The following is a 53380-nucleotide window of genomic DNA, read 5'->3' on the forward strand; positions in this document are numbered from 1 at the left end:
ATGAATATTACTCCTTTGTCTGAATCACAAGTCACAATGTTTAGACAAGTGGGTGAGTGAATCAGGTCAAAGACCCAAACATTTTTGATTGTTCTAATTTCTCAGCAAAGTTGTTTACATGCCCGTAAGCCATGAGTACCATGTTATGCAATAATCCCTACTTCTGTGAGCACCCTTTTATCTCCTGTCTCAGTCTTCTCAGGTGCGATGTTACATCCACAATCAGGTCAGGCCATATTTGTTGGCCCACATTCATGTAATCCCCACTCCAGTCAGATGACTTACATGGCTGGCTTTTGTAGCAGCATCATTTGCAGTGATAGTGTTACCTGGTAATGAAGAAGCCCTGGGATAAGCCAATAATCCACTATCTCCATTATCTCACCTACTTTTAGAAGCTCCTCCCTCAGTGTCAGGAAGGCCTTTCAGTGATCAAACTGATTTTCAGGAGGTGTCATGTCATACAGATCAGACTCCACTATTTCTGATATTGTTTAACAACCTAAAAAACCCCTTCAGATCTAAAAATTCTATCAAGGTTAACGTTATTTACATGTACAGACTTCTATACAGTTTATCAGATTTGCAAAATTTTCTTGTTTATTGCAGTCAGTTTAAGACAACCACAGACCGTGTAGCTTCTGTCATACCCCACAATCCTCCTCAGTCTTCCAGTCCCTTTTTGACCCAGTTTTCCCTCCCCATCTGTTAGCCCTCCGCTTGACAGGAATGTTGTCTTTGTGATATCCCTGCCTGCAAACTGACATCTCTTCAGTGGGTCAGTCTCTGTGCGTACACTGCATGTTAATTACAAGAACTATTATTGCCAGTGGTCAGAGGGTATGCCTCTATTCATGTGGCTATTTTTAGGCATAAAGCTAAAGTACTGTACAGCTCTAGCAATAGAGCTGAATAGCCCTGACTCATGCATCCTTTGTCTCGTGACGCTCTGTGTGGAAACCTTTGTCCTTTCTAACTCTGTGCAAGCACCATAAGTTCTGGTTTTCTCTTTTTACAGCCTGAAAGGGGTCTTCAACATTTTTTTTTTCATGCCTCACTGCTATTTTTAATTCTCTCAGCAGTAAATTTAGCACTGATTGCGTGAATGCAGAGGGGTGTGAAGAAGGAGCTGTCACAATGAGCCCCATCCCACTTAGATTTGACTACAATGGGAATTCTCCACCCCTCTGTGTAATAAGATCTCCAAGATGTGCAAAAGGTCAACGTTTACTAGGGTTCCCATGCAGGAGTAAACTTTATTTCAAGAAACCTAATGCCTGCAGCACATTTCAAAGCCAGCTAATCTGGTCTGAAAAGACTTGTAGTTGTCCATTTTTCTGCCACAGGCTAGATTTTTTTTTTTCCCCCCCTCAAGCTGGGAAACAAAGCCCAGATGAGGTGCACAACTCTAGTTCCTTCTCAGACCATGTGGATTACCGAAAACACGTTAGCTACTCCACTTCTGTCTTTGTTGTACACCCTCCTAAACAGGTTGGCTTTATGCTGAAATGCAAAAGAAAAGAAAAGCGAAAGCATATGTCAAGTAAATAAATAAACGAGTCACTTCCCTTGTGACATGTAACAACAAACTCCAAATGTCAGGAAATTCATGCATGATTTTCTAAAAGTGCACGGATGGAGTAGTTGCTGAAAAGGTAAAGCAAAACCCATCTGAGAACTGTTTTTAAATGTTATTTTATTCAAATTTTCAAGGCACAATCTTTTCAACTATGCACAATAAATATAACTTATTAAATTAATAACATAACAAGTTACCGGACAAACATTGTATTGTCCATAATAATAATAATAATAATAATAATAAACTGTGAAAACTTTCCCTTTTGAGTTATCAGAGTTATCAAAGTGACAAGTTTTTAAATAAGATTAAGTAAATGTTCTCTTGAAGAAATGCTGAGTCAATTTGGTCAAATTTTCATGAGGAGTTTTTCAAGCTGACAGCTGACTGATCCACTCTGTTGTGGTCCAGTTCCTGGAGTCTTGTCAGCTGAGACACTCTGTCGGCTTTTCCCCCAGTCCATGCGCCTGTGCTCGGCACCACGTGTGCTCCATGCTCACATGATTCAGTTTCCTCGAAAATTATTCTTTCTCGGCAGAGAAAGGCGCAGTCATACGTTAAAATCCGGGAACCCAGACAGCTGAGTCACTCTTCCTTGGCCCACAAGTTCACCCTGACCTGGTAAATTTGTTGGAACGCTTGTGCTCTTTTTTTCCCCCCTTCCTTCTCCTAACTCTCCCGTCGCTCCCTCTCCACTTCTCTCTCTCTGGGGCGCTTTCCAATCAAGTCCAACACAGACATTAACACAGGCCTTAGGCAGTTACTTTTTCCCCATTGCACACAATACATTTATATTCCAAGCAGCTTCATCGGTCAGGAAGGTTGATAACAGGCACCCACTGATCCAAACACCGGCAGTCTCTGCAGAATCTGTTCAACTTGCTCAGTGCAGGGTCCTTCCACGGGGATGACTGCGGATTCTGCACAGGAAAGAGCAAAGCGGTTACCATCTGTTCTTTTATGAAACGTGCAAATAATAATTCAGATTGCATAACTGATGCCAACTCCCAAGTGCTGACAGCAGAAACGAGAAGCAATAAACCCCAGGTACATTTGATTGCTCAAAAGGAAATGAGCAATATTCCCAAGGTTTAAACTACACGGACGTGAGTAACAGTACTTACAGTAACTAGAACACAGTGTAAGTCCATTGGCTCTCCTCCAGGCTTCACTCCGCCGAGTATCTCTGCCAGGCGCCTCATGTTGCTCACACGCAGGATGTTGATGTCATTCTCGCAGCAGAATGCCTGTATCAAGGTAAAGTGAATCTGCAGAGCCACATCCTCCTCATCATCTGTGGCCAGTAGACACAACACCACATTGTCTGGATCCCTAAAAGCAATGAGGAAAAAGATAAAGCAAACATTACTACTTCATGCTCATCCCAGCTAGTTTTTCATAGTGCGGCAGTAGCGAGCTTACTATCAACTTACACATTGAGTGACTTTGCTGCTTCATAAACTCCGACAGTGATGCAACCCTGAGGCAATGCAGAGCTCAGGACCTCCTCTAACGCTGTAGCCACCGAGTCCATTCTAAAGAAACAAAGGTTTAACAGAACGCGCATGATCAGAGAGGCTGTTAGTTTAAGATTTGATGCCCCAATTTTCCATCTAACGCCGTTCACGTGACATGTGAATGCCAGCTCGTGATGTAACGTTGCATGTGTGATACAAATGCAAGAACCGGGGGACGGCTCAATATAATAGGGCTGAATGTCGGTCACAAAGGGCAGTGTGCAATTATATCTGCAAACCAATAATTCTAACAAAAAGTTTCTAAATTCGTATTAAAAACAGAATTAAATTAAAGGAAAATGCAGAGTTCAACGCAAAGCTAACCTTTCTGTTGAATTATCTCCACTGGTATCTTCAAAAGTCATATTGCACATCCAACCGGGTCTTGGTATAATGTCCAGAGCGGAATCTGTGCGTCCTCTGTTGTCTAGTGAGACTCTCGCTGTGCTCGGAGCGTCCGGGTTCCAGTAGTAAAAATCCTGTGTACGCAGAACTCATTTGCATAAAGCCTACCCAGTTGTGGATGACTGGTCACGTGATTCACATTGAACCTGTGCTTAGAAGAAAGCGACATCCCGTGGCCATAACAGGACAATGACTACTATGAGAATAATCAGAACTAGTTTCTGGAAATATAGTAAAACCAATTCGTCAGTAATCACGAGGCATTTTCAGAATTACAGCAACTAACCAAACATTTTATTTCACTTCCACACGGTGAAACAAAGTAACATGTCATAGCTTCTATGAACATTTGCAAAAAAAAAAAAAAAATCCCCAGTAAATATTCATTTTAACAAATAGACCCCAAATGCATTCATGTGTTTTTACAAATACAGATTTAAAACATTAACCTTTAGTGATTTCGTTTTACGGTGCAAAGTAGTTTCTGGCTTCAATATAAAAATGTCTAATAATTTTACAATGGTTTCTTGAACATGACAGTAAGTTCACTGCACTTTAATGACCACCACAGTCACCAGATCGCAATCAAACGGGGTGTGATAGAGTGCGAGATTCGCGTCATGGATGTGCAGCCTACACATCTGCAGCACCATGTGATGGAAGATGTAAATATATGACTTGAATGAAAGGAAATGTGGGATATAGCGCCTCTGCTGGTAAGTAATGTGTACTTTTTTTAAACTGTGAAAAAAGTTGGGCTCTGACGCTTTCGCTGTCTCGAAAACTAAATCTGATCGGAGACCAGCTGACCGTCATCTGCATCCTGCCGACCGGCAACGTGGCAAGTTGCGCTTTTTTCTGCACATGCAACCTACAGTCGAAGGCACGGTTTGTCATGTTGTGCTGACGTAGACCAGAAGGTCAGTTTAGTTTTTATTGTGATTATCCCGAGGATGAGCGTGATTTCCTCTTTTACAGCCTCCTGGAACAGCAGCTGTCAAACTCTTCAGGGCGTGCTCCACTGTTTACCTTCAGATCACTGAGATACACAATGCAAACACAACGGCGATCAAGGAATGTGCGCTCATGTGTGATTTTTAATCTGTTTAATATGTAACTATGCTATGCTAATATATATATATATATATATTCCTCGCACTTGGATTTACTCTGATTTCACCTCCAGAGCACCGAGACGACATTTTTTATGGGTCACAGTATTTTGTGAACTTTATCCTCTTGTTATCATACCGATTTGTTATCAGCTCATGTTGTGAGTTTCCCATGGAGTGATGTGGCATTTGTGGATGTACTTTGACTGTGGCTGGGATGTGTGAGCTGTAAGTATAACAAACGTTTGCAACTTTCTTCCTGCGAATTAATGATTGCAGACATTTCTCATTTTTTACCGCAGGTGTTAAAGGGTCATCATGGATCACAGAGGTCACTACTGGCCGGACTCAGGCCGTCATTCCCACAGAACAAAAGACAGAGAGGGATACACCAGCCACTCTCAGCAGGAAAGGGACCAGCTCTATCCACCTCCGGACCTCAGAGAGAGGGACAGGCACTGGGGCCATCCTGATGCCCGTTACAATGTTCATTTCCCTCTGCCTACACCTGACTTTTATCCATACAACAGTCAGCAGTATCAGTATGGGTATGGACCTGAGCACCAAAGACCTCTGTCCAGGTTTGTACAGTTACAAGTGACCCCAACTGGCTACTAAGCTGGAGTTATTATTTGGGTATTATTAGTGTGTTTGTGAATGCAATGTAGGATAAAAGTTGCACAACAGTTGGTAAAAGAAGCCTGGTTCCAACACTGAGCTTAGTGTAGCTTTCTGTCCTTGCTAACAGTGCATGCTGGGATATGCAGTGCATCACAGATGATGGAAATGTAATGACTTCATTAAGATTCTCCTTTATTTTCAGGCATGGTTATGACTATCCACCTTACAGCCACTGGGACTACAGAGACAGCTATGGTTGTTATGACTACAGAGGGCAGCATGGACGACAAGGTGTAGTGATACAAAACAGCCAAGCTTTTTTTTTTTTAAAGTCATCTTCTACTCTCTGTATAAGAGAGATGGGATGATGTGTAACGCTGTTTTTTAAGATGGTGGCCAGTGGGGTCCTCAAGAACCATGGAGAGCAGATCGGTACCATGACAGGGCACACAACCAAGAACAACTAGGAAGAGTGAATGCTCAGGAGTACAGGTGGGTCAGTGCACTCTACTTCTATCAAAGCCAGTGCCTTTGCTATCTGATGATACTGTGAAAATGATACCTGCACAAAAGAGAGAGGTACATCCAGAAATGTTGACAGGTTAAACGGTTCTCTAGCACTACAAAGTTTGTATGGAGGGTTTAATAAAAACAAAAAAGAAGAAACAATAAAAAGTAAAAGAAAACCTATAATGTTGGGGTTTCAGTATAATATGTTGTGGTGATAGATGGTCACTCTTGATCAAGAGTGAGTGTAGAAATAAGCTAGAGGAGAATGTGTACACAAGAAATCAACAAACAGGCAAGTACAGGGAGTGCAGAATTATTAGGCAAATGAGTATTTTGTCCACATCATCCTCTTCATGCATGTTGTCTTACTCCAAGCTGTATAGGCTCGAAAGCCTACTACCAATTAAGCATATTAGGTGATGTGCATCTCTGTAATGAGAAGGGGTGTGGTCTAATGACATCAACACCCTATATCAGGTGTGCATAATTATTAGGCAACGTCCTTTCCTTTGGCAAAATGGGTCAAAAGAAGGACTTGACAGGCTCAGAAAAGTCAAAAATAGTGAGATATCTTGCAGAGGGATGCAGCAGTCTCAAAATTGCAAAGCTTCTGAAGCGTGATCATCGAACAATCAAGCGTTTCATTCAAAATAGTCAACAGGGTCGCAAGAAGCGTGTGGAAAAACCAAGGCGCAAAATAACTGCCCATGAACTGAGAAAAGTCAAGCGTGCAGCTGCCAAGATGCCACTTGCCACCAGTTTGGCCATATTTCAGAGCTGCAACATCACTGGAGCGCCCAAAAGCACAAGGTGTGCAATACTCAGAGACATGGCCAAGGTAAGAAAGGCTGAAAGACGACCACCACTGAACAAGACACACAAGCTGAAACGTCAAGACTGGGCCAAGAAATATCTCAAGACTGGTTTTTCTAAGGTTTTATGGACTGATGAAATGAGAGTGAGTCTTGATGGGCCAGATGGATGGGCCCGTGGCTGGATTGGTAAAGGGCAGAGAGCTCCAGTCCGACTCAGACGCCAGCAAGGTGGAGGTGGAGTACTGGTTTGGGCTGGTATCATCAAAGATGAGCTTGTGGGGCCTTTTCGGGTTGAGGATGGAGTCAAGCTCAACTCCCAGTCCTACTGCCAGTTTCTGGAAGACACCTTCTTCAAGCAGTGGTACAGGAAGAAGTCTGCATCCTTCAAGAAAAACATGATTTTCATGCAGGACAATGCTCCATCACACGCGTCCAAGTACTCCACAGCGTGGCTGGCAAGAAAGGGTATAAAAGAAGACAAACTAATGACATGGCCTCCTTGTTCACCTGATCTGAACCCCATTGAGAACCTGTGGTCCATCATCAAATGTCAGATTTACAAGGAGGGAAAACAGTACACCTCTCTGAACGGTGTCTGGGAGGCTGTGGTTGCTGCTGCACGCAATGTTGATGGTGAACAGATCAAAACACTGACAGAATCCATGGATGGCAGGCTTTTGAGTGTCCTTGGAAAGAAAGGTGGCTATATTGGTCGCTGATTTGTTTTTGTTTTGTTTTTGAATGTCAGAAATGTATATTTGTGAATGTGGAGATGTTATATTGGTTTCACTGGTAAAAATAAATAAGAAAGTCACACGAATACAGCATAGACTTAACTGCTATGTGTTCTCGCAGTGAAGAAGAAAGCAATGCACATGAAAATGCATTTCTTTCAGGTACAACCAGGTGAGAGACAGCTCTCAGCATTACCTCAATGACTTTGAGGACAATCCCTCCAGAGACAATGAAGAGATTTCCTCTTTTTACCTTGGGACATTAGAAAGCTCCAAAAACTCAGGGTTATCTTCCAGCAGCTATGAGCTGAGTCAGTACATGAATGGAGCCGAACACAGTGATGCTGCCCCTCAACCCTATAGAGGTGAGCACGCAGTTCCTCTCACGTCCACATTGTCTCTGCTTATGCCTCTTTTTTTAAAGCTTTGTATTTTCTCAGACCAAGCACATGTGCATCAGATGTCAGCTCCTCTGAAGTACTCGATCCCTCATGCTGTTATCAGTTTTGGGCCTGCGGGTCAACTGATTCGGGTCACTACAGGCTTGTCAGCACAGGAGAATGTCAGCCACCTGGAAATCCACAGTCTGGAGGTAGGTTCAGTCAAGTTGTTTAAAAAAAGCAACCGATTTTCATGGAGGATACTACTAATCTTTTACCAGATGAAAATTATAGCACTCTCATGGACCTTAAGGGTCCTAAAGGTATACTATAGTCAGACTAATAGGATTGATTTGGGTCTGTTGGAAAGGATTTCACAAATCCACAATTATTTTGCTCATGTCAGTGATAATTAAGCCATTAACATTAATATTTCATGCATTGTCATTTGTTTAATTTAATTTCCCTTTATTAAAGAAACACATGGGTCCATAACAAATAAAATAAATAAATACATACAGAATAGGGCTGTTCGATATACCGATATATATCGGATGACGATATAAAAATGTCTATGTTTCATTTTACGCTACTGTTTGTTTCGTGGTGTCGCAAAATAAACTGTTTATGGAAATATTTTTTTCATCGTTTTGATGGTCACTGTAGTGGCTATATTAATTTCTTAAAGTTCTCTCTTTCTCTTACATTTAATATAACCACACTACAGACAGACAAGCGTTTGTTTTTATGCCTTGTCGTTAGCAACAACGACGGTAACACCATCGCGTGTCCGCTTGGTCCACATAAGCCTTTCACAATAAAGCTCAAGATCCTGTTGAGACTTTTCAAAATAAACTGAATCACGCGAAGGATGCAGAGTGTTTACGGATGAGAAGCAAAAAAAGAGCCGTCAGGTGCTAAAAAATAAACCTTAGACTCAAACGTTAGAACAGGCTTTTCCCCGCAGCACGCTGTGTAATAAATACTCACAAAGAAAACGGCGGCCGTTACAACTTATGTCTAAAAATGTATAGTTTCTTAAAACACTCAACTCCAGGTACACGATGCCTAGCTGGAAACACTTAACGCAAGTCGAGCTGCCCGAGATTCACAGAATTTACAGAAAATGTTACATTTTTGTGATTTATATCGTTATCGGACAGTAGATGTCTTAATATAAGGATATGATATTTTGGTCATATTGCACAGCCCTAATACAGAATACATTATTTTTTCTGTTGTTGCTTTGTATTCCCCTGAAACGTGTAACACAGCATGTATAATGGTTTCTTGGAAACCTAAAAACTCTTTGAGTTTCAAAATATTTATGTCACAGAGTAGTTAGGGTTATTAATTGGTGAATATTGATTTGTTGAGGTCTTTCCTGCACATTGGTTTTAAGTTTTCCACTACTCAGTAGCTACAAATATATGTTTTATATTTCTACTCGATGTGGCACATTTTGTCCACCATGGTTTTAGTTCTGTTTTGTCTGCTGTCAGTATCAGTATAAATCCATGTTTTGAAACTGCACATGGGAGAATAAGTCTTGATGGAGGATTTTTCTCTTCAAATGTACCTCTAGTGTTTTAATTTTTTAATTTTTAATTTTTATTTTTATTTTTACTAAAAGTTATAGTAAAACAGTGGATATGAGTCTACAAACAGTTAAACGCTTCCCCATGAAATTTAGCCTGCTGGGTAATACTCTGGGTCAGAGGCTGGACTTTTTTTCTTTTTTTTTTTTTTTTTTAACTCAGAGGGCTGATCCAGACTTCCTGTATTGGGGTTCTGGTTCAGCAGACTGACACCTTATAATCTTAAATATAACCACTAGGTACGTTAGTAACTACAGTAGTTAATACTATCCAGTTTTCTGTACTAAACAGTAAATCTTGCAGAAATGGGCTTTTATTTTATTTTTGTTTTAGAAATACCTTTATAATTTACAGCTACAGGAGAGTAAATTGGCCCTTACAATAAAACATTAGCAGTAATGTTTCCAGTAAGGTTTCAAGACATTATTTTTGTCTTTAAATGTACATAGGTTATTCTAAGTGAGACACAGGAGCAGCATGAAATGAGAAGCTTCCCAGGGCCTTTAACCAGGTAATAGTCTTTGGTTTCGTAATTCTGACAATAACAAACTGCATTCAGCTGTATGCCAGATCTAGGATTATTATTAGACTTGTGAGACTTCCATGTTTGAATGTTATGTATATTTTACTGAAGGGAGGATTTGCACAAAGTGGATGCTATAGAGTTTGCCCACCAGATGGCAGGCGCCTGCACGAGGGACAACAAACTGCAAGATAAAAGCTCTGCTGCCCTTTTGTGGAATATTCTGATATTGCTCTGCAGACAGAATGGAGTAAGTGGATTATGTGTTGGCATTACACAGTATGTAGAGGGATCACATTGCCATCAGAGAGACATCAGGGCAATTATTGTGATTATTTTTGATACAGTTGTCACTGTATTTTGGTATTTCAGCAAATAGTCGGGTCAGATATCGCAGAGTTGCTGATGCAGGACTCACATTCAGATGGAAGCTGCCCATCAGATGCCCCCACGCTTATTGACTTCAATGAGGATACAACTGCTGAAGCACCACCTTGCAAAGGAGACGACCTGCTCACAGGAAACCGGAGCAGCTTTAGCTCAGAGAACTCTGAGAAGGGCCTGCAGACCTACACTCAACTACTGCTGGCTGGAAGAAAGAAGGTCTCCACATTCACCTTGAATTAGCTTTTTAACAGCTGCTGACAAGTCTAGCATTTAACTCTAGTGGCTTCAAAAGACGTCAGGCCCACTGCACAGAGCCAAGATAAATTAATGTGACCATGAGACATGATTTTAGTTTTAATCCTCTGCACTTTTCTCTAATGTTTGATTTTGCGTGAAACATTATAGAGACCTCTTTAGAGCAACAGGTAATATGATATTGTATAATGAATGCAAATTTACAATGTTTCCTCTGGGATGCTCTGGAGTAAATATATAAATTAGCATAAAATGAAACTAATCAAGTTAAATTCATGTGTATATATGCAAGAATTTAGTCAGTCACATTTAGTCAGGATAAAATAATCAAATATTAATCAGTCTGTACTGTGTACTGTAGCTCAGTCTCTATCTTTCATATGTGGTTTTCAGGAGGCCCTGGAGTCGGCTATGACCAGCGGCCTGTGGGGACATGCACTTTTTCTGGCCAGCAAAATGGACAACAGGTCCTATATGACTGTACTGAACAGGTGAGAAAACTCATGGCCTCTGAGACGTGACAGCTGAGAGAAATCAGCACACAGCTCTATGTGGTAATTTGTCAAGAATTGCTAAACTTAGATATTTATGGCTTCCTTCACACTTGCGTTAGCACTACTAGGAAGTGTGAGAAATGTTCCTGTCGGTCCATTTTGGTCCAGACTCAAATTATTTGATATATTTCCACAAAATGTGGACTTTCAAATCCTCAGAGGATGAAAAATAGAAACTTTGATGTTCCAGTAACTTCCTCTAGCACTCCCAAGAGGTTTTTCATTTGTCCAACAGTACCTTAGTGATCTGATATGCTAGATAGAAATATTTTAAAATGAGATCTGATTGTTTTTGCTGAAAGCAATCACAGTGAGTACCCAGACTTTCCTGCCTTTAGGCGCAAGGACAGCTAAGATTAGGAGTAGTGATGAGAAGGTTACTTTTTAAAAGTAGAGGTTACATATTCTGCTTCCAGAACAGGAAACTAGACTTGGAGTGGTCTTGAGCAATAGTTCTCCAGGCTTTCTGAAGGTCTTTCAAAGTTTTTTCGTTGGACATTGACTGCTTTTCACTCATTTTCAGTCCAGTTCAGTCCAGTCGTGGTCCTGAACACTGACCTATGACTCATTCAAACATAACAAGGCACCGAACTCAAGAGATGAACCAGTCTTGTGTCTACACATAGCAGAAAACTTAGCAAATAACCAATCTTAAATGATTTCTTTAATCACTTTGTCACCAGCAGCCTGTCGCAAAGGTTTAAATTATTCCCATTTATGTAGTTGAATCTATAAAGGACACTGAAGAAAACACAGTTTCACAGGCATATAATATATTTTTGTCCCAGCAAGGTGATTCCTATAGAGCATTTAATCAAAAACCTGGCACATATCCTAAAAAATGAAAACGGGAAACTTGACAAAGGGGGGATAAAATAAGGTGTAGCAGCCCTAAAATCTACAGCAGATGAAGCAGCATCTGAAAGCAATATCCTTTAGAAATAGGGGGAGAAATCCAGCAAAGAGCTGAAAGTGTACCTCAGAATTACATCTGTCACTTCATTTGATCTATCTACTGAAGCTTCCCTAGAATTGATCCCACTGGATGAGCCATTCCACTATGCTAAATTAATCAAAACATGGACTGACAATCAGTGGCAACAAGTCTTGTAGTGAGTATCTACCACCATTCTGAAAACACAGTGGAGGTTCTGTCATGAAGCAGAAGCCATCAACCTTCCAAAGAAGAGCTTTGAGTGTCCCTCAAAAAGCCTGGAGAAGTATTCCTGAAGACTACCTAAAGAAATTATGAGAAAGCTGCTTAAGGGGGTTTAGGTTGTTTTGAAAAATAAAGATATTCATGCCTGATATTAACTTTGAAGATCATTATAATTGTACAAACTCAGTTTGCCATAAACACTCCGTTTGGCTTTTGCACCATATTGCATTAATTTTTTTGTTTTATATTTTTGTTTCAATTAATTTGAGCGTCAGCTATTTTTCAGAGTTTCAGAGTGTGTGTGTCTAACCGCGCTGGTTGGTTTTAATTGTTTTCAAAATGTTTAGTTTTTTTGTTGTTTTTTTAGTTTCACTGTCATTTTTATTTACTAACTAATTAATGACAATATAGGTGCTGTTTGTCAGTGGAAACGTTTGAAAAGTTCACCAAACGTATTAGAGAAGAACAGTTGGCTTTCCCTCATACACTAAAAATTGGTACCAAAGCCTCGTAATTAAAATCATTTATTTCTAGTTTTCTTTTTTGTTTAGTTTTCATTAACAGTAATAAACAGAAATCATTATAATACAGATATTCTCATTAAACTCCCGTGAGCTATTTATCATGTAACCCAGTCTAGTTTTTACAGACTATTTGTACAGACTAAGTGGTATGTCTCAGCAGCCCAGCAGCAGGTTGTCAGTAGAGGAATGTCTGGGGAGAAGGCTGGCAGATAGGCAGACTGATTTTGATTTGTAATTGACAAGAGGGGCAGAATCTGAGCTATCAGTGTGGTGTTTCACTTGTGTGCATACTAGCAGAACAGATGCACTTTAAATGGGATAGTTCCTGTTTTTGTAAAGCCTTGCTTAAGACGTGCAGTGACACAGGCTGCTCTGTTGGCAGGTTCACAGGCCAGCTAACGCCCAGTGATCCCCTCCAGACTCTCTTCCAGCTGCGTTCTGGGAGAATTCCTGCTGCAGCCACGGTAAAATATCCAGAACCTAACAAAACTCTTATATGAAGACAAGCTTATGCTATAGCCTGTATCTTATTACTAAGGTTTAATAGTGATTTTCTGTGCTCAGTGCTGTGGAAATGAAAAATGGGGAGACTGGAGGCCCCATCTGGCTGTTATGCTCTCCAATGAGACAGGAGATCCAGCCATCCAACAGAAGGCCATCGTCACCATGGGAGATACACTCGGTACTGATACACCGACTGACTGACAGGTTGTCATGCACACACATACAAACTGATGTGTGTTGCTTTTCCCTGTGCAGCCTCCAGAGGCCTCATACATGCTGCCCATGTGTGCTACTTGACAGCCAGTGTTCCCTTCGGGGTGTTTACACAGAAGGCTGAGAGACTGGCACTTCTAGGCAGCAGCCACAGGTGAGCTGTGATTCAGACTTGCTGCCATTCATCAGTCCAAGTGCTGTTCATCTGGTTATACTGACAGCACAAGCTTAATTTTCTGCTGAAACACGTGCATGTCTTATTTTGATCTTAATTTCTGTCAGCTCTTTGCTTTGAATTTGTCTGTTTTTATTTCCTCTAGGAAATTGTTTGAGTGCTTTGCCACAAACACTGCCATCCAGTGCACTGAACTATATGAGTATTGCCAGACTCTTGGGAACAAAAGCTTTTCAATACCCTCCTTTCAAGTGGGTGCTACTTATATTTTTTGTGTTAATGGTGTACCAAATGGAAATATCAAATTTAAAGGCACCGAATATTCTCTGTGTCATCTAACATCTAACATTTTTCCATTATAACACAGCTCCACTAGCACATAGAATACATTTCCCCCCATCAATTTATTAGACACTTTTACACAGTTTAACAAAAGGTTTCTAGTTTGGATTCAATACAGGAAGATAATACATTAACATTTCATTCAGAATCAGAATATCTTTTTGTTGCAATGTATGGTCCTTGAGAACATCTGGAAGGTGAAGGTAACAGTGGTAATTGGAGCACTTGGTGCAGTGACCCCCAAGCTAGTTGAGAGGCTCCAGCAAATCCCAGGAACAACTTCCAAGATCTCTGTCCAGAAGATCGCAGTCCTAGGAACAGCAAAGATACTGCTTGGGACCCTCAAGTCCTAGACCTCTGGTAGAGGACCTGATCTTGAAGGATAAAGATTGCCGGCAAAACTTTGCCCATCTTTTGTATCTCTGGACACTATTTTAGACTCACTGCATTAGATCAAACAACCCTTAGCAAAGACTTAAATATTTGGAATCATTACCATTAAATCTGCAATAAATGCATGACTGTGGTTATTGTTGTATTTTGGTCAGGTGTATAAGTTCCTGTACGCCAATCGTCTGTTGGACTGTGGGCTTTCATCTCAGGCCTTTCATTATTGTGAGGTGGTCGGACAGGCGATCCTCAGGCATCAGGAGCCTTTCTTTGTGCTGACTGGTGAAGTCGTCAAGGTAAACCTACAGGTTGTCTTACACATCTGACTAACTATCAGTGATCTGTTCAATTACGACACAATGGTTATACTGTATGTATGTTTTTCTTGCAGCTGTCAGACAGACTGAGATACTCAGAGGGTCAGTTCAGTGAAGCAGGGCTCCATAGAGACGGGCAAGAACCTGATTGGCTGAAGCACCTACGTGCTAGGCACCACAGTTTACAGGTGATCAGGTTCTTCAGTCTTTTCACATCATACTATGTTTACCTGTGTGTGAGAGGAAATGTCTCCGTTGTCACTGCTGTACAAGGAAGAATTAAATCGTGGAGGAAATGTATGATATATGAGGGTTTCTAATTTAGCTTAGCATCAGTTCAGCACTGTCAGCAATCACAACTGCTCACAAGTGACTTGTGATTTTATTGTGCACATTTTTCCCTCATCACACCTTGAACAGGAGTGATACGAGGTACCTAATCAAAACGGTAAGTGAGGCATATTTTTTCAGATATCAGTGGTATTATTTGCACACATAAGTTACTGTTGCGTTCCTGTGATATAAAAATAAGTAGTAGGAAGTTGTTTCATGAATTAGGCTCGCAAATCATCATTGTTCTGATGGTTGTGTCATGGTCCCTGGGTCTGGGATACCTTTTTTTTAAATTAAAGTGTTTCTTGGTTTCTTTTTATTTTATTTCAAAATTCTGATTTCACATCTAGTTTTTTCATGTTTAGGTTTGGTTAGGGTCTCTGTGTATTCCTGCCTCCCTTAGTTATTTCCTGGTTCATTTTGTTAACCTTTGCCCTACGTGTTTAGTGTTCAGTTTTACTTTCCTGAGTCTAATTTCCCTGATTAGTTCCAGCTGTGTTCCCTGGTGTTTCCCATCCAAGTACCTTGTGTGTATTTATAACTCAAGTCTCCTCTTGCCCTTTTTTGTGTCCTTTCTCAGTGTTATGTGCTCCTCTGCTCCATGCTTTCTGTGGTTCCTGCGGTTCCTGCTTTACTCTCGGTTATGTGCTCCATTGTTCTGAATTTTACCCTAGATTCGTAGGTTTTTGATTCCTGGTTACAGCTGTGAATTGAAGACTTCACCATTAGAGCTGTTTTTTGAGTTCATGTTCCATTTCCTGAATCCAGCGTATTGGGTTCATATCCTGCCTCACAGCCATTTATGATAGACCGCTAAATATTTTCATTATATCTTTCTCTACATTTCAAATCCCTTTACTTACTCATTAATAAGAAAAAAAACTACTTCAATAGATTTTAAAGGAATAAAAATGGTCCCTTAAATTGCTTCAGTTTCCATATTTATGTAAACATTCAGGGCTGATTATGCTACTAAAAATAATAATTATTAATCATTATAAAATGTATTGAATATTGGTTATGCCAGTTGTGTAGCAAAGCTTTTTTAGTCATGTTACTGTGTCAGTAGAGTTGGTAATGTTATCCCATCTGGTGGTTGCTCCTCTACTGTAGAGCGAACTAAAATATCTCAGCAGCTATTGGATGGATTACCATGAAATTTGGTACAGACATGCAGGGATCCCAGGCACTGTAGCCTATGATGACAAGTTTGACATAAGATGAACATATTGAATGGTTGCTTCTGAATTTTGCAAAGACAGCTCTAGCTCCTTTCGTCTAGCACCACCAATATTTCACTTCTTTTTAACTATTGTCATTTTGGCTTTATAACAAAATGACTGTCAAATTAATTTCATCACATGGTAAATGTTGTACTTGGGAAATATTAGCATCTGTGGAGTGTACACGGTACAAACTCACACTGCTAACATAGCTGTAATGGAACTTAAACTCTGTAACTAATATGGTGTTATCTTTATTAGACTGGAACTGTCGACTCTACTGAAGCATACCAGCCAGCTCCTGGGAATACTGTTATGTCACATGAAATGCCCTCAGGTAACTTTGCATTGTGTAGCTTTTTTCACACTGTAGAGCAGAAGTATACCTTAATAAAATGCTTTTTTTCCCTATGCAGAATCAGATTTAGATGATTTGAGCCACGGCATTCAGAGTCCTGAGCCTGAACTCCTTTATTATAGAGGACATGAGGACCAAGAAAGCATATTGCATGAAGATGGAGGAGACACTGAGGAAATGGCAGTGAGGTCATGGGGCATGGGAGCAGCTCAGGACTGGTGTGCCTCATTTACTTTTTCTTTCACACAGACAACACTCTTACTTGATATGTGTAACTGAGTCCTGACAGAGTCTATTAAGTCACTGATCTCTCTCTGCCTCTTTGTCTAGGCCACAGGCCCACTGCCCGGCTACACCAGTAACAGTGGCCTATACTCCCTCAGTGCCCACAGTGGCTCCAAGCCAGAACTTCAGTTATCATAACACAGATAGTGGTGAAGTCAAAAGTGCCTCACAACATTGTCCTCCAAATAATCTGCCAGCAATAGCAGAGGGTGAGACTCTAATGTTAGACAGCAATCATTCCCTTCTCTGTTCGGGTATTTACTATGGCCCGCGGTGAGTCAGTGTGACATTTTCTTTTTATTGCTTTTACAGGGGCCGGAGCATCCTCTGGAGCAGGGATGGTGAGAAATGCATTTTAATATTCCACTGGCAACTTTTCGCTTTGATTTATTTATCACATAAGCATAATTTTAAAGATTACATTCAAATGTATTGTGCTGTGCATTGATTAGTGCTGCTTGTAAGTTAAAATGTTTGCCTTTATTTGCCTTTGAAGATGCACGGTCAGATGATTGAGACGAACTTGGGTCAGCCGGGACAAGTCGAGCAGATTGTCCCTCAAGGATTGAAAGCTTCTGAGGACACCACTGAGCCTCCTAAACAGGTGGGTGGGCTGCCTATCATATGTCACACAGCTTTCAGTGACATTAGAATTAGTTTACATGCATCACACTTTGTTCTGTGTTAAAAGCAGAACACAAAGAAAGGATGGTTCAGTGGCTGGTTCAAGTCAAAACCTAAAGTGGTCCAAAAAGAGGCTTCAGAGCAGGGAGGCCCAGCTCACACAGTAAGTATCAAGCATACTATGAGCTCAGATGTGATCTCAGTTTTCATTTAATGATACTAATCGCTGTGTATGTTACAGGACTTTTCGCCATCTGCTGACGTCTGTCCTCCTCCACCGCCTGCCAGTATCCCTCCTGGCACGTTTCCACCACAGTCTTCCACTGCTGGGATTAATCCATTCTCACGGAAAGCAGGTGGGTCACGTGATCAGTTACATAATATTCTGGCTCTGTGTCAGTGTTAGTCACTTATCACTATTTTAATAATAGATTTCAACATAAACATGTTGTCAGCTTCCACATTCTTATGGTATGTTCTGAGGTCAATGAGTGTCTTAGCTAGCGTGTCCAGTTTCATATATTACAGTCATGATGGACACCGCTTGGATTTTTTTTAGTGCAGAAACTTAAAACATTGCAAGTGTTTCGGCTGTTACTGAGGACATTTTACCTCCATTTAACTTTACAATTGTGAGCATTTTCTTTAAATACCCATGTCTTCACTATAGGCCAGCAGCTGGGTTAGAAACCGTGAGACTCACCTCTGTCACAGGTAAATGACATTACTTAAGCTCCTAGGACCTGCCGTCCACATATGTGGACATCACATTTTGGGTTATTTAGACTAAAATACTCAATTTTGCTCTACATGGGCCTGATATCCACTTACGAGGGCATTATACTGCTACTGTTCTATCAAAATTTTAAATGAATATCCTCAGATGTGGCTCTTAATTTTCTTAAAAACAAAAATAAGGTTAAAAAAAAATCAGGTAATTCTTTGTTTTTACATTCATCTGGCCCCAATATGCCCAAATATCAAAGAGAAATTAAAAATGCATGTCGTGGAAGAGTTCGGGTCTTAGGAGGTTAAAGATAAGCATATTGATTCTTTATAATTCTTTACGGATTCACATTAACTAAACATGTTCTGTTTGCAGGGTCATGCGTCTTGCACCAAAAGTGAGGATATCACAATGTCACACCACATGTCGTGTACTGTAAGATGCATACCGCTCACTAGTTCTTTTTTAGTAATGCCCTTTAAAATCCTAGAGCTTGCAAACCATGATGTTCCTTGTTAGTTACAGGAATACTCTGCATCGACTTGGATATCAACTCATATTGCAGTGACAAAAACAGCTGAGGTGTGTTCTAAAAGCTGACTTAGGGGAAATTACCAGCAGACGCAGTACATATCTTGGGAAAGGGATAGCTTAACTCAGAGCAATCACGCCAGCAACACTGGGGCTGAAGTTCTACTGTGGCAAAAAATGTTGGTGTAACTGTGATCACTATGCCACGATCATCTGTGCTATATGCTGCAATTAAATATCCAGCTAAATATAAGCATGGAAAATATTTAAAGATATACACACATATACCACTGCAGTTATATTATCTATGCTCCAACCACTGTTTTAAAACAGAAATAAGACGCACACTAATAAATGCTGTGGTCACAGAAGCTTTTTAAGCATAATTTGTAGCCCAGCTTTGCAGAGCTGTACCACATCATGGGCAGTACTTGATTATTTTCTGTCATCTGAAAAGTGCAACAGTTGTATTTTAAATTGCACACGGGACAGAAAATAAATGCTGAAAATAAAATTGGAATAGTGTCTTCTCATGTTGTCATACTGCCAAGATTGATGATACCACATGGCGAGAGAGGGGAGGATAGCTCAGGGAAGACCTCTACCAGCCAAATACCCAGTACCCTCTTACAGCCTCTACACCCACCAGAGAGCAGACGCTTCCAGGACCAAACTGTTTATGTGCTGATGACTTATTTGTAATGAAATGGAGCTCAGCATATAAAAGGTTGATTTTACACACTGCTCTTTAAATTGTATATAAAAAACAGTAATATATACTCTTGTAATTGATTTTAGATTGACCTTTTTTATTTCAGTGTCACCGTGTAAACATGTTTGGATGTAACTGGGATGTTGTTAAGTCATTTGACTTTAAGTTTCAATGTATTGTGTTTTTGTACCTCTATACGACCACATGAAATGTGTTTATTCTCTAGCTTTTCAGCAGATTCTCGCAGCAGAGGAAAGTATTATTAAAAGCTGTATCTGCAGTCATGTTAATAGTCACATATTGAATAATTACATCTTGCCAAGAAATAGCTGCAATTCCTCTCAATTAATGTAGAGCAAGTGACAACACGGCAGGTGCCGTCTCCTTTTACGATTAGTCTGCAGTAGCCAAGAATGAGTGGCACACGCTGGCCTTGAATTCAACACACGCACAAACAAACACACACATGCAGATGAGCAGCATGTGAACTACGGCATACGTCCTGCCAATAAAGTGTCACTATACAAATTATCAGAGTGGATTTATGAAAGACTGCTTAAAATGGCATCCAGATGAGACTATACTAGAACCTAATATATTTCGAACAAAGTTACATATTTTGATAATTGGAAAATAAACAAATAAAAAAACCTCCTCAACAGGCAGACATCTTATACAAAATCTTTATTGAGATTCGGATTCACAGTAAAATGCTAGTTCACTTTTACTCACTGATAAACTCCAAACATGCTACGCTTCTTGTACATGTAGCAATATGATTACAAAGAACCAAAACTCAGAAGATGGCAGCATGCATGATTAAAATACATTTAAACCTAACGTATAGGAATCTGACATCTAGTACAATATCATAAATGCTATTACTGTGTTTAGAAAATATCACACTCTGTATCCGGGCAAACTCAATTTTTCTCACTATGTGTATTTCTGTTGGTAAAATAGAAATTAAACTACAAAAGTAAGCATGACAAATGCTGTAGTTGAATAAATAAAGCGCACTATGAATACAAAGTACTAGTACGTGAAATTCACATCCAAAAAGTCAAAATCAGCAAAAAGAGTAAGCAGTAACTGACTGGCAATCCAGCTTCCCTGAATGATTACAAATGCACTGGTCTATTAATGTTGTCACAGTAATGTTTTTAGTATCAGTGATGCAAAATCTTATCTACTCAAGAGCAGTACTTAAATATTGTAATTGTATTTGTATTATTCTTCGCAAGGGTTAAGAACAATAAGCTGCCTATCATTTGAAGCTGGTATGTCTAGTGTATGTTTGGCTTCTGCCACTGTTGCTACAGAGTGGTGGTGCATTTATGTATTTCCACACTTCCTTTGGGAAATGTGTTGTAAAGTTCATGGCTGTAGTGCATGATTGAAGAAGTCGTATGATAAAATGCCTAAATGCCTAAATGCAAAACTGCTATATTGTGGGTAACATTAATTACATTTACAGTGCATTCACAGTTTTAAAAAAGGGTTCAGTGCTCTTTTAATGAGTTTCATATCACACCATTAAACTGTCAGCTCCAGTGTCAGTGCTGTGCTGGCGGTAATTTTTATCCCAAGACATTCTCGTGGGAACCCAGCACCCTGGGGAAACAGAGTGAAGATTTTACAGCTCATGGCACTCTAAATAAATATTGCTCATTAGCATATGTAAAGTGGTGCCCTATAACCTTTTGTCCAATGTTTCTTGACCTTAATAACTGAAATGAAACAGCTGTAGCACAGTAATGGATATGTACAGTTCTTGTCTTTAACAGGCTGCGACACTTTTGTCCCCATGTTTCTGCACATGCTGTGCAAGTTTTGTGGAACACTGGAAAGATTTGTCACATTCTGTGCAAACAAAAATCCTCCCTGCACAGTTTTGCTCCTGATGAAGCTTCAGTTTTGCTGGGTGGCTAAAATTCTTGCTGCAGCCCACGCAGTTGTGGGGTTTCTCTTTACTATGTATGAACTGGTGACGAATAAGACGGGAAGCCATGGCAAATGCCACGCCACATTCTGTGCACTTATGGGGCCGCACTCCGCTGTGAATGGCTTCATGCTCGGTCAGGTTGGAGGACTTTGTGAAACACTTGGAGCACACAGAGCAGACAAAAGGACGCACTCCTCTGTGGATTTTCTGGTGCTCTGCCATGCGGCTAGCCAGGGCAAACCTCTTCCCACAGTCGGGGCAGGAGAAGGGTCTTTCTCCCAGGTGCTTACGCTCGTGGCGCTTCAGAGCTAGGGGTTTATTGAAGGTCTTGCCGCAGTGCGTGCATGGGAAGGGCTTGTCATTGGTGTGCATGTTCCGCTCATGCTTCCGCAGGTCTGAAGAGCGGATGAAATCCTTGCCGCAGGTGTCACAGATGTATGGCTTTTCACCAGTGTGTGTACGGATATGCTTACGGTAATCTGAGGACCAGATATAGGTTTTGACACAGAAGGGGCAGTGATACGGTCTTTCACCCGTGTGCAGACGCTTGTGTTGCTGCAGCGTGCCTTGATGAGAGTAAGCCTTGCCACATATATCACATACATGCGGCTTGAGGCCTGTGTGTGTTTGTAAGTGACTCTGCAGGTTGCACAGCTTCTTGAAAGCCCATTGGCAGTGCGTGCATTTGAATGGACGTTCCTCTGTGTCAGTGTCAACTCCATTGCGTTTTTTCATTGCTACCAAAAGTCGAGGGATTTTGTCGTCTTTACACTTTTTAAGCAATTTCATAAGTGAAGGACTATTTACATTCAGATGTTTGGTCTTATTCTCACCTTCGCTTGGAGAAGATTCCTCACTACTTAACTCTAGCTTAGATGTCCTCTGTTGGTCTGAGACATCACTTTGGCTCTTGGATTGTTTCAAGAACATGCTTTCATTCTGTGTCACAGCATCCTGGAGCACGTCATTTGGTTTACATATTTCATTGGTCTTAGTGTATGTAGTGCATCGTAGCGATGCCCCTTTGTGTTCTTGCTCATCCTGGATTGGTGTTTCTTCTCCTGGTGAAAGCCCTGCAAACCTCTCCACAAGAGAGAAGTTTGGTGTTTGAGGATTCAGATAAAGGATTCCAGTCTCATTACTCTCTGGGAATGGCTCCATCCTTACACCATTACTGCCAAATGAAGACTCTATATTCACACTGTGAGTGTTACTCAAGATGTATCCATCCAGGGGAAAATGAGTGACACTTCCCTTCCTTTTCCTTTTCCTTTTTTTGTCAACATCTGTCCCAGTAGACATCTGCAGAATGACACTGATTTTGTCAGAAATGTGTTTTGAATTATTTATTTATTTATTTTTTACTCATAACTGATGCCACACAGACTTTCTGCAGCAAGTCTGCTGTTGCTGCATGCACCAGTATCATGTAAATATCCCACACATGCTCTGACACCATGCTCGTCATATGACACCAGAACTTTACTATGTGTTCCCGCAGCGTTATATTACTATAAAAATAAAAACAACTCATTATTTTGTAATTTCACACATTAAATCGTTTTATAGAGCAGCTTACCCTGGAGTCTCCACGCGAGCAGGTCAGATCCCGGAGATGCCAGGGAGATATACTAGCCCGGGTACTAGTATAACTCTTTGAGAGATGTCCGGTTGCGTTAACGGGCGGAGTTTGGCAGCAAGCCTCTGTAGGTCAGCATCTATCCTGCAAGTCAGCAGCAGCAATTATATCTTCACAGCCGGGCTCAATTCACTGAACTTGCCACCCGTTTTACATACGACTTGTTGAGTAATTGCATCAGACGGAGACTTTCAGATTGCGTTGGACGGTAGAAAGTCGGAAACTTTAACAGTTTACTCGCTTAAGTTGGATCCTTGAACTGGAAAGACTAACTTTTAATTAACTTTTAGTTTACCAACACTCTTTTTGACTCTTTTTCTTTTCTTTTTATTAATTTGTTTTAACAGCTTTAAAAAATAGAAATAAAAACAACAACAACAACAACAAAAAAAGAAGAAAATAAAATGTTTTTGATAATGTGTGAGTTAGTGCCGCCGTCCGCGCATTGATATTTAGGTTACGCTCTCAGGAGGGCGTTAATGAAACGTTAAAATTACCTTTAAGCCAAGGAAGAAACAAAATGCAACACTCTACTTAAATTACATATCACAGACCTGGAAACATTTTTGCTCAGTTTAAGTTTACTCGCCCTTGCTATTAGTGAGTGACATATTTTGTTTTTGAACAGGTATAAAATAATGGTCGTATTTGTAAGTATGCGACTAGTGCATTGATATTTTAATTAAATGCATTATGAGGTCAGGTGGAGACGGACAGAAATTTAAACCATTTGCTTGTTAAATAATTACACTGAGCTGAAAACATTTGACCAACACTAACCGTTTCAGCACAGCTAATATTCAAGTATATTTTCATTCCCCGTTAAACTCTAACCGTTAGTAATAATCTAAGAGTGAGCACCGTACTGTCCAAAAGTCTATAAAGTATCACATTGATGACGGTGTTTCAGATCACAGCAAAGTTATTTTCACCTCTATTTTAAGTCCATGAGCATTTTGGGGTAACGACCACAAGATGTCACTGTTCACCTGATATTTTGCCAAGTCAGAAGCCAAAACTGTGGAAAATCACCAGCTCTACGAAAAAGAGAAAAAAGGGTGAATTTTAGAATGCATCTTATTGTAGACATCTGTGTTGCTTTAGAAAAAAACACGATGTTTTCAGCTCAGTCTCTGAATGAAAAAAAATATCTATGGATATATCAACAGATGAATCTTGTTGATTTCGAAACAACAGAAGTTCTGAAGGATACTTATATGTGCCCGACGTATGCTTAACAAAATCAACATGGGAGAATGGCTTCAACTTAGTGCCCCCCCTTGTTTAGAGAACACTGTGTACAGCTTTTGTGATAAATAAGTTGCAGTCCAGTTTTTTGCCAGTAGATGGCCTCGAAATATCCATTCAGTAAACAGAGTCATCATGGAAAAGGAAATAAGGGAATCCACTTGTCCTGTAATCAAAATATAATAATATTTCTTTCATACTCAATAGTAGGACATGTCTTTATTATTTTTGAGAACTCGTGTTTTTCCCCTCCCTGATAAAATCCTCCAGAGCTTTCCTATTTTTCCCTGTCAGATTAATGGTGGGTTTTTTTGTTTTTGTTTTTTACACTATAGGGACTGACAGGATTTAAACCTGCATGTGTTAAGTAACTTAAATCTTAATTAAATTGACAGTTGTAGTCTGCACTCAGAGCACTTTCCCAGGAGAACAGATTGAAATCAGATCCTTAACAAATCACCTTTACAAGGCTGCATTTTCCATTCGTTTGTACCTCAACACAAAGTTTTGGCTTCAGTTTCCCACACATATCCACCACAAGAATACCTGTACATGTCTTCTCACGTAAGCTTTCAGGGATATTGCCCCCTTTGTTGAACAGTAGGTACAAATGGATGATTTGATACACCAATTTAGGACAATTTCATAGATATCACAATTAAAAGAAAAAACAAAAAGAACAATGAAAATAATCTCTGGAGTTGTGCATATTTATGTGTTGTCCAACATTTAGTTTTGTGAAAACCATCATTTTTAGTTTATTTCAAGTTTATTCATCAAGTTCCAAGTTTGAAAAAGTAACTCTAACTCTACATAATGTTAAAATCAGATCAGGAGTTAAACTGGTAATTACTCTTTTTCTTTGTATATGTATCAACTTGAAGCTGTCATAACAAAGCTTTGGTGGATGTTGCATAAGTGGGTTGCAGTGACGTGAACCCGGATGCCGAAGCTGTACTAACAATCAGCATGAAGAGCATCACCCAGGAAGTCTCTGTTGGGAGTAAAAAGATTGTGGTTTGTTAGTTTACTTTGTGTTTGTGTTTTTTCCAGACCCCCAGTAAAGAAAGTGTTATAATCCCCTTGTGATTCCTTCAAAGCAAGTAATGGAAAGAGAGCGACTCTTCCTCCAAATGCAAATTTTACTTCTACTCGCTCTGACTGACCTGCTTTTCCTTGGAAGTTACACTTGAATAAACATTTTATTGATTTCCATGCAACTCATTCAAGTGCACTGAAAAAGTGCAGAGTCATCCTGGAGGTGGTTCTTCAATTTCATGCTGGAGAGTAAACTGCCTTAATTGAGAACATACCCAAATGGGGAATTTTCCACAGACCTTCACTCTGTGGCTGTGGAAATTGTTGGTTTTTTTCACTATTCATCCACTTACATAAGTTCTACCTTAAAGGACATATTGTACCACTCAATATAAATTTGGTGTGGTTTCACTTTTCAGTTTTTCCATGTAGATTTTCTTTTTGTGCCAAATTGGTTCGTGCATGGGGTGATGAGGTACAGGGGGAGAACAAAATGAAAACAGCTTACAATAGAGTGCAATGCAAAGCACAACAGTAACCCGACAGAGCTGAATTAAGATTCTTTATGATGCTGAACACTGTAAATGATAACAAACTGTAATGTATTTAATTCAAACCTGATTTGATCACTGGTTATTTGAATGTAGTCACATAAGCTGCAGGCTTACTTCTCATGTGCACAATTAGTGGTTCAGTATGTTTGCATCTTGGACGGCGCTGACAAGCTTGGCACCATCGTTGGCATGCAGGATTCATAACTTCAGTGTGCTTCTAAATATAGTAAGGAACAGTTGTACCAATGCACTGTCGAAAAACATCCTGTTAGAATGACTTTAGTGTTGAAAGGGGTACTGGCTTATTATGAAAGTGTTTACTAACCTGTTGCTGGTAAGTATCCTTCCTAATCTTATTTACTATCTGTGGACATAAGGTCACAGAAAGATGGGACCCTAAACTTATACCATTCATTAGGGTGAATATTACAGTATTGGGAGACTAAAAGCTGCCCTCTTTGTCCTTAGTAGTTTTTTTTAAGTGAATTTGGTTGTTCTTCAAGCTCACACCTGCAGTTTCTCAGTTTACAAGGATTTTCATTCTATTATTTCTCTGCAATTGAGAAAATTTAAATTAGAGTCTATTAAGAAGTGGACTTGTATGAGTCCAATTTACCTTAGTATGTGATTATAGTTTGCCATCAGCAATTGCATTTGACAGGTACTGTTGAATAAGTATAATTAAAGGCTTAAAGCGCATACAAAGCCCATACAACTAATCCACTTAAAGCAAGTTCCAGCTCATGGTATATTTTGGTATATTTTTATTTTTGTTGTTTGTTAGGCTGCCCATACTAAAACTTAGATTATGCTTTTATGTAGTGTTAATGAATTATTATTTTTTTGTTTTGTTTTGTGACATGGATTATTTTGTAAACATCTCCTTTGTGTACAAAGTTATCAACAGTACTCCTAATTCCACTCTGTCTTGACTGTTTTTAAAGTACACACGCTTACAACATTTGAGTCTGGGGAAATTTTTATTTCTGGAAGTGGCTAAAATTTAGGGCTCCAACTTTACAGCAACAATTTGGGAACCTTTATTTATTTGCATGCAAGAGTGAGATAAGAACAGATGAGCTGGAGGTGCTGGAAGATGGACTTTGTTAGTTGTTATTTGGAAGGAGCCACTTCTGTTGATTCACCATACTGCTAATCTGTTTTCCCACAAGCACCCCAGCCCTTACCTCTTCTAGATGTTATGTAACAGATGTGCATGGGAGAACACAATTGTCTGAGGCACTTTGATTTTGGCATTCACTTCTTCAGCCAGTTTCCAAAAAACAAGTTAGTCACATGTGAGAACAGTCCAATGAATTTCCAACAAGCGAGCGGGTTTAATGTATCTAGTCCCCTGCACTGTCTGCATCTCGGTGCTCTCACCTAACTTAAACTGTGTATTTCCAAAAGTGAAAACAATCTGATTGTCACGATCTGAGGAGGCAGACCGTGTGGTGGTGTGTGTGGTGGACCCAGGTGCGAACACACGAGAGTAGACTGGAGTAAACTGGAGTAAACTTAACTGAAAGCGAGCCTTTATTGTGGCTGGTGACAAGGAGTGCAGACAAGGCAGAAACGCAGTGACAAACTAAACTATGACTAAACTGGGAAAGTAAAACTAGGAAAAACTAAGAAGACACAGGAAACCATAACTATGACTACTAAGACTGGCTGTGACAACATGGAGGGTGGAAACACAGACGACGCGACACAGACTACATGAAACACAGAGACTAAATACACATGAGGGATGATCAGGGGAAGTGACCACACATGGGAGCACAGCTGACACACATGAACCTTACGACAGGACAGGAGAAACTAAATACACTGACATTGAATACAGACTTTCAAAGTAAAACAGGAAACATGGAGATTAGACATGACATGAACTAAACATAACCACGCAGACATGATGCATGAACCAGGGAGACTTAGTACAGGGGGAGACAACAAGACTAAACAGCAATCTAGAAATTAACTAGGTGAACTAAGCTAAGGCACAAATAAATACAAAAGATACATAAAACTCAAACACTGGGTCGCTCGACCCAGGACCATGACACTGATGGAGTCAGTCAGAGAATATCTCCTGCTGTGTACTACACTGGAAAAAGGACATCAGCTGACCATTCAAGTGAATCAATCTACTGACTCACTCAAGCCTCATTTTCTTAAAAAATGGAAACAGGGAGAAAAGTTGTGGTAAACAAAATTGGACCTCTGATGGGGTGATGAAGACAAATTTTACTTTTACCAGTGTGTTGATAGAGTCAAGGTAACTCCACCAGTCATGGATTGGCCTGCCCAGAGCTCAGACCTGAACATTATTGAAACAGTGTGGGATCATTTTACCAAAGAAGGGAACAAAAGGCAGCCACCATCCAAAGAAGAGCTTTGAATGTCCTTCAGTTAAAACAACAACAACACTTGCTTCAAAGAGTTCAGGCTAATCATACCAAATCTAGATTTTCAAGTTTGTTAGAATTGTTTTTCCCCTATATACTGCATTTCCATGTACGATTCTATTTCCCATTTGTTTTTTGGGTCAAAAATCTGCCCAGTTACCACATCTGCTGCCTGCTGAGAAATGACGAGTTGAAAGTGACCACCCTGTCACTTCTAACCAAGCCCAAACCAAGTTGTTAAAATACTAGTGATGGCGTAACACTGCATATGAAAAGTTAGGAAAAAAAACGTCTTTTCAGCGACTTTAGAATTGATTGATGAGTGAGGAGTGACACCATTGTCCTCTGCAATGTGTATCCCAGTGAATCAAGGCACAACTGCCAAAGGAAACATTATGCCCAAATAAGCGAGTCCAGCATTTCACACCCCAGAAAAGAGAATGAGCAGTAATGACACAAAATTGCCATAAAACTGTCGTCATCCTGCAATATGTGCTTCAAAGACCTTTCAACAAGCCAACAGAAGACAATTACCAGTAGGAAAACAGCTACATCTACCAGCAACTAAGGCTTGATGCATACCATGCTATGTGTAGCCTGGATACTTTGACTTTATATTAATGAGCTTTATATGTAGCTTGTAGTTTGGTAAATTGTCATTAACTTAAGCTAAGATAAGCTAAGCAAAACTAAGCAGCTCTTATTTGTAAGAAGATGGTTCCCAAAATGTTATCTGATTATAATGTTTTACAGGGACATAAACAATCGGATTATTGCTGTCATCTAGATTTTATTTTGTGGCCGCCAAATATTTTATTATTTTCAATCACTTATATAACATGACTTATATGAACAAAGATTTTTAACATAACAACAAGAAATGACAAAGGTTATCAAAACCAAAGGAAATATTAAAGGACAAGGTCAACTGAAGACAGGATGAGTTAAGGCAAACAGCAAGATTGAACTTTTGTCACAAGATTCTTTTGTCTTAGGACAGGATAGAATGATATCTATTGAGCTTACTGTGCAGACAAATAAGTCTCAAATATCTTAATTACTGAGGTATTTAGGTAGCCTCTGACATATAATAAAAACACTTTAAGTTAGTGTTTATTATATGTCAGAGGATGATGATTTATTGACATTTACAGCTGTATAATTAGGCAGCTGTTACAGTACTTGATACCAGTTTTACTCATTATTGAAAAAGGATTACTTTCCTGGCTCTGTTTGAATTTAAAAAAGGATCATGCTTTTTAAAAATCTTGCTCTGCACTTCTTTATCAAAGTATACAATGAACTATGTATGAATGAAATGTGCACTAGAAATGTTTTTTCTCCAAGGTTTGCACATTGAGGGTTGCACTTTGAGAACACTGGTTCAAGAACATGTCATGATCATTAACAGGGTAAAGACCTTGAGTGCCAGGGGACATTTGAATTCCAAAAATGGCCACAAAATCCATCAAATCCTACAAAATGTGTATAAAAATGTACGTCTCTAAGAAGGCCAGAAAATAATTTTTACTACTGTAATAGTGACAAAACTGCTTTGTATAGTGCTTTCATGTTATTCTACTTGCCTCAGGCTTACAGGCTCTATCTGATTGCGTGCTAACCCTCCTCTCACTTGTGTGACCTTTGTAAAATTCCACAGCCTTTAACTCTGGGGTGGGGGTGGTGTTGTACTTCTTGTAGGTCTTGGAATGGGGCATTGTCAATGGCAGGATGAGATTTTAGGGGGAGAGGGGAGAATTTGCACTGTGAGAACCACAGAGTCCAGAAAGCCAATCAGAGTAAGGGAATCCATTTTGAAAACAACTCACAACTCAGTTAGCTGCTTTTGTTTCAAACTTATCCATCCCATTTGTTAGCAGTGATTAATTCATTGATTGACACTTTTTAACTACATTTGGATAGACAGTGACAAAAACAAATATAGCCAAGGATGAATTTATTGCTGATTGTCCTTGTCAGGGCAAAGACTAATCTGTTGTTTGAAGTAAGCACAGAAAATAGATCTAATCAGGGTTTTTTTTTACATTTTTCCAAAGACCACAAAAGCATAGACACATGCGTACATACACACACACACACACACTTAGACAGAACACTGTGTCTCAGTGGCATACTAACAACATGAGACCATTGCATTCTCCAAAGGTGGATGTGGGTGAATTGTGGGGATGTGTGTGCAGGGAAACACCACACTTATCTCACATTGGCCCCAAGTGGGTATGGCTAAAAAGGGTGAACAAACACAGACCAGTTTTGCTCTTTTGGACTCCTATATGGATTTTCTTTTGGCAAATCCACTACGGACTTGCTCACAAAATACCCATATGGGCTAACCCATGTGGAGCCCATAGCAGTTGTGTACTATTGGGTCCCCAAGAGGGACTCACTCATTGCCCCCGTGGGTTACCCCTCTGGGCCCCATGACAGTTTTCTGTGGGCAAGCTTTAGTGGTGTTGCTCACAGAAAACCCATATAGGGACCCCAAACAGCAAAATTGCTGTCAGCTATACCTATAGTGGGTGTATAGGCACACCCAGTTGCGACCCATGCGGAATAAGTGTGAATTTGCACTGCACACACAACACCACAGTTCACCCACCTACCCACTATGGGCCTGCACCGGCATGTTTGCTGGTACATTATTTATAATGTGTAAACAGCATGCAGGGAAATGGGAACTGTGGAGAAGAGGAAACCACATAATGTATGAGACTGAGAGTGAGAGACTAAGCCATGGAATCCAAATTCAAGTCCCAGGGACCATGAAAGTTCGACTATCAAGCAAAAGTTCCCTGGTTTGAGCTTTGAAGGAGACATAAATCTTTTGTGGGATGGTATGGGACACATGTGGATCCCACACAGAGGGACCCAGTTGGGCACCCCACTGTAAAATTAAAAACATTTTACATATTTTTACTTAGTGTAAATCACAAAAAAAAGTTTTAAACTGAGTCATTTTGTAATGCTGGTTATATTCTGAACTATTTCTTTCAGTCTTTTCACAGTCAAGCTGGTAAACACCTAGCAGCTGCTTCTCCAAATGTCTATGCTAAACCAGACAAAATCCCCCCTAGCTGTTTATACATATTTCATCAGGTACCAGTCTTGCAGAAAGTGTCAAGTCAGGCTTCAGGTGTATCAATTTTAAATTGAGAAAAGTTTCCAATCGCATGTACCATTCTGTGAAACAACTAACACTAACTGATTTATTTATTTTTTTACATTTCAATGTATTCAGCTTATACTTGGGACTGTCACTTTTATGCTTTTCCATGTCTCCTATCAGCAGGTCAGCTGTGGTGGATGTGCAGCAAGAGAGCAAAACTGATTAGGGCACACATACAAAAACACAAAGCACCTCCTTGTCCAACCATAACTGACTTTTTTGTGCAGAGTTTGGATATATCTTGAACTGAGCCATGTTGTTTCCCATTATCCAGCTGGAGAATGTACCTTAGTAACTGTCTGGTGGAAGAAGATGCATCGCTTTAAGGTCACATTTAATCCTGGTGGTGAAGCCGGTTCTCTTTGTGCAACTGCTGATTGTTTGTTTAAAATGGCAGTGACGTTTGTCACAATTGGTGGTGGTCCAGGCTTCGTCCGTGCTCCTTCTCCCAGGGTTCTCTAACCTCTCTGTCTCACTGTGCTGCTCTGCTTTCACAGCTGCACAACTTTCCAACCATCAGACCAACCACATTGCAACGATTTCCAGAACATGTCCCCAAAACTCACCACCACGTGAGTTTGGGGGGGGCGGCAGTCACAACCAGTGTGCTGTCACCAATGACAGTGCTGATAGCTAGGCTTGAAGGGCCTCCATAGAACAGGAGATTAGATTAGATTGGAGATGAGATTAGACCTAGCACGGACAAGCATGGTGCTTCATTTGCTGTCTGGACTACAGATATCTGATTAAACTGTGAACCTCTGGCTGAATTGCAAATAATAGTGTAATCCCACTTCTTTCTATGGAAAGAAGTGGGATTACACTATTATTATTTGTTTTGTGTACTATACATATTCCTCAACTGCCGCTGTAATGTAATTGCCTGGTATGGAAACCCAGCCCCCACCTCTCTTACACACACCAGATTGCTTGAGCTTACACTGTGGCTGCCATGGAAACAAAGCCGAAGGCGTTATCTTTCTCTTCACGAGACCTTCCTTCTGACCAGTTTATCTCAAATATCGTCATGTTGTTGAAGGAAAACTGACAAAATTACACACCTTTCTACAGACAGTCCACCGGGGTTAAATAACATAAGGAGTGGCTGTGCTTGTAATACAATAGGACAATTCAATAGGTTATGAAACAGTATATATGCAGCAGAATAAATATGCACGTACAAGGAAGCTTGAGTATGTGCTGATGGTCTCGAGCTGTAAGGCTTGTTTGTGGAAACAGATTTTTTGGTTTTTCCTCCACTATATTTAACTAAAACAAAAACTATATAAAAAAAGACAAAATATGCTGTAAGGCAGTAACTTAAAATGCCTCTCTACAAGTGCTGGAACATTTCCTGAGCTTGGTTGCTGAGCATGATTTAAGGAGGCCAATGTGTGTGATTTGAAGTTCTTGTTTGGCAGTAAGCTCTTAACTAAATTGAGTTTGGTGGGTTCTAAAACTCCTATCACGTGTATTACTGTAAGCTACATGCACTTTGGCTCCACTTTTCTTAAAGGCATCTGAGCTCAGAACACCATATTGAGCTGAATAGAAACTGACAGTTGAATCCATATACGTTAACTGCTTATCCATCCATTGTTGTGTGGCTATCCCAGCTGTCACAGGTAGAGAGGTGGGGCACACCCCGAACATGGCACAAGTCCATCTCAGGGCTTATACAGAGAGATAAACAGCTTGTAATTTCTTTAAATAGTCTTCTACACTATTTCTCCAGGCTAACTGAAGGGCATTCAAAGCTCTTCTTTAGATTTTGGCTGCCTCAAATCCAGGTAGGCATTCAATGCATTCGCAGTGAGTTTGAGATTACACTGAAAAATAAAGCCATTTCTAATTTCCAGATGGTATTGCATCGTGGATCAGAATTTGATGATATTTTGATGTGTTCATAATTCTGTTAGATTTGACAGTAGATAGATTGACTGAAGAGCCAGATGCATCTCTCCAGTCATGTGTCAGGTCTTTGCTGGATTTTTTTTTCCTGTTTCTTAAGGACATAACTTTCAGACACTGTTTGTCTGCTGTAGATAGCTTTTTTTCCCACTTGCCACTTCTTCTGTCTTCCGCTTGTCCAGTTTTCTACATGTTTTTAAGGACGCATTGCACACCATACTGAGATATACAAAGTTTTCAGCTGATAGGTCTTTATGAAACACATTGTTGGTGCACCATTCTGTTTTATTCTTGTGAAACTGTATAATCTTTGGCATTTTTTAATAGATTCAGTTAAAGAAATTGGAACAAATCACATGTTTTTGTGACAGGCTGCTGGTAACAAAATGCCTAAGCATACAGTTTAAACTGAGTTTTTTGCTAATTTGTTTTATGGTGCAAGGAGTGGCCTGAACATGAGTGAAAAAGCAGCCGATGTCCAGAAAAACTTGGAAAAAAATTACAAGAAAATCTGACCACTTCGATGCAAAATGTAAAGAGCCATTATTTTAAGGGGAAAACTGTGTCTAAGAAACTGTGAAAACCGCTACTGTTCTGGCCATCTGTTCTGAAAAAAGCATCCTCACTGAATGAAGCAGGTAGTTAACATGTTTTACCTTTTATGCCCCAGGTGTTCACCCCATGAACCTTGGAGAAAGTATGTTTTACAGCAGGTTTAGCAGACCAGAGCACTCTTCCAGACCAGCTCTTGGTCATGGTTTAATTTTCAGCAAGTGAAGCATGGCATGAAACGAACTTCCCAGGCCACCCGTGTTTATGATATAGCCCCTCAAAGCTAAACTAAACTATGTTTCAATTTAGTTCTGTCCTAGTCATTTTAGACACACAAGTCAAAATCCATCTAAAATATTAAAACAGTAAAAACGAACTCCAACAACATAATGGCAACAATGATATAATGTTGTTGTCTGTATGTTTTATAATAAGTTATCACCAGGAAAGTTCTGGGCTTGAATCTCCTGGCGTGCTTGGTTTGCGTTTTCACCCTGTGTATGCAGTCTCCTGCAGCAAAGACACACGTGTTAGGTCAACTAATGATTATTAATTGGCCAGACATGTTTACAGGGTTGATAATGTGAATAGAGTTAGTAAAAAACTTTAAGTGGTCAGTAAAACTAGAAAAGCACTTCATAAATGCCAGAACACCATAAGTACATAAGGTCATTTGTTCCAGTGTTTCCAGACAGAAGAGGAATACTATGTGTCTCTCAGTAAAGGCCCTTATCATTACATTTTCACAATCCATTACTCGTCAAAAGTAATGTATGCAACAGATTCATGAGCAAAGGATAAATGGTGGAAACGATTCTAGTTACAAATGTGGCATCCACATGTTCTTTTTTTTAGCACGATCATGAATGTGTCATGAAATCTCAGCTGAAGTTTTGCAGTTTTTTACAATAAAGTGGTGAATGGTAGGCTATAAACTGGCTATTTTAAAATTGGTTAATAAAATTTGAGCACCTGAAGGTTTACTTGTACAGAAGTGACAAAAAGTTTGTTTTTCTGACGGTGTCCTTTAAAAAAAAAAAAAAGTGCTATTGTGCTTAAAACTCATACCCAACATGGTCTAACTTTCAAATAATGTTGTCAACAATACCGGATAAATAAACATCTCAGGGTGCTTTATATTGTGAGGTGAAGAGAGAACACCAAAGATGAGAAAAGCCACAAAAAGCAAACACTTGGCCTCAGTGGAGAGGAAAAACTCCCTTTTAACAAAAAGAGATCACCAACAGAATCAGACTTAGAGAATACTGGGAGTACTGGTTGGAGGTGGGGGGAGGAGCATGGAAAGATCATGATCAGCAAACAGGACAAAAACAAACTACAGGAGCGAAAGTACAAAAGTTGGATATTATCGTTATTATGATTGCTTCCCAGTTAAAGTTAAATAACACCATACTACAAACCACAATCTGAACAGTTTCTGGGGAGTTGTTCCAACTTTTAGGAGACAACAAGAGTAATTCATCAAAGTATGATACATCAGATGGTAAATACGTCACTCCAGTTCTGTACATTTGGAAAATATCGTCCACATGTAAATAAAAAGTATTTACCCTTTCAGACCCTGTTGGTCACTAGGAAGGTTCAGATGTGTTTCACCCCGTCTAACTTTCCACTAATACACGCTCCATAGCTGATACATGAGGATTCCTCACGCTTTTGACTTGATAAACATTTACCATGATTAATTCAAGTCAAGCATTTTAATGCATCCAGTAATAATATGTGTGTTGTTCATAACAATTGCTGTGTGACACATTATCAATGCTTCATATTTGCTTTGAATCTCCTGTCACTGCAACAATAGGGCCTTATGAACAACGAAAGGAGGGAGGACTCTATCCAAAGCCATGCATGTTTCAAATCTTTGCAAATTGATTTTCATGGGGGAGTAACATAAACAGACTAGCGGCTGCCCGACAGAAAAATTTAATACACTTCTGCATGCTTTGAGAAAACGATAAGCAGTCGTGCAAAGCAGAACTGAAAGTGATTTGTGTAAACCATGAACAAGATGGGGAGAGGATGACCTGAGGAGCTGTCATGTCAGGACTAAAAGTTTGGCATCAAATCCACACTGAGCATCGAGCACTCTTATTTTGGCAAGTAAACACGTTTGGCATGTGCGTGTAGGGAATAACTCACTCTCATCAGCTCAGGTTTATTACAAAATGAGAGGCACCATATGTGGGTCTACATTGTGGAGGTTTTAATTGAATTTGAATCCTTAGTACAGTATGCATGTGCTTTTTAATGGAGCAATGGAGATTAGTAGTCAGCCTTGCTTATTAGTTCAAGTTGTGTAATGGTGACACAATTTGAGCCATTTCTTTTTTATTATGATAGCTAAATAGTATTGTACAACTTCTCGAAATGAAGCGCCTTCCCTTTTCCATTGAATTGCTGGTCTTTAGACAGACTTTAGTACAAAGGCTGCCATCCTGTCTTTACTTTCTCAACCTACTTTAAGCCTCTAGCTTATCAAAGCTTGTGATTAAAACAGACCAGAAAGACAATCACACACTATTTTTGGACAGGCCTGTGCTAGAGTGAAATCTACTGTGATGTCCTTAGCACAATCAGTGTGTTCAAGCTTTAACATGAAATGATAAACCTACCAAAACCACTCTAAAGGTTCAGCGTAATCTTGTGCTTGAGTTTTTAAACTGAGAAGGGGAGTGTGGCTGTAATTTGTCTAAATTAATCACAGTTTGTTAAACATTACAGTGCATTTTCCCTTAATAACAGTCACATTTCAGGGATTCGTGTCAGCTGACAGTCCTGTGTCATGCGAACTTGTTCCTGTTGGAATAGAACTCCAGATAAAATGAAGTGTGTGGGATTAAGCTGCAAACAAGGCATACATAAAAATGTTAGCAGTTTATTAAAGAGCGCAACAATTACAATTGTAAGAAGAGATAAAAACAGACATGCATCGTTTTATAAAACCTACAAAAGTAAACTGGCTTACATAGTAACCTTACCCATCCACAACCACTATCGAGACAGAGGCCAAGATTGCTTAAACATTCAAACGCCTTTGGGTTTTTGTCCTTTGGGGAAATGTAACATGAGCTCCAGGAAAACTCTGCTGTACTTAAATTTCCTTTAGTACAAGTTAAACACATTGTGTTAGTGTGCATCTATACAAACGATCAGCTACTGTGACACCAAGACAAAATGTGGCAGTGTTTGTGTCAGTTGAATTCACAAAGAATGCAGGAATACTTAAATCATTATTTCATGTTTCAAGTAGAAATTTCAAAAAATAAAGATAGGTTTGTCGAGTCTTGAAACAGACACAGAGCTAAATACAGTACTGCTAATGATACTTTTGTTTTAAACCGTTCACTTGCTGTAATTTGCGGGCTCTTCGCCCTCTTCTTTGAGCAAACATGTGCGCACCAGTGCCTCTGTGACAGCGTAAGGATCGCAGTTAGCGGATGGGCGACGGTCCTCGAAGTAACCTTTCTTGTCTTGCCCCACTGAGCGAGGAATGCGGATGCTGGCCCCACGGTTGGCCACGCCGGCTGAGAACTCATCAATGCTCGAGGTTTCGTGACGACCAGTGAGACGTCTGGCGTTGTCGAGCCCACCCTTGGGATCGTAGGCCCGGATGTGATACCTGTGTCTTTTTGCCAACTTTTCAATGGATTCCTCGATGACTCTGAAGATGAGAGTTAGAGTTAGAAACACACCAAAAACCCACATTTCATTTATTAAACTTAACTGACTTTGAATTCATCCTTACTTAAGCCCGCCATCCTCTCTCATCTCCTTTGTGCTGAAGTTGGTATGGCAGCCAGCTCCATTCCAGTTCCCTGGGATAGGCTTGGGGTCAAAGGACACCACAACACCAAAATCTTCACAGACTCTGTGAAGAATGAAGCGAGCAACCCACAGGTGGTCTCCCATGTCGATACCTTCGCAAGGCCCAATCTGGAACTCCCACTAAAACACAACAAAGGCGGCATTATTAACAGTTACACTAATAATTACCGGTTTTTACACACTGCCTTTGTCATGATGGAAAATTACCTGTGCCGGCATGACTTCAGCATTACTTCCATAGATCTGAACCCCAGCATACAGACAAGCTCTATAGTGCGCCTCCACTATGTCTCGTCCGTACGCCTTATCTGCCCCGACTCCACAGTAATAAGGCCCTGATTAAGTGGAAAGAGACTAAACATTAACACTCAGCTGTGATTACTGATGTATTATAATTCAACAAAATGAGCCAAGTTAGAGGCCAACATTCACCTTGTGGACCGGGGAAGCCGTTGGAAGGCCAACCAAAGGGATGTCCATCTGTGCCCAGGATAGTATACTCTTGTTCCATACCGAACCATGAGTGGTTGTTTTCCACCATGTTCATAATCTTCTTACAGGTGTATCGGAGGTTGGTCTCTGTTGGAACAGAGTCAGAAATTAGCTAAAACTTAAGACGGCTTAAAATCTCATGACGCCCCAGTTTGTAAATTTCCACTCACCTGCTGGTTTGCGGTTGTACTTGAGCACTTCACAGAGCACCAGCTTATTAGGGTCTTTTCTGAATGGGTCCCTGAACATGGCAGCAGGAATTAGGTACATGTCACTGTTGGAACCCTCTGACTGGTAGGTGCTGGAGCCGTCAAAGTTCCACTCAGGGAGATCTGGCAAAAAACAACAACAACCCTGTTCAAAAACCTTCTTAAAACATGTCGCCATCCGTGCTTTTTTATTTTCCTGAATCATATTGATCATACTGGAACTACATCTTACCTTCTATTGTCTTGGGTTCAGAATCCAGAGTTCTGGTCTTACATCTCAGTCCCTCTCCAGATCCATCTATCCAAATGTACATGGCTTGTACCTTCTCCCCCTGAGGGAGGCTCATGTACTGCTGTTTAACTGCTTTGTTCAGTTTTGAACTCGCTGAGGTGGCCATTTTCTTGACCCTGAAAACCTACAGAGATAAATGGACGCATGATGAGCTTCAATTCAGATCAATGTGTATGAAGGCATGTGTAAAACAGCAGGCAGGATGTCAAAAATATACACAGAACACAGGTAAGTACACCTAAGTACCTAAATGCAACTGAAATCTCCATCACGACTGATTATACAACAGGTTCATCTGTGATCAACCGGCCTGATCGACTATTGCTCTCACACAAACAGCTGTTTACTAGGAGCTCGCGCAAGTGGAAAAATACAACACAAGCGCAAATGGACGTTAGATGCAAGTTAACACTACTATCATTGTTTTTCCTCGCACGCACAAATTCTAAAAGCATTTAAAAAACGATTCGATTCAATTAAAAAAACGACTTACCTAATGTTAAGTGTAAGAAAATATTAAAAGATGTACAGAGTCTATGGATGTGTGTTTCCTGTGTAGGTTTCTATTGTTGTTCATTCCTGCTGCCCCTCACCGCGTCCCCTGTTGGATTTATAGTCCTGCTCGAACCACCTGATTGGTGGAAGGAAAACGTGATCAGCCCGTGACGCGGAGGAGACGTGTGAGCGAGTGTGTTTGCTCTCTGTGGCTGTGGCAGCAGATAACAAAAGGAGAAAAAAAATCACTACTTGTTCATGTTTCTCACATGAGCGCGTGAAGGCACTCCCGTGGTTAAACAAAACAAACCGGCTTAAACTGTAACACGCAAAGTGGGTAAAACGACAGTTTTCATCCACAATGAGTGTCGGCTGGCCTTGGAGAAGCGATAAACAGCATTGCGCCCTCCACCGACTGCTCGGTGTACTGAAAAGATCAGGCTGTTCCCAAAGGTTCACATGTTTGGGAATCATTTAAAGCAAGGTAACATATAGGGACCATTTACCACACGTGACCTATAAATCCGATGAAATTCGCATTTGCAAACCCATGAAAATCGTTTCATGTTATGCATTTTGTCATTTAATGATGTGAAATATCTCACAAGGTTTGGACCTTGTAGTGACGCCCTAGAAAAGCTGATTGCGGTGTTGCAAACACTGCTGTTTTTATGGGAGGTTAAAAGATTTAGCAACACTGAGCAGTTCTGTTGTTTGACACTGTCTTACATGCTGTGCTGCAATGCTTTACCACACCTACGTGCTACACATGTAAATATAGTACAGTACTATTGAAATTAATATTGTGGGATTTATATCTACCTGCTTGGGTTTTATATATCTGGACTTAATAAAAATCAGCTGGTCCCTACTATGACTTAAAATTAGATAACATGTGTGGAAAAATAAAGCCTACCTTTCCTGCTTCCATCAGAAGTAAGAGGATAAGTAAGGATAAGGATAAGTAGTAACAAGAAGTACTTGATGAATTATTATGATATTTTGCCATAATGCACAGCACCATGTTTATAGAAAACCAACAACAGCATTTTAGAACAAAAACCTCATATCAACTGTAAAGCATCTGGAGGGGTGATGATTTGGGCTCATTTTGCAGCCTAGGCAGATTGCAGTCATCGGTGCCTAGGTCGACCATGAACTTCTTTTTTCTCTTTTTTGTTCTCGAGTCAAAGCTGTACAGTTTTATCAACTTTTTAAACGTTTGTTTTCAGTTTTTCTTTTCAGTGAATTTTAATCCAAGCTAGTTCTAGAGACAGTTGCTTGTGTCACTGTTGTTTCAGAGTTTTATTCAAACATGTTTAGATTTAATTTAATAGTTGCCCTGTTAGTTTAACTATTTCTAAAATTTGAAATCAGGTTATGCATATGTCACAACATTTCTTCCATGTTTTTCCACACATATGGATAATTCTGGCACCAATAAAAGACGTTTGGGGCTGACAACCAATATAAATTGGTTTAGGTTATTAAACCTTAAACACATTTTGTAATATGATGGCCAAAAATAACAGGGAAATGCATACTCCTGCTAAGTGAGGTAACAGAGTGTCTTCCTTAACTACGCGTGAACCAGTCATGGTTACATTACCTCCAAATAGCCCTTTAGAAAGTGAAAACTAAAAAATATTTATTATAGTTTGTTTTGTGAGTGAATATAATTTCAGTCATTTTTCATTATTTCAAGCCTAATATGGGACTCTCGTGCAATATACGGGAAGCTATAGCTCCCATTTTATCAATAAATGAGGTCAATAACTGTGAATCTTCTTTTTAAATTCCTAACATAAACTATGAATCCAGAAGGTGGATTGTGTTGTCTACAGTCTTATATTATCATACGATTTATTTATTTATTTTGTGGTTGAAAGAAAATGCTAGCAAGGGTCCATATTGTGGTCTGCTAACCACTGGTTCAGACCACTTAAAAAATCAAGTGCAGATCCCAAAGTTGTATGTCATGCTGACTGTTGGAAAGATGTATTTAAGAAGATAGGCATCTAATGTATCAAATGTATAAGTTGGCTATTTTTTTAACAAAAAACAGAAAGTCTGAGGTCTAAATTTAAAAAGACAGCATGTTTGTTGCTGAGAAAGTCCCTGCAGGCATATACAGTACTATCCAGAAGTCTTGATACACCCCTCCTTTCTTTATATTTTGCTTCCAAGGAGTCAGACTTTCTTGTCGTTTTCAAAATGGTCTTGAGAAATACATGTCCAGGCTTTCTGAAGGTCTTTCAAAGTGTTCCTTATGAATATTGGCTGCTTTTTACACTCATTTTCATTCCAGTTCTTCTACCTGACCATTTTCAGATGAAACTTTTTGTATGTTAAGCAGCTTAAGACCTGTACTTGACCTATGAATCATTCAAAGGCATCTACCTCAACAACTAGTTATGTGTCTACATATAACAGTCAGTCAGCTTAGCAAAGAACCAATTCTCAAAGGTGCACTTTGCTACAAACGGCCTGTTACAAAAACACATAATTTCTTCCTCTCATTTTTTTGGAGACGGGTTTTCTGTTGATCATTGCAGCTAGGATTGTCCCACAGATGCAAATGATACGATTCTGTACTGGAGCACGGCTAGATTAACCTCATAATGTGCCCTGGAGCAAAATGTCAAGTTCATAATTTCCCCAGGCAACCAGGTACCCGAATGAAGAGCTGAAATAAATGCTTAATCAAAATAATAATTAACTGACAAAAATTAATTAGGAACATTTGATAATCTGATAGCGTCTTCTCAGTAGTGAACATATGCTGGTTTCCAAATTTTCTGTTACTCTTACATAGAAAAACAAATCCTCTCAAAGTTACAGTGGATCTGTTATGATGGTCATCTCAGACACAAAAACTCTGGCTCTAAGAGACCCACCCATCTTCTGCTTATGAGGGGCAACCAGTCAGAGGAAATATAGCTGGCAGTGATGGTGGAGGGACTACCTTCAAAGGGACAGGAGCTAAAATGACTTGTTTCAGACCGAGGATGATTTAAAGGGCTGGACCAAGGAGTATAAAATAATGATTATTTCAAAATGTGAATCATGCAAATCCACATTAGTAGAGTTAAACAGCAAAAACGGTTTGCTTTTGAAAGTGGATGAACTGAGATACCACAACTAGGCCCAGTATAAGATAAAGATTATTTTGAACTGTGAGTCATGCGAAGTAGAGCACAAGAATATAAAAATGTTGTACATATGAACATAATATGCACAATGTAATATGCAGTTTTCTTCTTCTTCTTTTTTTTTTTTTAGAACTGTATACATTAATCAATCAATTATCAAAGAAAATTCTCCATACTTCAGTGTGACTTTTGCTGCACAACAAATAACTTCAGTAGAAACTGGCACATGTGGGGCATTTGAGCAGGTGTATTGAAGATTTACAAAAAAAAAGAAAAAAAAAAAGATTACAACCAGGGGCGTTTTTAGCCCATTTCAAAGCACCCCCAAATATTTCTTACTTTTTTTGTTGTTGTTCCAGCTCGCCTCTCCCCTATTCTGGCTCTAGCCCCTTTCTGCCAGAGCGGTGGTGGCTGAGATGCAGCGGAGCAGAGGTGTAAGTGCCTGGCTTAAAACAGGACATGTTAGCTGCATTTAACCTTCAGTTACTCTTTACATAGGTAGGAGTCGGACCATGTTTCTTTTTAGCTGAAAAACATTACACCCAGGTAACCTGCTGTGTTGAAAACGTGTTTTCTGACTATGTTTGCTACCCTACAATCCGTCCTGCTCTGTAGTAAATTCAGCGACATTTGACCGTCCTGTTGCTCCCATTGAAATTTATATAGCCTATTTAAAATCGAAAACTTGTTACCACTGGTTATTTTGTCATATGTACATGTGCCGATATTAAACCCAAGGTAGTAACTAGCTAACTGAGTGTGTGTGTGTGTGTGTGTGTGTGTGTGTGTGTGTGTGTGTGTGTGTGTGTGTGTGTGTGTGTGTGTGTGTGTGTGTGTGTGTGTACAGAGAGACAGCCAGGTTCATAATGGATATAAGGACGTTTTTTCAAAAAAAGGAGCCACATAGGTAAAAGTGTAAGATCAAATGATCCGTCAATCAAGAATAATGTTGCATCAGTGTTTCAATATTTATATGTTTTATGTACGTGTGGTTTGGTTATTTGCCTTTTGGTTCAAAGTACACTGAGAGAGGTCTTCTTTATTAGTGATTAATAGTATTTTTTTTTCATATTAATGTATTTCTTTCATCTAATTGAATACAATCTATATGTGTATGATTGTCAGTCCAAAGAGGGAGAGAGGAAAGCATATAAAAATATAGCAGGCTGACATTGAAACAAGAAGAAAAGGAAAGACAGTCAGCACCAAGCACCAAGGAGACAGTCAGAGAGAACTCAGGACAACTGGAGACATTTAAGGATGCAGGGACCGACAGATTCAGGGAAGAAATCTCATTGTGATGAGTAAAGTTTATGTTGCCTGGCTGGGCAGCTCTCTGGGTGCTCAGCACCCCCAAAGCTCTGATCCTAGAATCCCCCCTGATTACAACTAAGGTTAGTGAAGAAAACAGGTCTGAGGTCAGAGTGCTCCAGCAAGCAGAAAAAAAGTATTTCCAATTGGAGCTGTTTCAACAACAATTACAGCACGAACATCTAATTTGAATACACGTCACCAGTAAAACGCATCTAGACCTGTCACTGTGCATAAAAACAGGGATTGGGAAGACACATTATATGACGTTTCAGATATGTTTTTACATGTTTACCTGTCAAAAACAAAAGGCCTTATCTGTTGTTAAAAGTCATCTAGGCAGAGCAGGTCTGAGGTCAACACGTTCTCACTCCCAAAGCCTATGGCTGTCTCCCAATTCAGGGTCTGCAGCCTTATTAAAGTACGCAGCCTCAACGATCCTCAAGGGCCGCGTACTCAAAGACCGCTAAGGCCGGAAGTGCGAGGCTTGTGAAATGGGACGGTCTAGCCTCCGTTGCGCTTATACTGTTGTTTGTCAATAAAGTTTTAAAAAAAAAGCCCAGGTTGCCTAGCAACCATGATACTAACCACTGGAAACGTGTCATAGCTTTGTTTGACAGAAATGAAGGAGAAAATCTTTTGTTCATTTGTTTGTTTGTTTCTACATGAGCTTTGATCATTCTCTGTAGGATTAAGCTCAGCTATTGAACGGCGTGTATTTTAAAGTAAAGGCTTTAAAACCAAGTTAGTACAAACGTCACTAATGCCACATAACTTTGCCGACATCTGGCCAACAGTAATGTTTAATGTTCTTCGTTATTAAACATTTGCACATAAATAAGTGACATAATATTCAGTACTTACTTTTCACAGTTTACTCTTCGGCCACTCCGCTTCTGCCGTCTGCGGCAGAATTCTCCACACCGACTGCCGCGCTATGAATTGTGGGATATATGGGACCACGAAGTCTACACTGCCACAGCCTTAAAATTCAGGGAGATGAAGGACGCATTTCAGGGCCGCATTTCGAGCAGCCTTTGAATTGGGACAGCCTTCGGCGCGCCGCTGTGACGTAATCGGCCTTGAAATGCGTACTTTAAGGCTGCAGAGCTATCAAAACTCTGTATTCCAATGCTAATAGTTCTATTAGAATGAAAAATGGCACCACTTCTCGTTTTAGTCTTAATCGAGGTGTACGCCAAGGTTGCCCGATTAGCCCTTATCTTTTTTTACTTTGCACCCAAATTCTTGCCTCTCATATTTCGAATAGAATTTTGTGGAAGCCATCCTGAGACTGTGCAACACCTCTTCTGGATCTGTTCATACGCTAGAACATTTTGGAAAGACTTCGGTAGATTCATTGCTGGACATCTCTATAAAGACTTTACTGTGAAATGGGAAAATGTTGTATTTTGTTTCTTTCGAAGGCAAAAAAAAAAGAAGATGTTTACTTTATAATAAACTTGTTAGTTATCTTAGCTAAATTTTATTTTCAAAAATGCAAATACAGAAACAAAAAACCTAATTTTAAACATTACTATAATGATGTTTTATGTTACATAAAATTGATTAGTGGATCACTTAATAAAAAGGCTATGAAAACTACTATTTGTAGTAATTACAAATTATTTGAATGTTTGTAATTCTTTGTATTACACCCCCTGGCTTATGTTAATTTTATTCTGATTGTATACATGTTCTGTATACTGTTTCTTAATAAAGTTTAATATTTAAAAAAAAAAAAGGCTGCAGACCCTGAAATGGTGAGGCAGCCTATTTTACGCTAGGTGACAAATCGTCAACATATTACATTTTCGGGCAACTAACACGTTCTTACGTGACGACATCGGAAAACTGAGGACATATGAGAACCGTTTGGGTTAGGGTCACCTTATTCCTCGGGAACGCCGCGGGACGTGACAAAACGTCGGGATGTTACGTCTCGGGAGTGAGAACGGGCTCCTGAGGTTTGAGCTCACATGCTCAGAGCAGTGTGTCGTGTTGAAATCAGAGTTGTCTTAGATAAAGCTGGGGACAGAAGTCAGTCGAGCCAAAGAAACTACAAAATAGAACTAATTCTTTCTGTGACAATGGAAACACAACTGAAAAACTTCAAAGACCATCAAAACTATTGTGGTTTAAACTGCTTTCTTTAAAAGTTTTAGGTCATTTCAAGAGGTTTCAGTGCCTCTTTTTAGAATTTGTTTACTAAAATTGTAAAAAAATAATAATAAAAAAACAAACAAACAAGAATCAGTGTAAACTTTAGAGCTGACATATTATTATTTCCAATTGTTTTGCCACATTGTTACAAAGTATCATATTAAGCCCATATTAAGCAAGGAAAACAAGCAAACAAAACCACAGGAGGTGATGGGGTGACACCCTCCGAAACATAGTGTTTCATTCATCCATTTGGCTTAACTGCAGGTGAGTACACCATGGACAGACAATCTTTCTATTAACGAGCCAACACAAAGAGACTCTTAGTTAACCTAACATTCTTGTCTTTGGGCTGTGGAGTTGGAGTTCCTTCTGTCCATACTCTACACAGAAAGTCTACAGGTAGTTGGCAAGTTCAAATCGAGAACCTTCTTGCTGTGAGGTAACAGTGTGAACCACTGCATCACCGTGTCACCAGCTTTAAATATTAACTTTTTAAAAAGAAAAAGTCCTTAAGGGGATATTCCTAATCTTCCAGTCTCAGGCACAGAGCTCTGTCTGTGAGCAGAGCAAACCAACCCACCTTTCCCAGCCTAACTTTCTGTTTCTGCAGTCAGTCAGAAGAACAATGGCTTTAATGGATGACAGCCTTATAAGGAGAGGCACTAGAATAGCTTGCTTTGAAGTTAGGGGTTCCACCAAGGTCCAATATTAGAGAAATGAGGATTAATTTATACTGTGAATCATGCAAAACAACTCTCTGCAGTCCCAAAATTAAGATGTGAATCACAATTTGTGTGTCTTGGCAAAAGAATATCTTAAAACATGAATTTTTCATCAGTTAACTACTTGAATGCACAATGTATGTAATGCCATACAATGTTCCCCAGCAACGGTATACCTTCAAAATAAAAGCATATACTACAGTACTACAGTGAGACCAAAACCTTATTTCTACTTATAGCTTTGCATTCAGAACTACTAAAAACTAATCATGAAGGCTAGCAGAAGGTCTGCCAGTACAAGCAAAAGTACAGCTTAGCCTATTTTTCTTGCCAAGTCGCTCTCTCTCTCTCCCTCCCTTTCTTTCTTTCATTCTTTCACTGTCATTTTTTTTCGCAGACTATGGTGAATGAAAAGTGTTTCCATTTATTGAAAACTCCAGAGCTCTTTATACCGGTAGGGTTGCTAATTAAAATATACATCTAAATGGGTATTTGATGTAACAAAAAATAATTTTAGTACAAAATATTTTAAATAAAATATAGATAAATATTTGCCCCTCTTAAAAAAAAAAGCTGATGTAATTGATTAAGGCCCAGATAAGAGGTTGAGGTCTTTGTAGTGCCAGAGAGCTCAAGGAAAAACAGTTTGCTGTATTTGGAATAAAGCTGGAGTCCAAAAACTGAACGCTAAAGCAGTTTGACTTATTTTCTTACAGCTAAGATGGGCTACAGTCAAAAGGAAGCGACAAAATGACTGATTTTAAAAATAATGCGTGCAAGTAAACAAGTTTAAGAGCACCATTAGATGTGGTCAGACTGCGACATCTGGTGGTACATATGCAGAACAACACTTGTATGAATTGTGCAGTCTCTCCAAAAACATCTACAGATCTATCTGAAATTGTTCGTGTTTTACCCAAGTTTACCCAGCGTTGTCATGAACCCTCCGCATGTTAATAAATAATAATAAAACGTAATCACAGCTTCAATTAAACTTACTGCAGAGGAATAAATTGATGCCCACCAAAACTCGCATTAATGAGCATCTTAGTTCAACTGGACTTAAAATTAGATTTTACATTTTAAAAGATATTTTATTTTAATGACAGTGAGATGGAGGTCATGTCATTGTGAAGGCCAAACAGTTAAAATAGTTTTGAACAAATTCAGTCAGTTGATTATTATTATTATCATTATTATCATTATTATTTATTCATATGTCCAGAGTTATTTGGCTGCACTACAACCCTCTTAGACAGCGTTATATGTGCTGACTGGAGTTTTGTGTTCTGCGATGAAGCAGATTTTCTGTCTCTTAATAAAGAAACTTGAATATGTTAATCGACCTAGCTGTGGTAAATTTAGTTCTCCCCAATGCTTTGCATAGAAACTGATTCTCGTTCTCCAAGGTATTTTAGAGAACGAGTCATGACCCACCACCTGGAAAATTTAGCCATGAACTGACACTGAGAATAAAAGTTTGACGTCCTGTTTTCCACCATCAGCGTGCTCATTGTGTTGAATGATCAGAGCAATCATTCAACGCTTGACACACAGTTATATTCATGGCAGGTGAACAATGGCTGCAACTTGAACAAGCCTGTAGTGAGTCAATTAAAGTGTCACCTGAACATTGCTTTAATGGAAGTTTACCACCATTCATTGATTTTACACATAGAAACATTTTGTGTTTCTTAATGTGAATTTTGGATCGTTTACACTTTACCATAAAAGTAATTTTCAGGGATTTTTTAAATAGCTGTTTACATACGTCTGGACATTCTTGGTGTTTCAGAAACCACAGCTGACATGAAATGAGAGGCGAGTGAGAGAAATAAGAAATATTATGCAACAAACAATTTGGCTTCAAAACCAATCCATTATTTTCAAATCTAATGCAAGCTCTTTGGACTCCACTGTATATACCAGATATTGAACAGATTAAGGCTGATTTCATGACCTGCACCTCCAGAGTCGCATGCAGCTGTTACCCTAACCCTCTTACATACTGTAATATGCATAAACTGCTTTCATTGCTTTCACTGCAGTTTCATTTATGTAGTGTTATCATTGCAATGAAAATGTCAAGTTAAAGTACTGAATAATCATAAATAGGCTGCACTACAGCAAAGTAGTGCACATATATAATTACAAATCACCACATTTAACAGGCTGCGTCACCTTCATTATAAGGCTGGTTGGTTAAAAATGGATTCAAAAACTGCTTTTTTGGTAGTAACAGTTGCCAGTCCCTGACATATGGTCTATACTGCGCTTGGCTTCTCATCGTTGATGTGCATGATTGCTTAAAGTCCTCATGGATCATACGCTATACTCTTTCCATACTGTAAATCACAGGTGTCGAACTCCAGGCCTCGAGGCCAGGTGTCCTGCAGGTTTTTAAATGTGTCCTTGATCCAACACAGCTGATTTAAATGGCTAAATTACCTCCTCAACATGTCTTGAAGTTCTCCAGAAGCCTGGTAATGAACTAATCATTTGATTCAGGTGTGTTGACCCAGGGTGAGATCTAAAACCTGAAGGACATCGGCCCTCGAGGCCTGGAGTTTAACACCTCTGCTGTAAATCTTCTATTTTATATACACAACATGTATTGCATGCCTACCTGTGATTAAAGAACAGTAGATTATCTGTAGTCCAGATTGTGAAGCCCATCAGTTTGTGATATTGCACTTTATCAGTAAATCTGCCTTGACATGATGACTGCCCCTGATGTGGCGAGTGATGTGGTGAGTCCGGTCTCACATGGAACCACTGCATTTGGTGTCTATATATTCTACACTTGCTTTAACCACAGGGTGGCGCAATAACTCCACATACTCTATTTTCACTCTTAACCACGACTGGAACCTGAAAGCGTCACTTTTTGCATTACTCTATATAACACAGTTTAAGGTCAAAGGCAAAGAGCATTTTAATCTGAAGATTACTTTTGCATCCCTGTTGCGACTATAAACATGCAGAGGCATTTTTGAGTAACAATACACCCTATAGCACGTGTGAAAATTAGAGACTCACTCATTATGGGATGGAAATCAAAAGGATTATAAATCATCACTCATAATTTAAAACATACTTATTTTGGAAATTAGCGCATGTTCCGTTCCAGTGTGTTGTGTTTCAAAGTGATTGCAGTCCAGGGAGTGATATATTGGCTGGGTAATTTGCTCTCCAATCTCTCTTTTGGCTTGGAATACTAAATATTTGGGTGGAGAGATGTGAGTGTGAGGGGGGTGAAAACCATTAAGTGGGACACATAAAAGAGTGCCAGGCAGTGTGATGGTCATTTCACCCCTCAAACAGAAATGGTAATTGGCTAATTTCCGTTCTAACGTGTGCTATAAAAGCCTCAGCAGCCCTTTTAATTACGCCTCCATGAAAAGACTTACTTTGCACAATAAAAAACGGTGTCAATTAGTATGCAGAACAATGTTTAACATATCAGAAAATTAATCTACACAGCACTTTGAATTAAAAGTTTCTTTCTGGAATAACTGGGGCAGGCCAGCTGAGAATGCTATTGTATGTGGTCTAAATTACTCCTTTGTTACCACAGTTGAAAAGCAATTAAAACAGGGATTCGAGTGTGGTCGTATTCTCTGCAAACCTGTCACTGTTATACTGGAAATCCAAAAAAAAAAAAAAAAAAAAAAAAGCTCTCTGTCTGCTATCTGTTCAAACTATAGCTCAGCCTCATTTATGTCGTCTTTTTGAGTGAATTGGATTCTGAAAGGATAAAGTATGGAGAAATTGGAAGCTCTAACAGAGCCCTGGATCATTCTTGCCAAAGGAGGTCCTGTTTACTCGTGTTATTGTTATGGAAGAGATGAGCCTATCTGATACCTCACTCTTATTAATGATGAAGGACTGTGCAGCTTGAATTTAAAAGCTGCCTCAGGCCATGTTTTTATGCAGCCAGGCCACATCCACACATCAGCCACACATTCTCCGGCTGTTTTATAGCACATTGTTAAAAAAGTGCATGATTTTATTGGTTACTTTTTATTATTTAGGATTATTTCGTTACAAATAACTATCTTTATTACCTACATTTACATATTTAAATGATTAGATTGTTAAATAAGACAAATAATAGCGAGACGTGGCTAAAAACAAAGTAATTTTCCACCAGGTCTCACGACAGTGTCGGGCTACTCCATCGAAATGCCAGCAATGCACTTCCTGGTGAGAACCACCCCAGAGGTGGTTGACAGCAGCTCATTTCCCTAAAACGCACTCTTTTAATTAAACAAACAAGCACACTAAAGGAGAGGAAAAAGAAAAGATGCTCCTGCTATTCCCGTGTGAGACAGAGGTTCATTAATATTTAGAGAGCCTGTGGGCTCCCAGGCATTATCTGCTGCTCTGCTTGGCCTTCAGTAAGGTGGAAAAGTGCAGGCAGCATGTTTGTACAGCATTGTTTAAATGACCACTCTCTAACCAGGCCTGGTTAGAGGTGAAATTACTACATGATGACACAAGTATAGTCTGGACTACTGTGATTAGCGTTATTTGCTTTGTTATTTATTTTTTGTCCAACAGTTAAAAGAGGAAATCGGTAGCACTGACATTAAAGAGACAATTCACCCCAAAACTGAGTTCACAAATTACTCATTTGGCCTCAGTTGATTTGATTGCACCGTTTAGGAGATATAAGCTGCAGAGATGTCTGCCTTCTCCTGAGTATAACGAAGGAAAATGGTACCTGTCTGGTTTCACTCCAAAAAATCAAAATAAAGCAAAGCAAAACAAAACAAAAAAATCCCAAACTTCCATAAATCATGACCTGGTTACTCAGATTTCATAGAACTTGTCGTGAACATTTGTCATGTTGAAACTACTTTATTTCCACTGTCTACATCCAACTGAATGCAGCACACAGCTAGCTGAAATTACAGTTCGGCTTAGGGGGACACCTTTAATGTTTGCATACTGTCATAGCCTTATGAGCATGGTCCCCTCATCATCCGTCTGTTCAGCAAACGACAAAATAGTTTCTACACAAAACTTATCACAACATGATTTGTGGATTTTTTCTCAATAACCAATTCAGGATTTCTGGAAAGGTTTTGAAACTGGCATTTATTATAAGAGACAGGATCTCCCAGAGTTTCATCCTGGCACCATCTTTGAGCTTTTACCTGAAAATGGACTCTATTCATTGCTGCCTGCGATGTTTAGGTATCTCATCATGTGCATTTCTAGTTGTACTGACCAAATCAAATCAAATTTATTTATATAGCACATTTAAAGACCGAAGTACACCAAAGTGCTTTCCAGTAAAACCATGATACAGATCACAATATCACAATCATCAATCAAAATCACAATATAAAATATAAATTACAGATATAAAATATAAAATAATTGCATAATCTAAATGCAGAGCCAGATATAAATTACCCTAATTAGCCTTGAATGCCAGGTTAAACAAGTACGTTTTTAGACGTGATTTAAAAGATTGAATAGAATCTGATGCGCGACTATCAAGAGGAAGATTATTCCATAATTTGGGTGCAAAGGCACGGTCTCCTCTGGTCTTAAGCCGAGACCTAGGTTGCACTAAGAGCGGCTGGCCTGATGATCTTAGTGCTCTCTTAGGGCTATACAGACAGAGGAGATCAGCTAAGTAATCAGGTGCCATATTATTTAGGATTTTATAAGTAAACAATAACATTTTAAAATCAACTGAAAACACGTGACAATACAAGTTTATTCATACTTCATTTTGTTGAACACACATTTCCTCTTCTTCACATCCACGGCTTATTTAGAATCAACTGTTAATCTAACATGCATGTCTGTGACCTTTAGGTTTTTTTACAGCAACTAAGCATACTTCCTGGGGTCACAAATCTGGCATCATATCAGGGTAAGATAAGATAAGATAAGATACGATACGATACGATAACATAACATAACATAACATAACATAACATTTGATTTACAATCATTACTACAGCACACACACAAAATTTCAAATTCATGTTGGAATTTCTAACCATGCTCAAAAACCAGACCAAATAAATATTGTTTTAAAAGTTGTTTTAATTCAGTTTTACTGGGTTCTCTGTCATCTGTATTGGTAACAAGTTCCATCTTCCATAGACTTGTACCTGCTGGACAAAGCTAGACTACCCAGAGGAGATCAGCACAGGCACAGAGAGAAATTCACATTTCACACACAGAAAGGCTCAAAACAGAAATGTTTTTGCTAACCGCTGTATCATCGTGCTGCCTGCCATTTGTGTTTCATTTTGTAAACCGTCAAGTAAACCAGTCTGGGGGTTTTTTTTAGCAGCAGACTAAATGTCCAGAAACCTGAATCAGATGATCATATGTCTCAATATCCTGGATTTTACTGGAGTACTCCAGAGAGGACAGGATGGACTCTTGAAAATCAGAATAAGACCGTAATCAGGTTACGTGGACATTAAGGAATAAACAAACATCATAACTATGATAGTTGTTTGCACACTGTGAACACAGGTGAAAATGTGTTGTACAGATTTTTTTAAAGACATTTCCTCTAGTGGCCATTTAACAGGATCCAAAACCTTTGATATAACTCATCCATGTAAATACTGAAATTATGGGATGCCCATCAGTGTCACCTAGGCTTCATTTTTGCAAATCTGAGTCACTGAACTGGACTTCTTGAATGTGTTCATCATCTTGGTGCTTTTAAGGGCATTTATAGGACACCATACACCATTTATAGGTCTACTGGCTAGATAGATAGATAGATAGATAGATAGATAGATAGATAGATAGATAGATAG

The 53380-nt window shown here is 39.5% G+C and overlaps 4 protein-coding genes across 7 annotated transcripts; 1 reads left to right on the top strand and 3 right to left on the bottom strand.

Annotated features, from left to right (window-relative positions):
* Positions 1-1679: 1679 nt before the first annotated feature.
* gadd45ab (growth arrest and DNA-damage-inducible, alpha, b) lies at positions 1680-3577 on the bottom strand. Its single transcript, XM_004552909.4, has 4 exons — positions 3421-3577; positions 3013-3114; positions 2704-2911; positions 1680-2499 (listed from the first exon to the last, which is right to left on the bottom strand). Exons 1-4 carry the CDS (start codon positions 3468-3470, stop codon positions 2386-2388), a joined length of 474 nt encoding a protein of 157 aa, XP_004552966.1. The 5' UTR covers positions 3471-3577; the 3' UTR covers positions 1680-2385.
* A 730-nt stretch (positions 3578-4307) lies between these two features.
* On the top strand, positions 4308-19691 carry sec16b (SEC16 homolog B, endoplasmic reticulum export factor). 4 transcript variants are annotated; one of them, XM_004552910.5, is made up of 25 exons: positions 4308-4841; positions 4916-5194; positions 5437-5525; positions 5624-5726; positions 7456-7658; positions 7734-7885; positions 9721-9782; positions 9906-10044; positions 10167-10397; positions 10830-10927; positions 13056-13137; positions 13238-13355; positions 13433-13544; positions 13711-13816; positions 14456-14593; positions 14689-14802; positions 16432-16507; positions 16587-16746; positions 16859-17022; positions 17126-17154; positions 17310-17417; positions 17505-17600; positions 17679-17793; positions 18108-18151; positions 18540-19691. In XM_004552910.5, the coding sequence occupies exons 2-24, from the start codon at positions 4932-4934 to the stop codon at positions 18122-18124; spliced, it is 2775 nt and encodes a 924-aa protein (XP_004552967.2). In that variant the 5' UTR covers positions 4308-4841; positions 4916-4931; the 3' UTR covers positions 18125-18151; positions 18540-19691. The 4 variants fall into 4 exon arrangements, with proteins under 4 accessions (XP_004552967.2, XP_023011329.2, XP_076736334.1 ...); XM_023155561.2 differs by having other exon boundaries at positions 17508-17600; XM_076880219.1 differs by having other exon boundaries at positions 4308-4421; positions 4893-5194.
* A 385-nt stretch (positions 19692-20076) lies between these two features.
* znf648 (zinc finger protein 648) lies at positions 20077-24207 on the bottom strand. Its single transcript, XM_004552912.2, has 3 exons — positions 23981-24207; positions 22932-23075; positions 20077-22654 (listed from the first exon to the last, which is right to left on the bottom strand). The coding sequence occupies exon 3, from the start codon at positions 22652-22654 to the stop codon at positions 21188-21190; it is 1467 nt and encodes a 488-aa protein (XP_004552969.2). The 5' UTR covers positions 22932-23075; positions 23981-24207; the 3' UTR covers positions 20077-21187.
* A 12565-nt stretch (positions 24208-36772) lies between these two features.
* Positions 36773-39378, bottom strand: glulb (glutamate-ammonia ligase (glutamine synthase) b). Its single transcript, XM_004552913.5, has 7 exons — positions 39225-39378; positions 38672-38855; positions 38401-38562; positions 38171-38317; positions 37946-38073; positions 37659-37858; positions 36773-37574 (listed from the first exon to the last, which is right to left on the bottom strand). The coding sequence occupies exons 2-7, from the start codon at positions 38835-38837 to the stop codon at positions 37256-37258; spliced, it is 1122 nt and encodes a 373-aa protein (XP_004552970.1). The 5' UTR covers positions 38838-38855; positions 39225-39378; the 3' UTR covers positions 36773-37255.
* Between the last annotated feature and the right edge of the window lie 14002 nt (positions 39379-53380).

This window comes from Maylandia zebra, linkage group LG23 (assembly GCF_041146795.1).
Source record: "Maylandia zebra isolate NMK-2024a linkage group LG23, Mzebra_GT3a, whole genome shotgun sequence".
Taxonomy (NCBI): domain Eukaryota; kingdom Metazoa; phylum Chordata; class Actinopteri; order Cichliformes; family Cichlidae; genus Maylandia; species Maylandia zebra.

Coding starts and splice junctions, on each gene's coding strand:
- gadd45ab (XM_004552909.4), bottom strand. CDS start 3,470: ATGTGCAATATGACTTTTGAAGATACCAGTGGAGATAATTCAACAGAA. Junction 2,912..3,012: donor GCAGCAAAGTCACTCAATGT/GTAAGTTGATAG, acceptor CATTGCTTTTAG/GGATCCAGACAATGTGGTGT. Junction 2,500..2,703: donor TACACTGTGTTCTAGTTACT/GTAAGTACTGTT, acceptor TTTCCTGTGCAG/AATCCGCAGTCATCCCCGTG.
- sec16b (XM_004552910.5), top strand. CDS start 4,932: ATGGATCACAGAGGTCACTACTGGCCGGACTCAGGCCGTCATTCCCAC. Junction 10,398..10,829: donor TGCTGGCTGGAAGAAAGAAG/GTCTCCACATTC, acceptor TGTGGTTTTCAG/GAGGCCCTGGAGTCGGCTAT. Junction 16,508..16,586: donor GTCACATGAAATGCCCTCAG/GTAACTTTGCAT, acceptor TTCCCTATGCAG/AATCAGATTTAGATGATTTG.
- znf648 (XM_004552912.2), bottom strand. CDS start 22,654: ATGTCTACTGGGACAGATGTTGACAAAAAAAGGAAAAGGAAAAGGAAG.
- glulb (XM_004552913.5), bottom strand. CDS start 38,837: ATGGCCACCTCAGCGAGTTCAAAACTGAACAAAGCAGTTAAACAGCAG. Junction 38,563..38,671: donor TGAACCCAAGACAATAGAAG/GTAAGATGTAGT, acceptor GTTTTTTGCCAG/ATCTCCCTGAGTGGAACTTT. Junction 38,318..38,400: donor GTACAACCGCAAACCAGCAG/GTGAGTGGAAAT, acceptor CTGTTCCAACAG/AGACCAACCTCCGATACACC.